Below are 72,089 nucleotides of genomic sequence, written 5' to 3' on the forward strand. Positions count from 1 at the left end.
TCTAGTTGTGGTGAGCGGGGGCTACTCTTCATTGTGGTGCGCAGGCTTCTCATTGCGGTGGCTTCTCTTGTTGTGGAGCACCAGCTCTAGGTGCGCGGGCTTCAATAGCTGTGGCACTTGGGCTCAGTAGTTGTGGCTCACAGGCTCTAGAGCGCAGGCTCAGTAGTTGTGGCACATGGGCTTAGTTGCTCCGCGGCACGTGGGATCTTCCCAGACCGGGGCTCGAACTCATGTCCCCTGCACTGGCAGGCAGATTCTTAAGCACTGTGCCACCAGGGAAGCCCACGGTGGGCATTTTTAAAGGCTGTTTTCGCAAGGTGCAGTATCTCTTTTTCCTATTGACATTTACATCTGAGATAGTCTTTTATAACCTAGTTTGTAAAAGTTCTTTCTCAGAGAGATGTAAAGTTGAAAGAAGAGATTGTATGAGTACAGAAAGTACTTCAGGCATATTTTCTCCTGGAAAAAATAATGAAGAATGGAAGGGAATATGTAAGTTAGGGTCCCATTAGAGGTGGTAAAGCCAGGGGAGAGTAAAAGTATTTTAACTACATTGGATCACCCCTAGGATGCCTAGCAGCGTGAATGACTTGTGCTATCACAGGAACAGGATTAAGTATGAAAGTGCAAGAGAAAAATGCACTCTTCCATGGTTACCCCAGTCCTATCAACTTTTAAAAGTGTTTTTGGAGTTTCCCATTAAGTAAGAAATAACTTTTAAAATGATTGAAAAGGGCTTCAAAATGGTTTTGGGGGGATTATAAATAACTAAAATTGATCTCAGCATATCTTTCCAGCCTGTTCTGTAGTCTACTGACCAAGAAAGGACACTAATCCACTATTTTGTCAACTTTCTTGCTTTCATCCATCTGTTGTCTTTTATGAATTCTCTGTGCATATTTATTCATTTACCAAGCACTGCCAATCTTACAACCCTACGTGTTTTCCAATTTGACTTCTCCTCTCTATTTGTGCCACCGTTGCTCCCGTTCAGGACCTTATTTTATCCCTTGTCCGAAATAGCTTCTGCTTCAGGTTCCAAAACCTGTCTCCAGTCCTGTCTCCCTCAAATATACTCCAGAATGTTGCCACTGGGTGGCAGCTAGAATGCAAACATGTTGCTTTCTTCTCAAAACTTTTAAAATGGCTGCTCGTTCTCAGCATAGGGCACAGACACCCTCAAATGAAAGATGGACCTTCTGAGTCGTCACCTCCTTCCTCCTCGCCACTGTACCTCTCACTGTACGCTAACATAGCTCAGTTGATTTCAGCTCCCTGGAAACACCAGGCTGTCTCTTGCTCCTGAGTCTTTGCTCACCCTGTGCTCTCTGCCTTGCTGACCCTCTTCCCTCCTCTTAATCTCAACTGAGACTCAGTCGCGGGTGATTAGTTGTTGGTCCTTCTTCCCTCTCAGGCTGAGCTAAGTATTCTTCTATGGTATTCTCAAAACATCCATGAAAATTTCACTTACTCGACTGGTCAGATTAGGTTCAAACTAATCTATCTGATGTTACATCAGATAGATTTTTGTTACATCTATCTGATGCTCTGGTGTAAGTGTCCTTGAGCAAGGGAAATATGATTATTTCCCAATAATCATATTTGGACATTTTTTTTTTTTTTACCATGCAACAAAACCTTTATTAACATTTTGAACAGGTTCGGCTATTACTGAAACTATCTTAAATTGGGGCAAATAGCTAGAGTGCAGAGTGATGCCATCATTGGGCATATGATGCCCAAGTGTTCTTGAGCAATGGAAATACGATTTATTTCTCTTTAAGTAGGCAGTAAAAATACTATTTTAAGGACAGGTGGCAGAACTCCTCTGAGGAAGAGAGTGGTTTTGGATTAATGAAACACCTTGATGGTTGACAGGATGTGAAGAATGGGAATGCCTAGTATTCAGTTTTACATCTTTTATTGTACTGTCCAACAATATAATTGCCTTGTGTTGTTTTAGATCTTCAGTAAAGCATACTAATCACACAATCTTGAGCTGGTAAACTTTGTGAAATAAATTTATTAGAGGGTGTTCAGAGCAATATTATGTGGAAAGGAAGATGTCCTCGAGAGTGGCAAAATGCGGAGAACATATCAAGAATTCACTGGAAGCAGTAACTGGTTGTCCTGGAGAAAGATAAGCTCTAAGAATTTCCAGAAATATAGAGAGCATTTGTTAGATTTCTTACTTGTAAGTAATTTGATGTCTGAGCCAATTTTAGCTTAAGAGGCAAGGAAAAGGATGGCCAACTGGGAAACTTGGACAAACTATATTTAATAATATGGGAAAGTAAAACGTTAAATGGAAAATAGCAGAAAACAGAACAGCATAAGTAGGATGTCCTAAAAATAGTCTACATCTATGCATCAAAAAGGAATATAACAAAATATCAACAGCATGTGTCTCTGGCTGCTATATTTTATTTACTTTTTTATGCTTTTCTATAGTTGTCTTATTTAATAAAATGACTAAATACTGTTTTTTATTATGAGGGAAATTTTTTGAGTAAAAATTATACTGTTATTGATGGTTTGACATCCAAAAGATCACATGTCAAGTACCAATTGTTGGTGTTTGTCTTCCCTATTTTTTTTTTTTTTTTTTTTGCACTTGGAAAAATGTTTTTGCTTAATCAAAATAGTATTGGGCAAAGTTTAGGGAGCATTTACCACTCTACTTCTCCCAAATTGGCCTTTTGCCCTTGTCGAAATCCGACTTTAGGCAAACTAGGAGAAGGATTTCTTTGGTGCTATTCTCAATCCTCTTTTCGAAATCTGTCTCCTTCATTCAAAATCCCTGCAAGTGCCTTGAGTCTCCATACTGGGTTCTCCGATTCCTCTCCTGTGGTGTCCAGTGGCATTTCTTATTCTCCTTTACAACGACTTTGCTCCTATTTGCCTCTAGGGAAAAAATTATTTAATTAGCGTCTCATTCCCTCAGCATTTTGTGCTGCTGGAGACAAAGTAATTTGGACAAATAAATCCTTGATAACCTGTTACTTCTCTTCTTTAAGTCATTTTTTAATGGAGTCCTCTTCTATCTCACCATCTCCACGTGGTCTAATATGTCATGTTGATTTTGCTTAAGAATTATGTCTCAAACCTGTGGCCTGTTCTCTAGGCACTGCATTCAGGGTCTTATTATCATTTCCTTTAGCTCTTCCAAAGCCTGCTAGCTGGTCTCCTTGTCTTGAAATGTTCTCCTTCTATTTTCATTATCCAAGTAGGCCCTAGAATTATCCTTAGGCAGTACTGATAAGATTATCACATCCCCTTTCTCTAAAAAAAAAAAACAACTCTGGTGATGCAATGGCATGTTCAGAAATATTGTTCTTGAATATAGTCCAAACCTCTTAGCATGTCACATAAGACTTTTTTGATTTGTTCCAGGTGTACTTCCCTGGTATCAGCTTTTGCCATTCTCTCTTACTCCCTATGACTCCCCAGACATTTTGTTTTCCCCGTTCACCGTATGTGCTATCCATCTGCTAGCCCTTCTGCCAGGTATGACTCACCACTGCACCTTCCTGCATAATTCCTGTTCATTCTTCAAAACCCAGGCCATCTAGTGTATTCCCTGTGTGCGGTTCTCTCTCACCCACCGCTCTCTCTGCCATGTGAACACAGCACTTCCCCCTTAATCTCTGACAGTACCCAGAGCATGGCATTGCAATTGTTTACTAATGTATCTGTCTCACCATTTCCTGAGGTCATGGAAGATCTACGTCTTGTCACCTTGTGAGTTACAGAGCCAACGTAGAGTAGTTTCCAAATAAATGGCTGAGGAATGAGATAACATAAATGAAATTGAGTTAAAGTGCAGAATTGTTTAAGAAGATCCTTCTCAGACTAATCTAATGCGGCAATACTGTTCTTTTTCCCAAGCATTTAAGACTATGACAGCAGGGAAGACTCGCTGGTACCTAAGCTCTCCTTTGGGGATGGTTGCCCACTCTATTAACGTGTTAAGTTTTTCCTCCATATGCCCTGATCCTGAGTTTCCCCTGAAGCTTTAGCCTAGAGGGTGAGCAAACTTTTTCTGTAAAATACCAAACAGTAAATACCTTAGGCTTTGCAGGCTACCCCAGCAACTCGACTCTGCTGTGGTAGCCAGGAAGCAGCCATAGGCAACATGGAAGTGAACGTGTGTATGTTCCAATAATACTTTACAAAAACAGGCAGTAGTCCAGATTTGGGCTATAGGCTGTAGTTTACTGATCTGTGGTCCAGATTGAGGGTTTAGGTTAACACATCTAGACCCCTGGGCCAGATTACGGTGGGTTCAGTTTTAATACATCTGAGAAGGGTTGAAGTAGTTCTGAGCTGTGATATTTCAGGCTTTTTATGATAAATGGTCAATATGTACAGTCAAATCCAAGATCCTTGCTACCACCTATTTACTGATAGAACTCCTTAGGAGGTCTTACCACGGTTAAGCTCATTAGGGTTCAGGTGATCAATCATCCAAGTAAAGTTTCCAGGGTGGTCACAAACCAGAGATGGTGCCCTGAAATCTTCTGTGTCATATTGTCACCTCTGGAGCAAGTCCTCCACTGTCTCCAGCAAGAAAGGCCCAGCCTCTCAGAAGCCACGCTTACAAAAGCTCATCCCAAGGGTCCTGGGACTAAGGATAGCCTAGATTCCCTAACAATACTTTTGAATCCTTGCTTGGAGAGGTAGACTGTCGTTAGACACCTCCACAGTCAGGACAGCACAGCTGGTGACAGCAGCAGTTTTGCTCATCTGTTCCAAGCTCTTGTGACAGTGCTTTTCTCCCAATTCCACTCATCTCAAGGTTTAAAAACCAGTTTACAGAAAGTCTGCACAATTTCTGGAATAATATGTAGAGAGGATTCCAAAAAAAAAGAGGAAACAAAAACTGACATATATTAAGTACCTCAGAGGCATGAACTATCTCATATTACATTAAAACATGTGTTTTGTTTGATGAAATGCAGACCATCCCTGCCTTCTGTGATGCCTTGCTTATAGCATGCTCTTCGTACTGTAATGATGTGATCCAAACAACTAGTTATTTTGAGAATAATAATGACTCCACTGAGTAAGTGGCAAGAAACAGCCTTCTGTTAAAGAAGAGTATTTTTCTTTAATAGGAAACAGTGCCCTTAAATAATCAAAAGGAATATTCTTGAATTTTCACAAGAAATTTTGAAAAATATTTTAAGATAGGGGTATGGGATTGAGATACAAACTACTATGTATTGATATAAAATAGATAAGCAACAAAGATATACAGTATAGCACATGGAAATATAGTTATTATTTTGTAATAACTTTAAATGGTATATAATCTATAAAAATGTTGGATCACTGTATTGTATACCTGAAACTAATATAATATTGTAAATCAACTATACTTCAGTTTTTAAAAATGTAGGGAAAAATAAAAAAATAAAGACAGGAACCCAGCTTTGTTCAATAATTTTATGTGCTCGCCTATGTATGATCAAGGTATAATATCTTGCTTAAATTAACAACTGATTAATCTTAACGTAAGAGTGGCAATAGAATACATTTAATACTCTGTTGATTCTTCACTCTGTAAACACTGGATGTTTTTTAGTTTTCTGCAGTGTACGTGTTCACTTGCACAATTATATAATAAAGATATAGACATATTTTTAAAATAATTTAAAAATATCTTTTCCTAAAAAACTTTGAGAGTAGAGTGGAACAATGCCTGTGTCAAGTTCACACATGAGGAAACTGAAGTAAGAAAAACTCAAGCAACTCATGGAAGCCCACGCATGTAATTTGTGTCTAAGAACCAGAAACCAGTGCTACTGACTTCTGATCCAGAGGACAATAATCTACTTTCTTTTAGTCAGGAATAGGAGTTTGAGTTGCTGAAATAGTTTGTCAGTATGGATATAATCTCGTAGTAATGTTTCATTTCCATCAACAGAAAAAAGGAATAGAAAATATTATTTTTTCATGGAAATTTACATCTCTCTTGTTGCTTGTTGTCATCCTTCCTTAGCAGACATATGGTTACTCTGGTGGGTTTTTGTCTTGAGTGCCTGAGTCCACTGGGGGATTGACTGAGTCCTTCTTGTCTTTGATTTGTACTATTTGAGGAACAAGAGATCAACTTAATGCTGTGAAATCAAAGCCGCTAAGAAAATCAGAAATTAACCCAAATCCTCCTGGGAATAATTGAAAATGATTGACTTTCCAATGTTTCTATTCAAATTATAAAGGTGTTTTTGGTTATTTCACTCATACAATCATTCAAGGAGAGCAGAGCATGTATTGTATGTGCATATATATTAAAGGATATGAGGAAAAGAAAAATGAATAGAGTTCACATTCTGAGATTTTTTACCCCTTGTTTTAAAAAATTGTTGTTGTATTTTCTTTCTATAAGATGTTTTTCCAGCTGGCCAATAAAGCCCATTATCAAAATTATAATGGTAGAAAATGAAAACATAATAATGATTTTGATCTAATCATAAATGAAAACTGAAGCATAGAGAATTCCCCAAAATTTGAGGTTCACCAATGCTGTCAGTAATAAATCTGGGAAAGACCTCGAGATTTCTGACTTCTAATTCACTCTTACCCAGAGGGCAAAATGTATTTCCTGACATGTTAACAAGAATTCTCACTGGGTCCTAAATATAAACCTTACAAAGCAAATAAAAGAGAGCAATTTGCAGGCAGATATAAAAAGTCAATTTTGGTTAGAAAAGTTCTTCTGAAATAAACCAATCAGAAGGGGAAATGATGCCTTAGTTTGGGAGGTTGATAGCAGAGGGGGGAATGGTGTTGTATTACCTGGAGTGCCAGGGAGGTCTCTGCATGAACAAAATGATGACCATTTGGGTTTGATTTTAAGAGTCTATTGTCTGGGGACTTCCCTGGTGGTCCAGTGGTTGAGACTCCCCTCTCTCAATGGAGGAAGCCCGGCTTTGATCCCTGGTCAGGGAACTAGATCCCACATGCCACAACTAAAGATCCCGCATGCTGCAACTAAATATCCCTTATGCCACAACTAAGACCCAGAGCAGCCAAATAATAAATAAATAAATAATTTTTTTTAAAAAGAGTCTATTGTCTGATGAGGACATTGGGTTCTGTGTTTGATTCCACTGAAAAAAAGCCTTTGTCCTGACATTCTGGAGCCACTAGTTTTTTAACATTTCTTCTTAGAGCTGCTCTGATAAGGGGTCAGCCTCAGCCTGGTTGCCTTATATTTCTCTTTGCAACCAAGATCACAGTCATTAAGAAATATAAGAGAATTAAGGGCATTGCATTTAGACTGCAAAGCCAGTTTCCAGATCTACTTTTTAAAAAAATTTATTTATTTTATTTATTTATTTTTGGCCGCATTGGGTCTTCGTTGCTGCGCTTGGGCTTTCTCTAGTTGCAGCAAGTGGGGGGCTACTCTTCATTGCAGTGCGTGTGCTTCCCATTGTGGTGGCTTCGCTTGTTGCGGAGCACGGGCTCTAGGCGCACGGGCGTCAGTAGTTGCAGTATGCGGCCTCAGTAGTTGTGGCGCACGGGCTTAGTTGCTCAGCGGCATGTGGGATCTTCCCGGACCAGGGATCGAACCTGTGTCCCCTGCATTGGCAGGTGGATTCTTAACCACTGCGCCACCAGGGAAGTCCCTTCAGATCTAATTTTAACATTTTCAATTACTCCGAACATTGTTTACTTCTAAGTAGCAAAGTAAAAATGCCGATGGGGGAAATAGGAGATGCTAAGAGCTCCTTCAGTGTGACTGGAAGTCGCTGATAATCCATACAAAGCACTGGTTTTGCTTGAGAATGACTTAGCCATTTTTAGGTGTTTCTGCTCTTTGGTGGGGTGGGTGAGGTGCCCTCCTCTTTCTATTCATGTGCTGGGGCAGCTCAGAGTTCAGGCGAGTCTGTTCTAGCCGATTCGCTGCCAGGGATGCAGTTGGACAAGTTCTGAGCTTTCCAGCCCTTTGGGCCTATTACTGAAGAAAAAGATCCTGCTTTCTTTTTTTTTTTTTTTTGCTTCAAAGTCTTATGGATACCCTTGGATAGACTTCAGATAAGCAGGAATCAAATCTGAGGAACTTTTGAAGTTTGCTCGTTAGTCCACTCAAAGAAAAAAGGCAATTTCCATATGAAATTGGGTGTCATTTTGCAGCCATGTTATACTGAAAATCTTGTGTCTAGCAAATTTCAAGCTGTCAATCTTTGTAACTCCCTGAGAAGAGCTTAGTAGTGGTGCCCCAGAAATGGGTGGAGTTGGGGACTTTACCCCGAGTAATGAAAGCCCATTGTAGGAGGACTTTCATAACAGAATTTAAAAGCCTTTTAAAGCCCAGCACCTCCACTGCTAATTGCTAGGCAAGGCATTACCATCAGAGGCTCAGACTGCTCTTTAAAAGGTTTTTAAATGACGGTGTGAGGAAATAAAGCCCTGCCATCTGAAAGCTTTTTTCAAGTGTGTTCTTCTTCCTTATGCTAGAAGCAGCAGTCTGAACTTAGCACATAATGACACTGTGAATAGTTGGTGAGTGTCTGATACTGGAGGGAGGAACGATGAGTAAGGGCGAAAGTGAATGGGGCTTTCTTTGCATTGTGTGTAGCTTGCATTAAAGTGAAAACTAAGACTTCCGTAGAGAGCACTAAGACTAGAAACCAGAGGTCAGCTTTCTCCTTACTTCTTTGCTCAGGGGAAGACAGAGGATGCTATGATCTCTTAAGGAAAATATGAAATATAACTCTAGAAAATAATTATAACTCTAACTCAATAATAAGGGAAAATATTTGCGCATCTATTCTAGAATAATCATTTGAATGATATACCATTATGAATTCTTATAAAGTAATTTTTATGGCACAGTTTTTTTGTTTTATTTTTTTAAATTAAGTATTCAAATAACAGCTAAAGGATTGGGGTCCTGGATTAGTTACCACACTAAATTATCCATCCAAAGATTCCAATAGATCCAAATATTTTTCTTTATCATTTACTTATGATAATTGTCATCATGAAGACAAACTCTTCCTTTTAATAAACATTATTTCCCAGTATACTCAAAGTTTTGTTCTTTAGTCTGGCACCACCTTTAATCTTGTGATTTGGTTTGAATCGCTCAACCTAGAAAATTGAAGCGTGGTCCACAGGGCAGAAAGTGACAATGTTTTGAAATACGTCTTATTCTAAGGCAGATGCAGACAGTGATACAGACGCTGATGGGCATGCTATTCCAAGTGGCATTAATTATTTAATCTATTCTTAATGATGCACTATTTCTTGTAAATTACAGTTTCTATTTTATGCAGACTATTAAATATTGCTTATGATTTTTCCTTTTGGAAACTATAACATACTAAGACATTTATTGTATTTATTCCTTATAACCCAACTGTCTCAAAAATATCTTTGAAGTGACATAATAGAAAATACAAATACAATAATGCAATTTAAATAAAAATAAGAATATTATTGAAATATAAAATTGGAGAGGGTCAATGTAATGCTGTAGGCTAATAGTTTCTGCAATTAAGTATTAAATTTAGCTATGTGATTCCCAGCCATTAGAGGCAAAAAGGGAATTTAGGGTTTTCTTCTGATGTATGGTAAAGATTTCTTTTCAAGCAACTAAAAAATAACGATTAAGTGATTTATGGGTAGGCCCTATGACCTTTCACTCCATTAGAATTCCAGACCAGGATCAGGAATGCAAAGAAAATGTCTGATTTCTCTGTAACAAAGAAATTTTTGAAAAATCAGTTTGGTTTTTTCTTAGCTACATCTGCTATTTTAGAGGCATGAAGGCCAGTTGAGTTAGGAATTCTGTTCAGGGAATATTGAGATTTGGGGCTACTGGCTTTAAGCTATTGAAAATGACAACATACCTCAACAAAATAAAACACACAAAATAAACAAGGAAATGCTGTAGATTGAAATTTTTTCTTCTTAGTATGTTGCATTTTTTAAAAAGTGTACATTAATTGAGCATTATAGACACAAGGGAACTCTGGTTTTGCTAATCTCCAGGGTGAGGTTTAATCTGAAATCTAAATACATTCGCTCTGGTAAATAGAATAACTTGAATCTTCTTAATATGAACTTTCTAGAAGTGCCCAGTGGACTCTAAGCAATTGTCACTGTGTACATTACATTAGCCCCATCAGTCTAATACCATCTACTAAAAATCAGAATATGTTGTTCTTGGTGAAAAAGGCACTCACTCCTATACAGTGAAGTACGGAGAAGCGCTCAGTGGAGACCAGAGGTAAAGTGTACTCACTTTGGGGCACTGTTTGAATAGAGTGAACACTGTTGTTTCAAGTCTTAGTCAAATAGTTTCTCCAATTAGGAGATTCAAGATTACTCTGCTGTAGATAAGTCAGATTTTTGAAGACTAAAAAGATCCTGCTATACCAGTCTGGTTGGTGACTTCATTTTAAAAAACAAAAACAGATCTGGTTCCATTTCATACCAAAGTCTGGCTATTCTGACTCTCCTGGATCATCATTTCTAGTTTTCAAAGAGAAGGTCAGAATCTCCTGTCATGCAGGAAGGAATGATAGAGATCTGGGGAAATCACAGTGTAATCAATTTGGTTCAAGCCTTTTGTATTTTCTCATTGACTAAGATACCATCTTCTCAGTTAAATGACCATGATTAATTCTTTAGCCACCTCTGGTTGAGTGGAAAGTGCCTTTACATTTTCTTTTGTCTATTGGAGATTATAAAATAGAACTGATTTCTTCTATCCATATATATCCTGTCTTATTTTATTTTGTCACTGTAGACTCATAAAGAAGTCAGATTTGTAGACAATGTCCACAGTATATCCACCACTGTTCATGTTGCAGAAAACTATGCCCAACAAAATCGGTCTGCAGAAAAAACACAGTAAACGCCTCGAAAGGCATTTCTAGACGTCGAACTATTGTGTGAGTGGAATAAAACATTCTTTGTCCTGTGCACCCTTCATTCTCATTTTTGTTTTTAATAAGACAGAACAAGCTCTTAGTAAAGAGCTCCTCGCCCTAGCATGCCCTTCAGATTATTGGGGGTCAGTTCAACAATGAGTTTATTTTTGTAATTAAAAAATTTTTATTGAAGTCTGGTTGATCTGCAAGCGTAGAGTTTAGAATCAGAAAGTTTTTTTTTTTTTTTTTTAGAATCAGAAAATTTTGATTCTGTTATTTACTAGCTTGTGTGGCCAGAGGAAATATACTTGAGCTCCTTCTCAATCTTTGCATATCTAAAATGGAATAACAATTTGCACCTTGAAGTTAAGATGATGTGTATAAAATATTTAGTATCTGTAGCAAGTATTCAGAATACAATAGGTTCCTTCGAGTTTTTTTCCTAGCTTTCCATAAAATTAATCAAGTAGACATAATAATATAAGAATAAAACCTTGGAATATGTGTTAATATCTGGACGAGTAAACAGCAAACTGAAAACAGTGATTTCCTCTGAGAAGTGGCCTTGAGGGGTATGTTTGGAGGGGAGAGGGTATTTGCTTTGTCTCATGTTCCAATTTTCTACAATGAGAATGCAGGTTGGTATAATTTGTGCATAAAATTGTACAATAAAAAAGTAATCACAGAAATATATCATATAATTTTAATGCCAAAATAATAGATGCATTAGAAAAGTCTAGATCTGGTGTATACTTTTATTTGCTAAAAGGTGAGCAGCTGGGAATGCACGGGCCAAATGTACAAGTGTTTCTTGGACTACTGATTTTCTTTATTATGCATTGCAAAGTTCCATTACTTCCTAAGCTGAGGATGGTGTCATAATGCACATGTAACTACCTTTCATTTGCCATAGAAAAGAAGTAAAAAGTAAATGCTTTTGGAGTAACATTACATTTCAGTGACATTATTGGTTAAAATATAGTTTCTGATGGTAAGCCTATCACAAGAACGTTTTAAGGAAATAAGCATGTGAAAGTATGAAACATTGACTTTTTTATAATGGTTTTTTATTTATTTTTAAACTATGGTAAAATATATAACAAAATTTACCATATTAATCATTTTAAAATGTAGAATCAAGTGGCAATCATTATATTCATAATGTTGTGTAACCATCACCACTATTTCTAAAGTCTTGTAACGATTAAGCAGTAACTTCCCATTTACCCTCCTCTCAGGTTCTGAAAATCTCTCATCTTTCTGTCATTACGAATTTGGCTATTTTAGTTACTTCATCTAAGTGGAATCGTGCAATGTTTGTCCTGTTGTATATGCCACAGACTAGACACCTTAAACGATAGACATTTTTTTTTTTCCCCACAGCTCTGGAAGCTGGAAGTCCAAGATCAGGGTGCCAGCAGGGTTGATTTCTGGTGAGACCTCTCTCCCCAGCTTTGTAGAGGTCACATTTTCGTTGGGCCATCTCATGGCCTTTTTTCTGTGCATATAGGTGGAGAGAGACAGAATGAGAGAGAGAGAGAGAGAAAGAGCACTCTGGAGTCTCTTCCTCTTCTTATGAGAACTTAGTTTTGTCAAATTAAAACCTCACTCTTATGATCTCACTTAACCTAATTACCTCTTTAAAGACTCTGTCTCCAAATATAGTCAAATTGCAGTTTGGACTTCAACATATGAATTTGGTGGGGGGAACATAATTTAGTCCAGAACAGGGAAATGAGAAAAAATAATATCTGACCAGATTGATATTTTTTAGCTATTTTGTTGGAAATCTATCAACATGACCATTGAAATTAAGGCACTATTCTTTTATTGACAGTAATATGCAAAATGGACACTCATAATGATCACTCTATTTTTGACTTTAGTTCTCTTATCCAATTCTTGTCTCTCACCTCTCCCTTCTGAGGCAAATCTGACTCCAGGCCCTCTGAGTTGTGCACCAGCAGTTTTGGATATCATCATTTGAGAGTATATTTTCTTTATTTTTTATGTTAAAAAAGATTGACAAATTTGTCACTTTTTTCTCCTTTTTATGTATTTCTTAAAGGCCCTCCCCTTTAAAGTATACATATTTGTACATCTTCTATTTGTCTATCTGTCATCTATCCAGCTACTCATGTGTACATGTGTCCATCCATCCATTCATCAGGCACTGCCATGTAGGGTTGTGTGTTGCAAAAATAAACCCCAAAACCAAAATTCTCCCTGGTGAGGGGCTGAGGGAAGCTGTAACCCAGAACAAATGCCATGCCAAGCTGTCAGCCCACGTCCACCAAGATCTTCTTCTTTGCACAATGGCACTGCGTGTTTAAATTTTCCTCTAAGGGAGGGCCTAGGAAATAGAGTTCTAGGGGGAAAATTCTTAAAAGAGAAGGAAACAGAAATAAAAAGGTTTTTTTTTGTTCTTTTGAGGGGGAGTTCATTTGTTTGTTTGTTTATTTACTTTTTCAACCTACAAGAAAAGTTTTGAGATTTTTAAAGGATAATATCAAACTGTACACCTTAGAATTTTATGTCCAAAAATAGCATTAATTTGTAATAGGATTTTCCTACTTTACTAGTGTGATTTTTTTTTTTTTAAGTTTCTAATCCTTTATTTGTAGGTACTCCTTGAGTTAAGCGGTCACTCTACCCACATTATTATAGGAAGCTTTTCCCCTCCTGTGTCATGTCTATTGACCTGACTGCTTACTACATGGACAGAATATATGCAGGATCAGAATTTGGACTCTATCTTCTTGGAACCTCAGTTCCAGAAGTCAATCTTAAGAACAGAAGGCAAGTTGAACAGGAGGAGCTCGGTACAGTGACAGCAGTGTGAAGACCATAGCGCCATCCCAGGAGGAGGGCATGGTCCCTCTTCTTTAATTATGGGCTATGGGTCCTTAAGATTTGGGAGCTATTTCCATCCAAAAAGTTTTGTATTATGTTCATATTTTTGAAACAATTCCTCATTTCATATTTTCTCTTATTGTTTTATTTGGCAAACGTGATATTCCACTAGTGTGAAGCTTCATTGTCACGTAAAAGAAAAATGCTTCTTTTGAGTATTATCCACAGATTCAAAAATCATGTTGGATAAGCTCCTAAAATAAACATCTCTTTTAGAGGTACTTGATAGGATTTTAAATGAAAACTATGTGTTTGATTTGCCATTTCTAATTAAGCAGAATATTTTCCTGTGTGACATCATTAAAGGACTGATACAGATTATGCTGCCTTCTAAATGACCTTCAGTCAATATAGTCTGAGCGATCCATGTGTAGAGATGATCCTTTCCAGCAGTTTCCTTATAAAAGGGAAAAGGACGTGCACATTGACTCATTACATATAATCTGTTGAATTCAGGCAAGTGAATTTCTTCCAGTTTCAGAGCTGATTCATCTTTATCTGCATGGCTTTAGTGCCATATGTGAACATTAGGCCTCTTTAAAAAATGATGGGGGATAATAAATGCTTTAGGAGTTTGTTTTGCCGAAGTGAACTAATGGCAGAGGAACATATGGTGAAATATATTTTTAATTACTTTTCAACAATGTTAGATGTTTTTCCTTGTTTTCATATTTAATATTCTTGATCAAGCTTACTGAAGTGTCTTCTCAGAAAGAACAAAGCATTTTGCATAACACATGACTAACTTTATGGGCAATATATATATATATCATTATATGTAAGCATCATTTTTACTGTAGGAGTCTTAGAACTATTTCTATGATTCTTTACATCTTCAAATGGAGAATACTTTTCTTTCCCTCCCTTAAATTAAGAGAGTGCCATCATTAAAATTTCCCATTCTGTTGTGATTTTTTTTTAATCAGCAAGGACTTGGAGATGATTTGGCTGTTTCAGGTTAAGGCTAGCTTAAACACAAAGAGGATATTGGATGCCCGAGCTTAAAGATTTAATTGTTTAACCACAGGCAGCTCAGAGAAGCTATGGCTTGTAGAACATATGTCGATGGGCTGGCACACTTGGAACTCACAATTTCAGTGAGTTGAAGTGGTAAATGATATCTCTGCTTAGGTTCATGTCACAAAATAAATCAACTTCTACTGTATGTAAATAGTTATGTACACATTAGAGATTAAGGTGAGACTAGCTTTTCCATTACCATAGATAATCTCCCACAGGCCATCTTTGTTTCTTCTGGAGACCGCTAGATTATGCCTGCACACCTGCCTCTGCCATTTCCATTATTAAAGAAAAAGAAACATAGCACAGTATGCCCAGTGCTTCTTTGTTTGTCCTTCTGTTTATTGCTGCTTTGGAGTGTCACTTAGTTTCCAGGAATTGAAAATTGCTTGTTATCAGAAATGATGAAGGAAAAAGATGTCATCTATAATTGTTAGCTCAGAGTATTTGCTGTCTCTTTTAATGAAAAATAGGTACACACAGAAAAAAGGATAAAGTTACACTTTTCTGGAATTCAAACTCTATGGGAGATGATATTTTCACATCTGGATGACCCAAATGAGAAAAATTTATGGAGGAGGAGTTCTGACATATGATTGAAAGAAACTCAAAGCATCTGAATCAACAGCAAACTGACTTATAAAAATTAAAGAAAATCTACTGCTGACATCTGTATTAAAAGCGTGGTACGGTGTAATTCAGAAGATGCCACCTGGGTCACAGACCCATCCTTAGTTTTCCTTCTCTTGACCAATCACATGAGGTAATCTTTTCTGGTCGAGAAGATTTGCATTCCCTCTCTTTGCCTGGCGCAGGCAGCTCTGCAAACAGCTGCCGGACAGGATCAGTCTCCTGATCTAGAAATCAAAACTGTGTAGACCTTAGTCATACCGCGACCTTGACTGTCAGCCAACTAGGTATGATAAGTTGGATAAAGTTTCCCATCATATTTTCTACTGAGAGACGCATCCAAACGTAGAAACAGTGCTTGAGATTCCTGTAGCAGAATATTAAAACCATTCAACTAGAAGGAGATTTTCCTCACAAAATTCTGTTTGCACCTCACGGCTTGGAAAACCAGATTACATTCAGCCCCACTGTGAACATCAGGTGTCCTGAGGTGTTTCCCACTGGCTACAGTTGGCCTTCTGAGTTGACTCTCGGAATGGTCTGCCAGCCCATTAAAGCAATGCTGAAGGCACAAAAAGCTGAAAAAGCATCTCACACTCGGAAGATGTTGAGACAATTTTTTTAGCGATAAATAAAATGTAAAAAAGTAAACCAGAGCTATATTAAGGTGTTTTAAGTTTTTTTTTTTCCCCCTCCCTCTTGTCTCTGCAGGGATCCCAGTCCCAAGCTGAGATACACAGATGTTTTGGTGTTCTGGCTTCACTGCCACCTTGGGCGCTCCACTGGTGAGACTTCATTGCCTTTCCTATTTCCTGGGTGTGAGTGTGTGTGTGTGTGTGTGTGTGTGGAAGTGTGTGCCCTGCGAAGCTTCACCAGCTTCCTCACCTGAGGTTCTGGGGTGTCTGCTGCTTTCACACTAAAGGCAACTGGCTTCTCTCTTGCTGGAGGGAGACAATAGCTTCCCCCATAACAGTGAGAACACTGAGTGTAGAGTCGCAGGGGAACTTGAAAGTAGGAAATCAACCCTCTCTTCAAATATCTTCTATTTCTTAATGGGTTTCTTTGACCTACAACTTGAAAGGGAAGTTGAATAGTTGCCATGGGCCTTTTATTCCTTCATTCCTCTTAGGGTTCCAAGCTTGGCTAGGAGCTTTTGATTATGGTACTTTTCAAACGGTTTTGAGTACGCTGTCTGAAGGCCTCCGCACATTTTCCAGCTGTTGTGTGTGGCTTCCTTTGGCACTCCTTTCTCTAATCATTTCTGGCACTGCCTGCCTCTTGTTCTGTGCTGCTACCAGAAATAGCCCACTTAGCAGCTGGTCTCTGGGGAACAAGACTGCTGATGGTCTTGCCATATGACATCTGTCCTGCAGGTAGGAGACATCGTTCTGGCAGCTTTGAGTCGTGCAGGAATGGGTTATGTGACACCACGAACTTGTACTTGGTCTAAAGCCCAACCAACTGAAACTGGCCCTCAGAACATGCTAAAGAACCATTTCTGAGCTCTTTTTGGCTCCAGGAAGTGGTGATGAACATCACAACTCACCTGTAAAGATTGCTGTGGACTCCAGTGTAGATGAAATCAGAGAAATGAATTTTTGCTCATCTCCAGGCAAGCAACAGAGAGAGTCTTCAAAATGAATGTTTGTATTTTGGGAAGCGAAGGTGAGAATATTTTTTGAAAATCTTTTGACTCTTCACTATGGTCCCATGTAAATCTATGGATCTGCTAAATTGAACTGCATTTCAAAGGGAATTTAGGCAATGGGATTTCCCCAAGATATCAAAGCCTTTTGGTTTATCAGCTTTAAAACACACTGGCCACTTTTCATTCTCATCTGTCTCAGACTATGCTTTCTGTAGGATATTAGATCTATAAGTTATTTTGCAAGATGCTGCACAGCTACCATGGAAAGTGACAAATGGAAACTTTCTACTTCAAAATGGACTGCCTTACAGGCAGTAGAACGTGGTGTTTCTTTTTGGAAGTCATATATAGAGGGAATTCTGACCAAATGTCATAGAGACCTGCGACCTGCTCTTTGCTTAACTGCCACCTCTATAAAAAAAAAATCAATAAACACTTCAGCCACCATCATCACCATCACACCCTCCATCACCACCCTCATCTCACAAATTACCCACAGTGCTGCACTGGAAGGATCTTCGACCACATCTCCAGGTACCATCTGCCGGAAGTCTGACTTTTGTTGTCTGGGCTTTGTCTCTAATTAAATTAATTGCTAAGAAGTCTTAGAAATGGCCTGTTTTAAAAAACTCATTGGAAAATGAGAAACAAAGTTCCATTCAGATTTCATTTCCAGTTCAGAAGTAGGAGAAAAAATGTCCCATTACTCCAGTGTGCTGCATTTTCTGGTCTAAAAACAGAGTCTCCAGCAATGCCCATGGCTGGATAGTACAGAGTGTGAATTTTAAATGTTGCTATCCACTCGGATACCCAGAGGACCCAGTCAAGGCCCAGCAGGAGTTGGCTTGGCACTGAATGTTGGACAGTAAAATGCACACAGTGGCAACTGAACCTTGGGCAGTTTTGAGGCCACTGGGATGTGTCCTGGTTGTTCTTAAGGTTTATAATTCGCAGTAAGAGGAATTCTAGTGTTTTCTGGCTCAGTTTAATTACCAAATTGATGTGGGAAATACAAATGAGGTTACTAGGATTAGGAGGGAAACGTCTTTCAGAATAGCACTGGCAATGAATTGAAGTCTGCAACTTTTGATTTTTAACAGTAGATGTTTGTTCAGGATAGTAGTATTGCCAGAGGGAGAATATACATGAAACTCCCATCATGAGAAAACCCCTCACCAGAACAAGTACAAAATAAAGAGCTACTGACATGGGATGTCAGGATGGAGTGGAGAAGGCACAGCAGGCAATATGGAAAGCTATTTGTTTTTTAAGTTATATTCCTATGTCTTCTTCCTAGTGTGTGCCCTCTATATGGTTTAACCATGAAAATAAACTTTAGACCACATGGACATGGCATAGCACTCAGAAAACAGAACTAAAATAGAAATCCGATATTAAATGTGAACTGTATCTATATGACACCACAGCAAATTATCATTTCCATGAAAATCTGTATAAAATCAGTTACATGCCACGTGTAGCACAAAATGAAAAAAATGTTTAAAAGATGGCTATTTTAATACCACCATGATACAGTCCTGAGGGAAATTTAACCTTCTCTGAGACAGCTTTCTAGTGTCCTTCATTCTGATCTTGATGGAAATTTATGTTGGTGAGAAAAATATCATTATCTGGTGCAGGAAAATGGTTGCCAGGCCTAAACTTAATGATATGGAGGGCTCTAAGAGTGGGTGAAAATGGTCAGGGAGTGGTTTTAATAAGTGTGAGTGCAGTTAAGAAAAATGTTGTAGGCTGAATAAAATTTCCAAACGCTTAATGATTTTAGCAAGCTCTTTACAAGGTTGACATAGACAGCTGCAATTATCTGTCCCTTACCACACTGTGGCCTGAAAGTGAATGCACTTTCTTAATTGGATGAACGTTTATATTCAGAGCTTTTTTAAAGGACTTGCTTCATTTTTAAATTTTAATTCAAAACCTGAGTGTTCTCTGCTATCAGTTATTATGTGAGCTGCAAAATCAAAGCATATCTATTTCAAGGGCATGTGAAACTGTCTATGCTTGCTTTCTCTTTCCTCTTGCATGTCACCATCCCAAGTAGATGTTTTAAAAGCCAAGGAAATACAGTGAAATGAACGTCTTAAATATAGAATACTGATAGAATCTCTCCCCAAACACCCAACCCCTCCTCCCCGCCTTTTCTCTAGTCTAGAAATCTTTCACCAGTCAACCCCAGATTAAGGTGAGCAGCTATTTATACTGTCACTCATGAATTTTTAGGTGAGGGAAATGCCCTCTTAGTGTGAAAAAGGATGACAAAGGTGCAAAGAAGAGATGTCTCCAAATTAGATATATTCAGAAATATATCTCGCTGTGAATAACATTTCTAGGGAAAATAAAGACCCATTAAGAACAATCTGTGGTGAAACCAAATAATAGATGTTTAAGAACAAGATTTTAGATTTCTTCAGTAAAATCTGTATTGAATCCAGCTATTGAAACAACTTGATTACCCATAAAAAGAATATTTCTCCTCTAATATTATCCTTTCATATACGTGTTCTCAGAAGACTAATTTCAGACCATTTTTCTGGGAACTGTGCTGTCTTGGAGAAATACTTCCTGCAAGGATTCTTCTGCAAAGTATTTTCTTTCTAAATGCCAAAGCACAGGTGGAATAGAGAGATGGTTTACATAAAATTTAAAGTGAGCCAAGAAGAGGTATTTTAGAGAAACCATCTAATTTGGAAACTTATGGGTATAAATATTAAAGTTATTCTAATAAGACTGGGAAATGAAAAAAAAACAGGAAAAAAATGTTATAGTATCATTTTGGTTCTCCTCTTACTTATGATTTGCAGCTGGTTTCCTGGAGGAATAATCACAATTACCATAAAATACTTATGAATGTACCTAAAATGCAATTGACTGTGTCACACTTTATTATTATTTTGGGTATCTACCCAAAATTTTGCTTTATTGATGTACCACAACTTATTTACCCAATTCCCTATTCCTGAACAAAGAGTTGCTTCCAATTTTTCATAATTATAAGCGCTACTGTGAAAAACACAGCAAAGAACACTGCCCTAGAATTCATAATTTTTTTTAGTGGGCTTATTTTATTTTTATTTTATTTATTTTTGGCCATGCCATGTGGCTTGAGGGATCTTAGTTCCCCGACCAGGGATCAAACCCGTGCCCCCTGCAGTGGAAGCACAGAATCCTAACCACTGGACCGCCAGGGAATTCCCTAGAATTCATAATTTTTGATTCAAATTATTTTATGGAAATGTGACATTGGATAACTCACTTAATCCCCTTAATTATTTCACTTCTAAATAAAAACAATGATCCTTCCTTTAGCAGAGTTGTGGTGAAGATCCAATATGTAGCTATATATGACTACCCTTTAAAAATTATGATTTACTGAAATAAATATATTTGTCTCTAGAATAAATCTCTAGGATGACCCATCTAGGATAAGGTTTATTGTATGAGAATAGGATATTGTGGGCATGAGCTTTTAGGTTTTAATGAGTTGTAGGGTTCTCTGCTCACTCAAAATTAGAATTACTCAAGAACAGTAACTGACTAATTTTAGAACTCATTGGCAGGTAAAGCCAAGTTGCTTACCTTCACTGATTATGGTTTTATCCTAGAGCCACCAGTAGTTTGGAGGATAAGACCTTACAGAATGATAAGACCTACAGGTACATATCACTTTGTTATTGCATTTTTCACTTGCATTATCTCAGTCATTTTTATGACCTAGTGCAGAAATTTTGGATATTATGCTAACTTCACATAAAACAAAGAAACTAAGGCTCAGAATAACTTTTGTATATAAATTCACAGAGTTAAGGAGTGGTACAGATGAAGCTTGAACTCAAGACTTAATTTTTTATTCCAGGCTACCACATGGAAGAGAGAGAATCCAAAGTGATGGTGTAATAAGTAAATTTTGACATTTTTCTAAGTTATTTTTATGAGACAGAGTGCACTGATATTACAACACAGCCAATCCCCAACACAAATGCACATACATATATACACAGTCCTGTTCCCTTTAGAAATTTAGTAAATCAACATTTTCAATATTTATATCTTTAGAACACACATGCAGAGACATTCTGAAAACACAAATGCTCATTATTTCTTTTAAGAACCTAGTGAAAAAAAAATTTCAGTTTTTCTGTCTATTCAATTTAAGATGTAAAAGTGGTCATTGCTGTTTTAATTGAGCTCCTAATGATGCTGAACATATTTTCATAAATCATTGATGAGTTATATTTTTTGGTAAATCACCTTACCACTAATATCCTTTATTAGTTATCTACTGTCATGTAGCAAATTACTCCCAAATTTAGCAGCTAAAAGCAAGACAATGATCTCAGAGAGTCTCTGGATCAAAATTATAGGCACAGGTTGTATGAATGCTTTAGCTCAAGGCCTTTCATAAGGTTAGCAGTCAAGTCTTCAGCTACAGTCTAATCTGAAGACTCACCTGGATCTGCACCCAAGTTCTGTCAGGCCTCAGCCCCTTACCACGTGTGCTCTTTGCAGAGTTGTCTCATGACGTGATGGTTGGCTTCCTCAAGGGTGAGCGAGTTTGAGACTAAAAGTGCCCAAGTTTCAGAAATAGAGACACAGATGTAGAGAACAAACGTATGGACACCAATGAGGGAAAGCGGGGTGGGGGTGGTGGTGGTGGGATGAATTGGGAGATTGGGATTGACGTATATACACTAATATGTATAAAATAGAAAACTAATAAGAACCTGCTGTATAAAAAAATAAAAAAATAAATTTCAAAAACAAAAATAGACCACACACATAAAAAATCAATCAATCAATCAATCAATCAATAAAAGTACCCAAGGTGGAAGCCACTGTCTTTTTCTAATTTATCTTGGAAATGAGATCTATCACTTTTGCTATATTTCATTCATGAGAAAGGAGTCATTATGTACAGTCCATACTCAGGGAGAGGATTGCCAAGGGCATGAATAACAGAAAATGGCATTATTGAGAGCCTTCTTAGAGGCAGCTCACCACAAATCCTTTGACCATTTTTCTATTTTTTATTGGCATGGAAGAAGTATTTATGTACTAAAGTCCTTATATATTATGTCTACCTACTTTTATAATATATATTGCATAGTATTCCCATTTTGCAATATACCTTTTAGATTATCCTTCTTCCTTCTTCTTTCCCTTTCTCCTGCCCTCCCACCCTTACTTCCTTTTTTCTTTCCTTTTATCTTCCCTTCCCTTCTTCCTCCCTCCCACCTTCCTTTCTCTCCCTCCCTCTCTCCTTCCCTCCTTCTTTCTTTCTTGGAAGAAAGAAGGAAGAAATTGTGTGGTCAACTATTTTTAATGATCCCTCATAGATTCAAGTTTTAAATCATGCATCAATCTTGTAGTATAGGTTGATTTTTATAAAAAAAAGAAAATAATCTTATTGAAATTGTCTCCACTAACAAAATATTTTGATAACTCTTATGGTTTATTACTGAAACATAATATATAACATAGACCCAGTGGTAGTTACAATTATTAAGATTTCCACAACTGTATTTGTTAAATTTATCAAAATTGTTAAATTCTGTTCCAGTTTATTTTCAGTAATTAACATATTCTTGGAATGAAATAGGGACACATTTGGAAGCTTCTATCACAGGAAGGGAAAAACTGTCAGGTGAAAAGAAAGAACAAGTTTGTATTTTCTCTGTAAAAATTAAATTGAGGTCAATGGCATTAAAACTTTTCAGTTAACTCTTAAAATAGCTTTATAAGTACATAAGTAATTTAAAAATGGAATAGGCTCCCTGTTATGAAAGAAAATTTTTTCTCAATATAGGTATTCAAGTAACAATGAGAATTATTTATCAGTGAAGGTATAGAAACAGAATCTTGATTGGGGCAGGAGATTGAACAAGGTGATTACCATACTCTCTTAATGAGCTAAGACATGTCTAATAACATCTAACATTTGAAGTCTTGGCTGGTTGTAGGCAAACTTCACAAGGCAAAGTCATTCATGTTTTTCTTCGCTTCATAATCGGAAAATCATTTTTACCGAGAATGAGACTAATATCACTTTAAACATGTCAGTTCAAATTTTCATTTTCTTCCTCTGCAAAATGAAGGAAATAACGTTTACTTAAAATATTTGTTGAAGATTAAATGAATTCAAATTTTCTCAAATTTCTTATAAATTTCCAGGACCAAAATAAACCTGTGTGGGTTTTCCCAGGTTTGGGGTTGGACCAGATGAAGTACATGCCTAGAGCAGCCAGAAACATACAGCCAAAAGGAAGAATCTTATATATGTGTTTTCTCCATAAGACATATTGTAACCTTCTTGTGCTTAGGAATACTAGACCACGCTTCAGCCCTGTGCTTGGGGGGCATCTGAAATAGTGAACTCACTAACAAAAAAGCACAGAAATGCAGAAAGCATGACACTAAATCGGCAGCCAGAACGACATTTGTTTACAGTAGGAGAACTGAAACAAGAAGGTGAGTGTCACTTTGTTCAACCTCACAACCTGGGAGGGTGCACATCAGGTGACAAGTTTTTCACCACTCTTGATTATTTTACGTCTTCAAATGATATAGAGTGTGCTGTCATGATTGACTTTGGGGTTATGAGTAAATTTTAGCATGTAGGCAAATTTGCAAGTATGAAATCCGTGAAGAATGACAATAGACTATACCTTCTAAGAGTTACACAGGAAAAGGTACCTGAGAAAGAACATGTTTCAGCATTGACGAGGCTGGCTTATTTTACAAGGATGTTGGCAAATGAACTTATATAACACAAATGACATTTTGATTGACCAAAAAAAAATGTGATCAGGGACTTCCCTGGCGGTCCAGTCATTAAAACTCTGTGCTTCCACTGCAGGGGGCGCGGGTTCCATCCCTGGTCAGGGAACTAAGATCCCACATATCGCAAGGCGCGGCCAAAAAAAAGAAATGTGACCAGAGGCTTGCAGGAACCTAACCTTGGTATTTCCCATGGAGCAATAATCAGCATTCACTCATCCAGTGTTTGTGGTGACTTCATCGAACACAACCACGGTGAATAATGAGAGTCGACTACATAGTCACTAAGACAACAACAGCAATGATGATATTGGTTTCTTTAAGTGCTTTCTTTGTAATAAGCACAGGGCCAAGCATTTCACAAATATTATTTACAGCAATCAACTGAGGAATCTTATTATTCATATATTATAGAGGGTGAGATTGTAATTCAGTAACTTTAAGGATGTAAAGTAAACAAAGAGCCAGGTTTTGAATACCGGGCTCTCTGACTCTGAAGCTAGTGATCTTTCTGCTATTCCACGCCACCCGACTTTAATAGTAAAGTTGGTTGACCACATATTATTATCAGGCTTACTTGTAAAGTCAATCAAACCATCAGATTCTGACTGTCATAATTCTTAAGGATAAATGTAGCAATTAGGGCGGAAATTTCTCATGTGTCAATAAGTCCATGCCTGTGACAATTGCTACCAAAGAGGTGAATCCAGTACACTCCCCTCTCCCCTTTTCTACACTCATCCTCTTCCTCATTCCATCCTTGTTGTCTGAGCTATACTGTGGCTACTATTAAATTACTTTCCAGAGCATTTCGTTTATTTGGACATGTCATAAGTTCTGTTGATTTAGATTTTTCTAATTTACATAGATGATTATATTCATGAAAAATGCAATAGCGTTTTGGATTTTTTAAAATTTTATTTATTTATTTATTGGCTGCATTGGGTCTTTGCTGCTGCGCGTGGGCTTTCTCTAGTTGTGGTGAGCAGGGGCTACTCTTCATTGCGGTGCACGGACTTCTCATTGCGGTGGCTTTTCTTGTTGCAGAGCACAGGCTCTAGGTGCGTGGGCTTCAGTAGTTATGGCACACGGGCTCAGTAGTTGTGGCTCGTGGGCTCTAGAGCACGGACTCAGTAGTTGTGGTGCACAGGCTTAGTTGCTCTGTGGCATGTGGGATCTTCCTGGGACCAGGGATCGAACCCGTGTCCCTTGCATTGACAGGCGGATTCTTAACCACTGCACCACCAGGGAAGTCCCGCGATAGTGTTTTAACTGTAATACTGATTTGACAGTTGCATAATTATGAAATGGAAGTTTTCAGAGCTAAAGTTGATTTGCTCTACTATTTCTAACCCCTTTGCTGTTTCTATTACTGTTAATAGCATAACATTTAAAAGTGTGAAATTTTCAGAAAAAACAAAGCACATTCTTTGTTTTTTGGTTTTTCACCTTGAGAAATTCAAAGGGTACAGAAATATGATTTTAGAGAAAATGTTGCATAAGGATAATGATCTGTATCACACTTGAAAGTAGATGACCTTTCCTTGGGTCTTATGCAGGGGAAGGAAGGAGTAGGTAAGAGATAACTTAGGAAAACAGTTCATGGAAATGAAGGGGAGATATGGCCCTCCCCAATCATAGAATGATCCTTTCAATAATATGCAATCCAGGGATGGTATCAGTGAGTTCTCTGCCATTGATTTCCTTCTTAGGAAATCACCAGAATATTATGTAATTTTTATTTGTGATGAAGAAACTATAATTATCATCCTGTAGTCTCCATTGTGAAAATATTTGTAAAGATAGCAAGACCTTATCATTGTTGTTCTACAACATATCACAGCAAATACATCTTGGGTATAAATGAGTGAAGATTTTTTTCACTTGATGGAAATGTCTAAGACTGTATGGGACGCAGTATGAGTGAATGAGCATAAAAGAGCGTGTCTTGAACAAAGAGCAACTGCCTCCCCCGCGTTCTTGCCTGAACTTGCCCTGCTTGACAAGAAATATAGAACATAAATCTGTTTTTACAGCATCCCTGTATATCTTCCAGATGGATTTCCAATCACTGTTACATAGATATTCATTGTAGATGTAAGATGTTATAACTTAATGTAAGCTGTTACTTACAGATTCATAAAATATTATGGTTATAAATGACTAGAATAATTAGAAAATTCTCCAGCCTCATCTGGAATAGTACTCTCTGTTTTTCATTCACCTAAGTATATGCTACAATTCGCTACAATTTTTCTTTTTCTTTTTTTTTTTTGGCTGGACCGTGCCGCTTGAGGGGTCTCAGTTCCCCGACCAGGGATTGAACCTGGGCCTTGGCAATGAAAGTGCTGAGTCTTAACCGCTGGACCACCAGGGAACTCCCAAACAATTCTTGATACTTAAAAGTACTTTCTGTTTGTATTTAATTAAACAAAACTTATATGAGCTCTTCCATGAAGAAAACTACTTTTTGAAATTTCCCACTACTACTGTTGCAATATTCAGAAGCTATCACCTTGGGGTTTTGATGTATTGAGGAAATATTAGAATAAAATTCTAAGAGAAATGACTTTTTAAAAAACTATGTCTTCATTATAAAAATGCAAGAATTATAAAAAGTATTAAAAAGTTCAGCTGAATGTAAAGAAATCACCAAAATTTAACTATCCAGATAAAAGCAAAAGTAATATTTATTACAAATATCTCTCTTTCTCCACTGTGTGTCTATATTGTGTGGTATACTCCATTCATATGCATATTGTGGGAAATAGCTGATGTAGTTGACTTTGTGTTGGCATCCTTTTATGTTAAAAAATATAGTTGATGTGAAAGATGAATTGGAATAAAGATATCACTTGTTTAGTGAATGAAATAATACTTTATAATTTTGATTAAGAGGTAAAGGAATAGAGAACAATTGAATTTGAGATATTTGAGAGAATAGAATAATTTGGAAATTAATCTTTCATTGTTTACTTTCCATATTCATACAATGAACTAGGCTTCTATTCAGCCTCTCTATATATGATATGATGCATCACGTAGCTTTGTATAAGTTGCCACAAATACAGGATAGCTAATATACAATGAATGAAAGAAATTTTGTCAGCAAGAGTGCCCTCATAGCTCCATTTCAGTTTATATTTGTTTTTCAGTTTTCTTAGATTTTCAGTGTATTTATGCACAAACTCATCTTGTCTATAGCATTGAAATAGTAAAAAAAAAAAAAAAAAAAAAGACAAAACAAACCAAAAAAATCAAACTTTTTTATAAGTATATCAAAATGTCATCTTAAAGCATTTTTTATATTGTACAAACACTCTGGCAATATTTTCAATGTTGATTAAATCACCAGGACTCCTTTGAGGTATTTTTTTAAAACATATTATGGCCAGAAAAGTCCTAGACTGTATTTCATATGGATCCTGAATTGTATTTATAATTGTTAAGTATTATCACAATTTAAAAGGAGGCAGCAGATAGAGATCTGAATAGATATAATTATAACAATTCTCTTAAATGTCAAGAGGCAAAATAGAGAATTATGCATTATGTCAAACACGTGTTTATTATTTTTCTACAAGGTGAAGTTAACATTTATGGAGCTACAAGATTTTATCATTCTAAACACAGAGCAGGAGGAGCATTCATGAAGAGTGCTGGAAATACTAGATAAGCTTTTAGTGACTAGCAGGGCCAAAGGTAGCTGTACTTAAGTTATCTTGTATGCTTCCTTATTATTTTTGCCTTGTTGTTGCTAAAGGGGAAATCTATTAAGTGAGAGAAAAATTCAGACCAAAGAATCAATTACTTCCCTTTGTATATTCATCATGATAAATCTACCTCTTTATGTTTAGCGTGAGGACATAGGTTGCAGTATAAATCACCTGAACCTTCAAAGATGCTTTACCTTAAATAAAGTTAGATATTGGTGACTGGCAGTCACAAATATGTGAAGTAAAGGACATATGCTAAAATCACTTCCATCTTACCAAATGCATCCTTCATTCTGCCACCACTGTTCTAGCCCTGAGTTATTCTGGAGATTGGCTCACCAGCTGGGCTTTATTACACCAATTAGAAAGGTGACCTTTTACAGTAACCAGTGGCTTTATTTTTTTTTTCAATGCAAAAGTTATAAGCTGCATATGTAGCACATTTGACATGAACACAGAAGTCAAATAAATACCATTTTAGGAAGTAAATCTACAAAGTTTTACAACATATTTCCATTTCATCATATATAAGTTGGTTTGATTTCATGGAAATAGACACAAAGTTAATAGTTATACCACATTCCAGAGTCAATACTGTTTATTTCTCTTATTGCTTTGATGTTTTGAAAAATATAAAATAATGCGATCAATCACTTGACAAGAACCAATATCGTGCATGCAAAGTCATTTCCTCATTCAAAAATATGTGAACTCCTCTAGCATTATGTTTTTTAAACAAACTATTTAAATTTTATTCATTAATGATATTGTTTAGGATTTTATGATTTAAAAATGTAGATATTTGAACATCTTTTGCTATTCTCTAGAGATCTATTATTTTTCAAGTCCATGGGCCTGAAAATAACTGTTAAAATGCAACAAAATATATTTGTAATATACAGCATGTTGGATCAGAAATAAGCTTTGGGGTTAATTCTTCCCCTTAAAAGATGTGTAACCTTGATTAAATTAGTTGATCTCCTTACCTCCATTTTCATTATCTTAAAATAGAGTTAATAATACCAATATCATAGAGCTGCTATTGAAATTAGCATGAGATAATTTATGAAAAATACATAACCCTAACTGGGACATAGTGAGTTCTCAAAAAATATTTGTTGAATGGATGCATGGATAAATCTCTTTGTCAGACTGCATCATTAAATCACTTTTCATTACAAGGAAAAAGGAAAATTACATTTTTTTTCCTCTCAGGTCACTTTTATTAATTTGGTTATATCCCCTTCTTGGCCGAAAAGCTTTTAGTCAATCATCAACTTTATTAAATGTAATTTACAATTCTAAGCTCTAGTTATATACCCTCAATCTCCAAACTGCAGATAAATACAAAACTTAAGGGAGAGAACAATATGTATAAGGGTGTACCTCTGAAGATGTACAGTCTTCATATTTCTCTAACTGCTTACCATAGAAGAATGGATAGTCAATGGATAGTCAAGAATCCCTTACTAATTTTACCTGTGTGTGTGTGTGTCTACGTGTGGGATCAAATTTATACTCCCACCAGCTGTATCATTTATCTGTATCTGTATAATTTATGGCCAAACATCTGATTTAGAAGTAAGTTCCAGAAGAAGGAAAATGTAAGGACTTCTATGAAGGATGAGTTTAGAGTTCAAAGTCTTGTGTTTTCATTTCAATTGAATTACACCTTAGTTCCATGATTTTGGACAAGTTGAATTTTTCTGAGACTCATTTCTCTCATCAATCGAGTATATAGAATGATAAATTAAATAATAACTTGAAAGTGCTCGGTGAACCAAAAAGCATTGGTCCTATATTGTGGTCTCTATAGTGTCATGGGGCTGTCATCTAGCATTGCCAGGAGGGCATGCAAGCATGTTCACTGTGATTGCATGGGGAACTTATAACAAGCTGTCACGGTCAGTTTCCTCTTCCCACTTTACCCTGCTTCTACAGTCTGGTCCCAGAAACTTTGCTCATATAACTTTGACAAAATGGGTATTTTGTGAGGCTTTTGCAGGGAAAGAAGTCAGCCTGTCCACTCCAGTTTATTCTGACACTGTTTCTTACAATAAATTGTTAATGTCCGTTCACCTTCAGATGATCCCACCATTATTCCACATTTTACTGTTTGTATATTACTATTTTTTTCCAGTCATGTTAACCTAGATCCTAATCTGAAGCCTACAGCCTCCTCAAAGAAAAGTTAATATGAGCTCATCCATTATATCTCCAAAAGGACTCCTCTAGAATTGCCTCTTTTAGTATTAATAAATCCTGGTTCTCTGCCACTTCTATATTCTCAGTCACTTTTTATGGTTACCAAACAATATCTGTCTGCCTGACTAGACCACAAGCTCTTTGAAGGCAAGGACTATACCTTTTTTTAAAATTATTTTTTGCCTTTGTCTATAGCAATCAACACAATGCTAAAACAAATGCTTATTGAATTAAAAGGAAAATACTAAAAAAGAGAAAAAAGTATTTATAAAATGTTATATAATTTTTCACAGTAAATACATGCTTATTAAAGAAAAGTTAGAAGATAAATAAAAGAAAGAAGTAAAGAAGAATAATGTAGTAATAATATCACCGTCAAAAACACAATCACTAACAATAATGAAATATCATTTTAAACCCACTATATTGATAAAAGTTAAAAAGACTATTAACTATTGGTAAAGATAAATGATACAACTGGTAGGAGTATAAATTTGATCTATTATCTGTTGAGAATATCTAGAAAATATGTATACTTTATGACCCAACAATTCTTTACTTAGGTATATAACCTAGAAATCTCTAGCACAATATATTCAGGAAGGCACATGAAAGTATGTTCATTGCAGTATTGTTTACAAGAGAAGAAGATGCATCGTTTAGTTTTGCATGTTTTTAATATTTCTTATAAATGGAAGCATATAAGACTTTTTTTACATTTTTTTCCATAACAAATAATGCTTTTAGAAACATTTTTTATGTCTCATTTATATCTGTATATCTGTATATTTATTTATATGTACATATGCACACACACACACAAAGTTTTCCTAGGATATATTTCTTGAATGGAATTGCTGGGTTTTAAAATAGGCACATTTTCAGCTTTACTAGATAATACCAAATTATGTTCCAACATGAATATATCTGTTTATATTCCCACAGAGCAATAATACTTAAAAGACTTTGGTATTGGCAAAGGATACACAGACTAATTGAACAGAAAGTCCAGAAAAATAATCTGTGTGAACACTGGAACTTGATTTATGAGAGTGAAGGCATTGCAGATCAATAAAAGGTGCAGGATAATTGGTTAGCCATAGTGAGAAAAAGACTAGACTGGATCCCAAGCCCTACTTCATTCCAAAACCAAATATCATTTCCAGGTGGATTCAAGACTCAGATGTAAAAAGCAAAAGTATAAAAATGTTGGAAGACCCTATAGGAATATAATTCTATTATCTCAGGCCAAGAACATTTAAGAGACAAAAAAGTGAAAAGTGTAAAGGAAATAAACATACGTAGTCTACTACATGATTTGTTCACCAAGGGACACAAAACTGGGAGTAAAAGAGATAAACCAGAGAGTGAAAAAAATATATCCTTTTTTTTTTTTTTTTAAAAAGCCTAAATATTACAAGTTGACCAAAATAACAAGAAGGCATAAATGGATAAATTAGAAGGTAACTAAGCTATTATTACCTAGCAGGAGTCACCAAACTTTTCTTGTAAATGGCCAGATAGTAAATAATCTAGCATTTTGTGGGCCACATATGATCTCTGTAACATATTTTATATGTGTGTATATATATATAATTTTTAAAAATGTAAAAACCATTCTTAGCTCACAAGCAGTGCAAAAACAGACCATAGGCCAGATTTGTCCCATGGGCTATAGTTTGCCCATCACATGGAACTGCTGTAATAACCACAGGAGTACGTGTAAGAATACTGAAACCTGAAAAAGCACTGTATTCACGTGAGCACATAATCATAATTTAGAATGACAAGTGTCTCCAAACTATCAATACTTCTCATCCGGCAACATACTTTATCAGTGAGGAGACTGAGGCTCAGAAGGGCGCAGAGCTGGTGGTCAAAGGAGCAGGGGGGCAGTCTCTAATCTTTCCCTGCTCAGTGCTGCCACCTTTGGACAGCATCGAGATCCTCCACTTGGTGTAACAGCTTCTGTTGGGCCTGACGTGACTTCACAGTCAATAAGGTGAAGTCACGTTGTTGTGAGACCTGACATGGCTTGTTTGCTAGCCTCTTGGAATAGAGAAGAGACTAGCTCATCAGAGCTATAATAACATTCCTTTTTACCTAACCAATTTTTCAAAAAAGCTCATAAAATAAGCAATTTTATCAGCAGCCTGTTCCAAAATGGACCACTTTAAAAGGCAATAGGAACCAGTCTGGCAGCTGATTTATCCTGGAAAGTTTCACTGGGAGCAAATAGCCTCATCAGCACCTTCTTTCTAAATTAAAGCCAGAGACATTGTGAGGGGAAACTGCTGGCTTTCCATATGTGCTTGGTCTCCTCATATAAAATCCTCCCAGGAACTCTTTCCTAAGCTCCTAACCTCAAATCAGACTTTCTAGAAACTTAGTTTGAGCAAAATTCAGTATTATAGAACTTTTATTTATTCTCAGTAGATATGGGACAGTTTAGTAGGTATTATTGACCTGAAGTATAATAATGTCCCTGAAGGCTAACCTTTAAATCTTTATGTGCTCAGTAATTTTAGGTATTCAGAGCATCCTTCTCTGTCTTTAGGAATATTATAACATCCCATAAAGCTATAATAAAAAGAATAGTGGAAAAGGGCAAAGGGAAATCACCCCTTCTTCAATGGTTGCTCTGTAGGGCATTCACATACTCAGTTTACTCAAATAAGGTCCTTTTGCAATCTGCAGAGAGTCTCCTAAAAGAAATACTGCAGAATGATATGAACTCAAAATATCAAATCCCTTTATTAATCCAAGGAATCAAATTACCCCATTATTAATAAAATATAAATTAACATCTCAGCTTGACTGACATGAAAGACTCCTGTACTATTACTCTTGTTTATGAGAAGATGTGGGATAATTCCATAATGACAGCTTACTGGTATGTTGTTTTCACCAGTGTTTTTCATAAGGGCAATAATTATATTCTTTGAGTTACTTACATAATAAATTATAGTTATTGGGTGATGCTAAGTTGCTAATTCCAAGTCCTTTTAGTGACTGAGATGCCTAAAAAATTTCCCTGATGAATTGTTTTAAGCCATTATTGCTTCAATACTTTCTAACTTGAATATGAAATCTAAGCTGGAAAAAAATATTTGCTTATTCTTCACAGAAACTCCTACATAAGCAACAGAATGTTTCGGGAAGCAAAATATATCACAAAACTGTATTGCTAATACTGAAGGTAAATAATAATAAGTATCATATTTCTTTAAGTCTTCAGATGGTCAGGCACTTTCCTTAGATCAGTTAGCAGGATTCTCATGATTGTGGTAGGTAATGAATAACTAGGATTAGACCTCTTCTTATTACCTTCCCAGTAGTAATTATAGTTCCCGGGAGTGGTGCCTTCATAGATAATATCAGGATTGAGCTGATGTCCCGGCTCACTTAATGCAACATTTAATGACAGAATGAGGGCATAACATAGATAGATACATGCAGAGATGCAACAGACGTTTAAAAAATAGATTAAGACTTAGAAAACTAGGAAAGAAGACATCTTCCATAATCTGATAAAGAGTATATATTTTTAGAAATATTAGGCACACATAAAATTCATGGAGAAACATTAGAAGGCTTCTCATTAAATTCAGGAAAAAGACAAGGATGCTCTCTGGTACTAATCCCATTCAGTGTTGTTCCAGACATCTTAGGCAGCAAAATAAGATAAGAAAAAGGAGTAGAGTTCTATGAATTAAAAGAAAAAGGGCAAAATTGTCTTCACATGTAGATGATTGTCTATGGATGATCCAAGGAAATTAGTATGATAATTAGTACATTTATGACAGTGCAACAAAAGTGACCATAGCAACAAATACTCTAAGATAGCCAGGAATAAATCTGTAATAAATGTGCAAACCTCTAATGTAAAAAAATTACAAAACTCTTTTATAGGACATTCAGGAAGCTCTAAATTAAAAATGAGGTAGATAATGTTCATGGATAAGAAAGCTCAATATTGTAAATATATCAAGCTTCCAAAGTAAATTTATAAATTAAAAAACTTCCCAACCAACATTGCAACTAGTTATTTTGTAAATTCTACAATCTGATTCTAAATTTCCTATGTAAAACTAAAGGGACAGCTACTAAACAAATTGAAGAATAAGGCTAGGAGATTCACCCTACCAAATGTTGGGACACATTAAAAGTGAATCTAATTAAGACAAGATGGCATTGATGCAGAGACACTTATAGATTAAACAAACAGATTAGAGAGATCAGAAAATAACAACATACCAAAGTTATGAAAACTTGAAATGTAAGAGGGACACTTAAATATTGGTGGGAATAAATGGAATACTTAATAAGTCATGCTGGGTCAGCATTCTTTGCAAAAACAAATTCTAAGGGCATTAAAAATCCACATGTGAAAATTGAAATATTAAAATCTTTAAAAGAAAATTTAGGCTCATTTATTAATAAGCTCCAGGTATGGATGGATATATTAAACAAACTTCAAAGAGCAGAAAGAAAAGGGTTGATAGACTTGACTAAATTAATATTAAATTTTGTACTCAACAAAAGACATCATAAACAGAACTAGTAGATAAGTATCAAATAGAGAGAAGGTATTTTCCACATCTATTATCCACAATACATGCTTGCTATGTATTATAAGCAATACAATATAAGCTTGTATTATAAGCAATCATATTTAAAGTATGTAAAGAGCTCTTAAAATCAGTAATAAAAGCAAAGCCAAAAACACATCTAAAGAAAATGGCAAAGAAGTCACAGAGGAATTTCAGACAAAGAAAACTGAATAGGCAATAATATATTTTAATGTGTAATCTATGCTCATCACTGCTAATAACAATGACAATACAAGTTAACACAGTAATTAGGTACCATTTTCAATCATCAGGCAAATAGTCCCAAGTTTAGCAAACTTTTCTGAGAAATGCTTATATGCTACCTTTGTAACGTAAATTCTTACATCTACTCGGCAGAGCAAATTGGCAGGGGCTATTAGCTTTCAAGGTATATGTATTCTTCATTTCAGAGACTCCGATTCAATGCGTATAATTTCTCAACACGTGTGTGCAAGGAGAAATGTAATAAATAAAACAATCTTCGTTGTAGCATTATTTATAACAAAACTTTGGAAATGACTTAGTTGTTTATCAACAGGAGAATATGTAAATGGTCATATATTCACATAGTAGCAAACTATGCCAGCAATCAAGATCATTGAACAGGAGGAGTATGTATTGACACTCATTGATCTCAAAAACATAATGCTGAATGAAAAAAAAGAGAGGTACAGAATTATTTGTCTACGATATTCACAAAAAAACTATATTTTCATGGGTGGTTATATGTTTTATGTACTGTTTAGGACCTAAAAACATCATTCCATAAGCCCTCAGCAAATATTTTTTGCATGATATTTTTAACAGTAAGAATGGAACAAAAGCAAAGGTATTGTTTCCATAAAATTTTAGGAGAATGGTTTTCAAGGGAGGGAGGAAGTAGTATGAGATCAGGAAGGGTAATCCAGGGGCTTGAATTATGCCAGTAATATTTCATAACTTAAAAATCTGAAGCACATTTGACAAAAATGTTAAGATTTGATGAACCCAAGGGTCTGGTTTTTGTTGTTGTTGTTTTTATACATCTTTATTGGAGTATGATTGCTTTACAGTGGTGTGTTAGTTTCTGCTTTATAACAAAGTGAATCAGTTATACATATACATATGTCCCTATATCTCTTCCCTCTTGTGTCTCCCTTCCTCCCACCCTCCATATCCCATCCCTCTAGGTGGTCACAAAGCACAGAGCTGATCACCCTGTGCTATGCGGCTGCTTGCCACTAGCTATCTATTTTATGTTTGGTAGTGTATATATGTCCATGCCACTCTCTCACTTTGTCCCAGCTTACCCTTCCCCCTCCCCATATCCTCAAGTCCATTCTCTAGTAGGTCTGCGTCTTTATTCCTCTCTTGCCCCTAGGTTCTTAATGACCTTTTTTTTTTTTTTTAGATTCCATATATATGTGTTAGCATACGGTATTTGTTTTTCTCTTTCTGACTTACTTCACTCTGTATGACAGACTCTAGGTCCATCCACCTCACTACAAATAACTCAATTTTGTTTCTTTTTATGGCTGAGTAATATTCCATTGTATATATGTGCCACATCATCTTTATCCATTCATCTGTTGATGGACACTTAGGTTGCTTCCAGGTTCAGGCTATTGTAAATAGAGCTGCAATGAACATTGTGGTACATGACTCTTTTTGAATTATGGTTTTCTCAGGGTATGTGCCCAGTAGTGGGATTGCTGGGTCATATGGTAGTTCTATTTTTAGTTTTTGAAGGAACCTCCATACTGTTCTCCATAGTGGCTGTATCAATTTACATTCCCACCAACAGTGCAAGAGTGTTCCCTTTTCTCCACACCCTCTCCAGCATTTATTGTTTGTAGATTTATTGATGATGGCCATTCTGACAGGTGTGAGATGATATCTCATTGTAGTTTTGATTTACATTTCACTATTGATTAATGATGTTGAGCATTCTTTCATGTGTTTGTTGGCAATCTGTATATCTTCTTTGGAGAAATGTCTATTTAGGTCTTCTGTCTATTTTTGGATTGGGTTGTTTTATTTTTGATATTGAGCTGCATGAGCTGCTTGTAAATTTTGGAGATTAATCCTTTGTCAGTTGCTTCATTTGCAAATATTTTCTCCCATTCTGAGGGTTGTCTTTTGGTCCTGTTTATGGTTTCCTTTGCTATGCAAAAAGCTTTAAGTTTCATTAGGTCCCATTTGTTTATTTTTGTTTTTATTTCCATTTCTCTAGGAGGTGGGTCAAAAAGGATCCTGGTGTGATTTATGTCGTAGAGTGTTCTGTCTATGTTTTCCTCTAAGAGTTTGATAGTGTCTGGCCTTACATTTAGGTCTTTAATCCATTTTGAGTTTATTTTTGTGTATGGTGTTAGGGAGTGTTCTAATAAGAAAATTGAGATCTTATCAAGTATCTTTTCCGACCACAACGCGATGAGACTAGATATCAATTACAGGAAAAAAATCTGTAAAAAATACAAACACATGGAGGCTAAACAATACTCTACTTAATAACCAAGAGATCAGTGAAGAAATCAAAGAGGAAATCAAAAAATACCTAGAAACAAATGATAATGAAAACACGACAACCCAAAACCTATGGGATGCAGCAAAAGCAGTTCTAAGAGGGAAGTTTATAGAAATACAATCCTACCTTAAGAAATAAGAAACATCTCAAATAAACAACCTAACCTTACACCTAAAGCAATTAGAGAAAGAAGAACAAAAAAACCCCAAAGTTAGCAGAAGGAAGGAAATCATATAGATCAGATCAGAAATAAATGAAAAAGAAATGAAGGAAATGATAGCAAAGATCAATAAAACTAAAAGCTGGTTCTCTGAGAAGATAAACAAAATTGATTAACCATTATCCAGACTCATCCAGAAAAAAAGGGAGAAGACTCAAATCAATAGAATTAGAAATGAAAAAGGAGAAGTAACAACTGACACTGCAGAAATACAAAGGATCATGAGAGATTACTACAAGCAACTCTATGCCAATAAAATGGACAACCTGGAAGAAATGGACAGATTCTTAGAAATGCACAACCTGCCAAGACTGAACCAGGAAGAAATAGAAAATATAAACAGACCAATCACAAGCACTGAAATTGAGACTGTGATTAAAAATCTTCCAACAAACAAAAGCCCAGGACCAGATGGCTTCACAGGTGAATTCTATCAAACATTTAGAGAAGAGCTAACACCTATCCTTCTTAAACTCTTCCAAAATATAGCAGAGGGAGGAACACTCCCAAACTCATTCTACGAGGCCACCATCACCCTGATACCAAGGGTCTGTTTAAAGATTTTTTATTCTATATAAATTTTCTGAATATTTGAAATCTTTGAGAATTAAAAATGTAAATGTTCAGGCTCAGAGATAAAAATATTGTATTTAGATTACCTAAATATTTTAGCCATGACCTCCACATTTTTTATTCCTCTTCCTTTTTGGTGGGAATTCAGTGGTCTCACTCATTTTATTTAATAGTCCTGTCATATTCAGGATCATGATGGAATTGAAACTTAGGGGTTATTTAAGGATATTATGAAATATCTAATCACAATTTTACCAAAGATTTGAAGATGGGGGGATACTTTTAAATAGTATTTTGACAGATTTTTCCATACCCAAAGATGTCTCTTAGATTTAAGTAAAAAAATTAAAATTTTCTTTATTGCCTTGATTCTATGGCATTTTGAATTAGCTCCTGGAGGAAGAGAGACTAAGGTGACAATCCACAGCACCGAAGTTAATAATTGACTGAAAAACTAAAATGAAAATGCAGCTATCAGTGGTGTTAGAGCCATAGAGATTCTGTTTGTGGAATGTCAATTGTACGTTAAAATGTATTTTGCAGAGGGTCCTTTCAGGGCTTGAAAGTTTGCATTTCACCATTAGTGCTAGATGTGAAATTTATGTATGGAAAAAAGGTAATGTCTTGGGAAAATAAGGTTAACATATACAATGGAATTTTGTTCCATGAGTACTTTAAATAGAAGCCTACACTGTTAGTCAAAAGAACACATATATATTACAGCATTTCATTAAGAAAAAGAATGCAATATGGTTTATGAAATATAAGGGACAAAACATATATAGAGAATGAGAGATAGATCTGTACCATAAATATTTGTTATGAACTTTAACTATATTCAACATTCGGCAAAAGAGCAAATAACTAGAACATTGTAAAATTAAAGAAAGACATTGGTTATTATCTTAGGAGTATGGCTTTCAAAATTCTCTTGGTTGTGTCTAAGGCCTGGCAATCCCCTTTAGGTAAGTAACTTTATCTCAAAGTATTAGGGCTTTGATCATTTAAATAATCTAACCTAACCCTTCACTTGTTTGTCACTTGCAAACAGATAAGGTGTTTTCCTTACCATGTAGCCCATCAACAGCTATACTAAGACACTGGGAAAACTGTAATACAAACTTGGCTGTGGCTTTTCAGAATGTATACAACCATTTACTCTGAATAAACAGAAATTTGGATTCTCAGTCTTTGGAGATGTTTCCGTGAGTTTCTTTCTGTACTTTGCTTAATCATATTGGTTAAGGCCATTTTGCACAACTGTAAGGAATAACTTCTTAGAAAACTATGCATGCCAGTCCAAGTCAAATATCCTTCCTACCATGATAAATTCCTCAGCCCTTCTAGAAGAGGGAACCTTTTCCTATCCTAGAAGCTACATTAGTTTTTTTCCCCACTATATTGTTTGGTTTGTTCATTCCTGTTCATTATTTCTTTAATTTATTTTAAACAAATATAAAACATTGAGTTTCCCCATCAATGCCAAACAGTGTGCCAGTTATTTGAGATTAGGTAAATAATTAATTCTTTTATTCAACACATGCATTTGGGGGGTTCACTCTTGTGCAGGACATAAGAGAGAAAATGGTCCATGGAAGAGACATGTTCTGAGCTGACATGAGACTTGTCCAAAGGGAGGGTCACCACTGATTAAATGCTGCTTTCCCTTTAGGCATGTATCATTGAATGGCTTCTCACTTTCAGGTAACAAGATCATCTATAAAATAATTCGAATTTTTCTGAAGTTGTGGAGAGATGATGCATTGAAATCATCGTAGAGTAGTAGATATCTTAGGAGCATATTATTTCTAGTTTATCAACATTTCTTAGACATCAAATTTTCACATACCTTTGTTCCACATGGGAGTCCCCCCAAAATCATGGAGCGCCAGGTCTAGGGGAAATAAGGGAGTCCTGGGGCGATCATGTTGACATGAGGATTAATATAATGTGTCTCTGAGTTATGTTAATTTGCTCCTCTTTGTCCCCAAAGCACTTTCTGTTATATGCATTTGATTTCTGCAAAACTTGTGCATTTTGGGGAAATCAACAGAAAATATATGAAAGAATTCTGGGTTGTCAGCTGGGAAAGCTAGGAAGTAATTCCTTTTAATCAGGGTGTACCTCGAGGGTTGTTTTGTAGTAAGCAAGAAAATTTGACTCTGGCTCTGTAGCCAGAAAAGTTTATTGCAGAAGGAGAGTAGATAACAGAGTAAAAAGAATAGTTGAAGAACATTTTCGACAGGTCTGAAATGTTACCAAAAGTTAGTGGCTTAAAACAATAATCATTTTGTTTGTGCATGATTCTATGGGTCAGTAATTTGGACTACACTCCAATTACTGAAATTCCTAGCTAGTTATATGCCAAAATTCATGGTAATAGTCTATCAGCCACAGATATTTGATAATCTCACAGATGACAATTTGATTAGGTTCTTTTTTCATTTAGTTAAGAGTGAGAATTGGAAACAACCCAACTTGGAAGTGGATTTATTAGCTGTTCATTAGGATCATTCACTTTTTTAAAACTTGTCTTGTCTGAGGTCACTTATGTGGCTGTAGTTAATTCCTGGGTGTGTTGAGTAAAAGATGGCCTCAATCACGTCTGGTGCTGGCGGGGCTCTCAGCTGGGCCTCCCTTTCCATGTAGTTTCTCCTCCTGAAGGAGAACAACCTGCATTTCTTCACATGACAACAGCATTCCGAAATGGTGAGAGTGGAAGATGCCAAGTTCTGTGATGACTAGGTTTGTAAGTTGTACCTCATCATTTCAGCCACATTCTGTGGGTCAAAACAAGTCACAAGGACAGCCCAGATTCAGAGGGTGAAGAAATAGCCAATTTTTATTGGGAAGGGTTGCAAATAATTAATGGTTATTCTTAGTCTATCATACCTGGGTATCAAGAACAATAGAGAGTTTCTTTAGGAAAACTGTTGAGAGGAGTTACCTTCAATTATTGCCAGTTATGGGAAGAGATTGCTTGTCTTGGCTTGGGATGCATACATGTGCTTGGCTGAGAAGGGCAGTTTTCCTTGATTGGCCACAAAATTATAGTCAGTGTGCAAGGACTAATTCCTCAGAGTAAAATAAGGGTGTCATTAACAAATAAAGGAGCAGTGAATCCTGGGCAGGCAAAAACAATGGAGGCTATTTTCCTGAGGTTCCTTGGGGAAATCCTTTACCTTTCTTGGGTCTGAGCTGGGAACCTTCATTTGTAAACAGAATAATAAGTAGAATGCTCACAAAGCTTTCTTAAGCTGCTATGATTTTATTACTCTGATTGTCTTTTGTATCCATTCTGCTTCTCCATTTGCATCACCAATTGCTTCAGACAAGCAGAGACCATATATTCCCCTTGAATTTCATGGTAAAGTAGAAAATCCATGTTAAAAAATCAACATCTGCTATCAGACTATAAGTTCTATGAATGCAGGAGGTGTATCTTGTTCATCTCAGAATTCTCATCTCTTGAATGTATAAGGGACTCACTAACTATTATTTTCATGTTGAAAGAATCAAGTAACTATGGAATCTTTAGAAGTATCTTACCATTTATGGACCTGAGTTTTTTTGTTTTAAATCCCAGGGCATGGGATTTAAATCAGCAGTGTAGCAATAGTATCCTTTCCTAAATTAATATTATCCTATTCTTTCACACTTGTTACAATTACATTTCCCAAACTTACCAAATAAAAGCATATCTTTCACCTATTCTGCACTTTCTATGGTGCATTTATTGCTTGTAGTACCAAATCCTCTGCGATAACAAACAAAGGAAAAAATTGTAATATTAGTGAAAAAGTTAAGAAAGTGAATGACTCTGATGAACAGCTAACCCATACATTTCCAAGTTAGACTGTTTCTAATTCTTCACTTTTAACTAATAGAAAAAGATCCTAAACAATTTGTCATCTGATAGATTATTAGATAATTATGGCTGATAGAGCATTGGTATGATTTTTGACATATAACTAGCAAGGAATTAAAATAATTTACTAAAATTGCCATAATAACAATCTTTCAATTCCTAAACACTTATCTGTGTGGATTAAGTTTCTTATTTCTTATTAAAATGAAGGAATTACATGATACTGTATCTGGAACGAGGATGGAGGCAACCCTCATCTAACCCAGTTCTAGCAATCTTCAGAAATTATAGAAAATGATCTGATTATTTCCAGTGGCTAATGCAAAGAAGAATTCCTGGGGTTAGTAGCCTCATGGCTACCTAGGTCAAGAGATGGGAAGCCCAACTCAGACTGTGGTTAATGGGCTATTATGGCTGGCATAGGAAAAGGGAGAGGATTTCCCCTCTGAGGGGGATTCTTAATAAAGCATGGTGCCCAATGGAGTTGAAGAGCATTCAGAGAAAAGCAAGGTCATCACCTATACAGAGACCAGGACCAGCTGCATAATGCAGGGAGCCCAGTGCAAAGTGAAACTATGGGGGCTCAAAGTGAAACATTTAATCAAATGTAAAGCCCTTCTGACTATGAGGCCTTGTGCAACTGCACAGATCACATTTCCAGGAAGCTATCCTGCCACAGACCTGCACATCAGCAGAAACCACCTGTATGAGATTGAATTTGCCAGAAGCAGAGTTAGGCCACGGACATGTCTCCTTCAGTAAGTGCTCATGGTCAAGTAAGGACATGTCTGCGACCCCTCTTTATACATTCCCCTAGTCTCCAACATTGGAATGATTACTGCCCAGGAGAGGAAAGGAGGAGGAATTTTCTCAGAGCCAAATCACTCCCATCCCTTCCTCTTCACAAAGAAGTGGGGGTCAGTGCATTAGCCTGATGTATTAAGGAGGAAATGAGCTTGACCATTGCTTGAGATATAGGCTTTTATTAAATAAACAGACGGAACTGGGTCTTAAATATCAAAATGCACCTATGCTAGCAATTATAGTCACTGAAAAGGTATGGCAGCTGGCAAAAACTGAATTAACTGACCCACTAATTAATGGGAAAGGGGAATTTAATAGAAGAAAGTTGAGTTGAACTACAGGAAGAAATAATACAGTTTCATATATATGAACCCAAAGATTCAACCTCCTCAATAAATATAATTACCTAAGTACACTTATTGCTACGCTGAAGGTAGAGTAAGAAAACTCAAAGCACAAAAGAAAAGCAGAGGGGAGAGAGATGACCTGGTTTGGGGGTTAGCAATAGGACCGTAGAGAAGACTGTTGACATTGGGAGGATTTCATCAGGCAGGGTCAGTGTGATCAGCTGTATAAATCAGATTTCACTTAAATTCAAGCATAAAATGGTAATTAGTCAAGAGGATTTTATTTTTTGAAACCAACGTCTAAAGTCAAAAGTGTGGATGGATGAAAAGAAAATTATCTTTAGAATGTAATCTAGAGCTTGAATATTTTGTGATTCTTCAGAAAAAGCAGACTGAAGGTAAGCACAGCATGTTTCTTTGGAGCTTCATGCTAGCCTGTGATGTCACAACCAGCTAGGAGACTGAAGATTGGAGACCAGTTCAAAAAGGCTTTCAGACTGACCTTCCTGAATACAGGAACACAACCCAATACACAAGTCGGGAATGGAAGACAGGTGCAGAAAAGGCAAAGTTTGGAAATGAAAATACTGGTGCCTTTAGGGAAGAGCAATTGATTATAACTGTGGAAGTGACACCATGGAATTATGCTGGTAATTTTCCCCTGCTGCACATATAAATTATGCAGAAAATATTGGATTGGTAGCTCTTTATAGTGAAAACCGCCTATTTGCTTCCATGCCTCGGCAGAAGCGAGAACAGTGCTGGGAGGAAGGAGAGAGCATGGGAGAAAGGAACAAGGGACATACAAAATTGTGTGTATTGCGCAGGACACTGGGAGACTGAAAAATTTAAACATGCAAACTGAAAGCCAGACTTAGAAGAGATACGCATTTCATTTAACCTGGGATTGGAGCTACCGTGTTGGCAGGTATAATAAGAAGCTTCTTAAATAATTACCAATTTCAGCTAATCGCTTGGTGCACAGCAAAGTTGATGACTCTTAGTTGATGTTTTCTTTGCAAGCACTAAGAAGGCTTACTTATATCCTCTATTTTCTTTCTTGAAGACATTTCCCAGCAGTCCATCAGACTGGTAATAATGTACAGAGCATTGGCAAATAAATATCTTCAAGACTTACATGGCCCCTTGACAGTAGCTGTGACATATACTTTTCATGTTTTAGAATGATAAATGCAATATCTTCTTGGAGCATAATTTGCAAAACAAAACAAAAAATAGATGAGGAATGAAAATAAAATGTCTTGCCTGAGGTTACTGCTGGGTTCTTTATGTTTTTACAGAAATGTTTCGTTCATGTTCTCCAATTGCTCTTCATTAGTGGGGTAGAGGTATATGTTAAATATTGATATATAGTGTAATATCATTACATTATAAATACTTCACAGGAGAGACTATTCTTTGCTGAAAGTGATCATTTATTTAAAAACATTGATTAAGCTCCTATTTATAAGCAATGTTCTATATCAGCACTATCCAACGGTAATATGACAAGAGCCATCAATGCAAGGCATTTGTTTGGTAGGGCTTAAGTCTGCTACAGGCCTCACTGGGCTAAAATCTAGGCGTTGGCAGGTCTGCATTCCTTCCTGGAGGCTCTAGGGGAGAATCCCTGCCCTTGACTTTCCAGCTTCTGGAGGCCATCAGCATTCCTCGGCTCATGGCTCCCTCTCATCTTCAAAGCCAGCTATGACAGGCTGAGTCTTCTTCACACTGAATCACTCCAACCTTCTCTCCTCTCTCACCGTTATACTTTTCAAGGACCCTTGTAGTTACATTGGGTCCACCCAGATAATCCAGAATAATCTCCCTATTTTAAGATCAGCTGATTAGCAAGTTTAGTTCCATCTGCAGTATTAATTCGCCCTTGCTGTGTAATGTAACATATTTACAAATTCCAGGGATTAGGACAGGAACATCTTTGCAGAGGCATTATTCTATGTACCACAAATAGTATATATTTCATAGCATTGCTGTGAGGATTAAAAGAAGCGTATGTAAAGCACTTTGAAGAGTATCTGCACATGATAATACTGGTAGTATTATGATGAGTAGAGGGGATGAATACTGAATGGAGGAGAATGAGATGAAACACTGCAGCTATCCAAGTTAGGAAACTTAGGATGCATTTAGGGTGAGTATCTAAGCAAGGAAATAATAATGCTTTGCATTCTGAGAACAGCAGATCTAGACTATTATGTTCAATTCCAGTTGTTATACTGCAAAGGGACATTTACAAACAGGAAGTAACCTAGACAAGAAAGACAAGAATGATGGCGCAACCTGAAACCATCTCATAAGGGATGCAGTATAGAGTGGTGGTTAAGGTTGGGTAGGGCTGACCTCATGGGTATGTGACCCGTGGTGCCATTATACAGAAGGGTTCAGAGGGCCCATGCTTGGTTTAATGCTCTGCTCTGGCCATCTTGAAATTTTGCATAATTTCATCTTTACAATGGTGTTCTGTGGAGGTCCTGTTGGATAATAGAGCATCTGTGTGAGTAGAGAAGTTACACAAGATATACATGTCCGTTGTTCCTTTCCACCCTTTTCCCACAAAGCATCGTGAAGCACCGTGAGCACAGAATCCTGGTGGGCCCACGATGTGTGAAAGTTCAGCCAGATTCCAAGTGAGTAAGAGGTAAACATTATCTCTGCAACTGAGTATATCTGGATGCTGACAGCCAAGAGAGGACTTCTTTCCATTTGAACTAGAATTTTTCAAACACAGAAGGAAGGTAATGACTCTAAGACGTGAATGACAAAGGAACCCCTCATATCCTTTCTTATTTGTATTACTTGCCTTGTATTTGCCAACCACTTACACCGAAAATAACGACGTAGTAGGAAAGGAAAAAAAGGGCAACCCATAGTTTCTTTTTCTTTCAGTCCTTCATTACTCATCCCTAAGTCAAAGGTAAAGAGTGTTGGTAGAAAATGTGTATCTATCAAGAAGTAAAATAAAAACAGTTGAGTTGGTTTCCTGCAACATTTCTGCTGTTCTGGCAAGAATGTATAAGCTATGAAGTACAAATTGTGTAATTTCAGTGATCCTGCATATGAGTTAAATGCTCTTATATTTGCATTTAGAACTGGCACTGTGCAATATAAAGATGAATGGTAACAGTCATGTAATCATTTACAATTTAATTTTGTCTTTCTTAGAATGACGTTATATAGCAAATAAAAAGAAAATCACAAGTTGCAAGAGAGGCCATGGAAGAAAGGAAAACACTTTATATTTTAGTACCTTTAACATCAGTGTTTCTTGCATTTTAAACAAGTGGCCGGCCCTGCATTTTAATTTTACACTGGATCCTGCAAATTATGTAGCTAGCCACGCATGAGAGAACTGGAGTTAGATCACATTTGAGAATTCCAGGTCCCCCTTCTGCTAGTTATGTAACCTTAGATTAATTATTTAAACTCTTTGTGCCTTAGCTTTGCTCATATGGGAAATGAAGACTTGATAGGGTTTTAGTAAGAAGAATTTAGTTAATCCATGTATTGCACTTAGAATAGCATCTGTCTCACACCACCAGGATGTAAGCTACACAATAATACATGCCTATTATTGTCCAGGCATCTAAAGCCATGTATGATGCATATTAGGATGTCAATAAATAATTTCTGAAAGGATGAATGTATCCAACAAACTAGATCATTGGTTCTCAAAAGCTGGCCAGGCTAGCAGTACCATTTCTATTAAATATGGATTTTGGGACCCCACCTTTCTAAGCTCTTGATTCACTGTTTTTTGAGTAGAGCCCAGAAATAAGAATTTAAAAAATCTCCCTGGGAAATTTTAATGGATTCCAGGTTCGGGGGCCATGGCACTTTCAATGCACTTCAAATCCATGCTTTTCCTTATCCTATTCTCTCTGCCTGTTTTTCTCATTTACTTTCTCCTTAAAATGAAATTGTAGATATTCTCCTTTGCCATGATCTAGGACAATGGAATGCGTAATTCACTTTCATATTTCATTATGGTTGCTTAGTGTGAATACTAAATATTGTAAACTATTAGAAGACCATAAATCTGTGTGCATATTTTATACTCAAAAGAACTTACATACAAAAGTACCTCAAATGGTTACTGAAAAAAATGGTTAAATGCTGGATTCACTGCCCTGGAGAAGATACAATGGAAAGAGATTGAAGGCAAGACTCAACCAAGATGAAGACGAGCAAACCTTCTCATTTGAAAGGGAAGCTCAGGCTGCATGTATACAATGGTAACACGTAAACCTGAGGAGAGCAAACCTGAAGTAGGGGTCCTGTAGGGTGTAGGCATGTAATATGCTTTAGTAGTCATAGAATGTGTTAAAGGCATTTGATTACTATAGCTGCCTCCTTTCAAAGGAGACTTACCCTAATTATTAGGCACAGCTGTCAAAGAGAAGTAAAGTAGAGGTAGGAAAATAGAGGGTGGGTTAATTTTGCCCAAATTTTGAAGCCAAAAATATCCATTTCAGAAAAAGTAAATTAGGAAGTAGATCTAAAACTTTGAAGAAAGTTTCATCAAGGGATATAATAGTTTCTATATCATTTTCAGAGCAGCACTCAGCTAGGCCATATGTGTTGCTCTCCCATGCCATAAGAACCTTTTGTTTTAAAACAGTATAGAATTTTAATATGACTCATCACGGGGACATTAAGGATTTTATGTGAGGGATGAAATTCCAACTGTGCCCCAACATATGTGACATCTCCACGACAGGTTACTGAACATTCTATCACCCCAAATCATATCTTAGGATAAGGCTCCAAATAATACTTCACTGGAGATATCATTAACACTTCAGTGAGAATTAGTTAAATTAGTAGACTCTAATAAATCCCTTTGAAAGTCTCCCATCTGCCATAATATATTAGCAGGGATCCGAAGGCACTGGTTGCCTGGGAAGCCTGCTTAAGCAGAGTAGAGGATCCAGAAAAGGTAGAGTACTGCAGATAAACTCACGGTCATGGCTGTCCTGGGATCTGTTGTAGATTTGCTAACATAAAGTTAACCTTCAGCACATTTCTGCTGCACCAGTCTGAATAGATTTAATTATGAAGACAAATGCGGGATATGACTGCATTTATGACCACTTGCAGCTATTCTATTTGAGATGTTTCAACAGTAAAAAGGGAGCGTGGAATAGAACATAAATCCCAGTTTGGCTTCCCTTGTGTATACGCAGTTGTACTGACAGAGCAAACGGTGGTCAAAGGGACGGCTCTTCTTTCAACCAAATGTCACTATTACTTAAACAGACCATGAAAGTATGGCACAATCAGAGAGACAGAGTTTCCCAGTGAGTGAGCCATGTAATAAGAAGCAAGTCCCTGCAGAACTGTCCAAATTAACTAAACAAAGATTTCATAGACACTACTTTGTACAATACCGGGTAGACTTCTTGTAGCCAAAAGGCAGGCGTGGTGCTAGAAAAAACATGAGTTTTCCAATCTGACATACAGCTTCTGGGAGCAGGTGAGATTGTATGTGAACGCAGAAAGAAAAAGGAATACTGATTGGTGATTTCAGAGTATATACTCCTCCCCCTCCCCCCCAAATGCCCAGCCTCTTGCTGTATAGCAAATAAATCAGTGTGATATTTCTGGAAAAGGAATGGGCAGGAATCAAACCCAGTGGGTGCTTGCCCTAGTTCTGCCATGCTGACCTTGGGTAGACCATATGACGTTTTACTCTCTCATTTTTCTTACCTGAAAATTCAAAGTAAAGGTCTTGGCCTGTTTAATTTACAGGGTTGATTAAGAATCAAATGAGATTCCATATGTGAAAAAGCTAGAAAAAGAAATAAAGCATTATACAAATGCAAGTTCAGCTGATATTAAAAAAATATGCTTATAGTTTCTAGGGTTAAGTATTCTGATCCCTGAATTTAAAGGACAGAAGATACTTGGACAGCAATATGCTAGCAACTTTCTCACAGACTAAAATGGCACACTTTAAATATTTTGGTTAACTGTCCTGCTAATTCAGTCAAAACTGCTGAATACAGAGACATGGCCTAAAGCATAGATCCCCATGGCTTAAAATTGGAAGGCATGTTGACTTGTGTCATATGGTAACCATGCTGTGGCGTATGGTTATATACATTCTAACTCCCAGTAGAAATCTTATGCTTGGGAAGAATAATTTGTTATGAATTTAATAAGCCTCATGTCTGACTTTTTGTAAAAAATTACATCTGAATTAACCATCAAGTATCTGGCATAAAGGGAACAAATGATTACCACTATGAATTGGAAGAGCTAGTTTAAATCTCAGACATTGGAGATAAATGACAAATCCATTAGAGGTCAGGAGGCTTAAGGCATTAGTTCTGTAACGACTAAATTCTGAGAGTTTTACTTTTACATGAATATATGAGGTGGCAATTGTTAGTCTTGTAAACCTGGTTGCTTAGAGACAGCTGACTGATTAGGAGATAGTAGCTATCTATGCCTGTAATTATTGCGATTACTATTACTGTGGTAGCCCTCAGTGGGATCCTGAGAATGGTAATATGGTGTAGCATTTCACAAACTTAGGCTTATAAAAGCTCAATATATATCCCAGTAAAAAAGATTTATAATGCCCTTTCCTTGCCATTTCAATGGGCTCATTTAAAGAATAATACAATTATTTGCTCTCAGCTTATATAGTTGCTTCCTTTCAATCTCATTATGAAATAGAATCAGAGGTTATTACCAAGGATGAGAGAAGGAAAACAAAACCCTTCTGAGAAAAGAATATCAGAGATTAATCCCACTCGGGTCTCAATCTCATAATTGAGTAGATGGCAACTTAAAAAAATCCCATGCAGAGGCATTTTTTTCCACTTGTGATCCTGTTAGTGTGTAATAAATAGCATGAAAATAGGTTACATTTTTATTTATTTATACCGAAGCCTGGGACAGACTCACCAAAACTTGTGCTGTGAGGATACAGTGTGTGTTGGTTTGAAGCATGAGTTTAATCATATCTATTTTGTCCCTCAAACAAAGGAAATCACAGCAAATAAAGACAGTACACCTGCATCATGTTGTTACATATACACTTGCCACAAATAATCTTTGTAACTAAGAGCCATGGATACTGGTGCAGTAATTACAGCAGAAAAGAAAAGAGTACACTGTGAAAAAAATGTAATACAAGCCAGGTGTCCGATTTCTCCAGTTACCACAGCATTTGTTTCTAGCACATACCCCCATGTCCCACCCCTAGCTGATGTAGATGCTTCTCTAAGGTTTCTTTCTGAGAACCCAGAAGCAGTGCACAATATTTGACATACTGTTTATGTGATATATAAGTTGTGTATAAACAGCATTCTCCGATTCTCTACTCTTCATTTTCTACCTTAAAAAGAATTTTTTTATTAAAATATGGTTGATTTACAATGTCATGTTAGTTTCAAGTGTAAGGCAAAGTGATTCAGTTATATGTATACATTTATCCATTCTTTTTCATATTCTTTTCCCATATAGGTTATTACAGAATATTGAGTAGAGTTCCCTGTGCTATACAGTAGGTCCTTGTTGTTTGTTCTATTTATATAGTAGCATGGATCTGTTAATCCCAAACTTCTCATTTGTTCCCCTTCCTTTCCCTTTTGGTAACCATAAGATTGTTTTCTATGTCTGTGAATCTGTTTCTGTTTTTTATGTAAGTTCATTTGTATCATTTTTTTAAGATTCCACAAATAAGTGATATCATATGATATTTGTTTTTCTGTTTGACTTCACTCAGTATGAAAATCTCTAGGTCCATCCACTCTAATTAGAAAAGATACATGCACCCCAATGTTCATAGCAACACTATTTACAAAAGCCAAGACATTGAAGCAACCTAAGTGTCCACTGACAGATGAAGGGATAAAGAAGATGTGGTATTTATATACAATGGGATATTACTCAGCCATTGGCAGCAACATGGATGGACCTACCTTTTTTTCTTAAAGTAAATTTCCCCAATACATGTTTTTAATTCCTAGAACCTTTATTTCACTCAAGACACTCTCCAACGTGTAGTAGATTCTTGGGCAGTTGCAAGAGCTATGCATGGGATTTATTGAAGGAATTATACATCATTTCAAAGGTGCAGATTGTTCTACTAAACAATATCTCATTTCTTACACTCATGCCTGTCCCTAAATGCATTTTTATATATGCAATGGGATTGGCAAAAAATAAAGAGATCACTAAAAGGATTTTGAAGGACTCCTCTGAAAGTCTACATAGTTAAATGTTGTGCTCCATACACCAATATAAAAACCATCATTGAAAGTGATTTGGACAGCTCTAGGGATGGAGGTGGTTTTATGCTAAACCATCTATTTTCTGCCTGATTCTCTACCTATAGATATGAAGTACTTCCTCCAGGTAACAAGGTCAGCATTTAGCAAGAAAGAGTTACCAGTACCTCTCATATTTTATAGCAGATATATTGGATTTTTCCCCCTTGCCCCCTTTTTTTTTTTAAACATCTTTATTGGAGTATAATTGCTTTACAATGGCGTGTTAGTTTCTGCTTTATAACAAAGTGAATCAGTTAAACATATACATATGTTCCCATATCTCTTCCCTCTTGCATCTCCCTCCCTCCCACCCTCCCTATCCCACCCCTCTAGGTGGTCACAAAGCACAGAGCTGATCTCCCTGTGCTATGCGGTTGCTTCCCACTAGCGATCTATTTTACGTTTGGTAGTGTATATATGTCCATGCCACTCTCTCACTTTGTCCCAGCTTACTCTTCCCCCTCCCCATATCCTCAAGTCCATTCTCTAGTAGGTCTGTGTCTTTATTCCCATCTTGCCACTAGGTTCTTCATGACCTTTATTTTCCCTTAGATTCCATATATATGTGTTAGCATGCTGTATTTGTTTTTCTCTTTCTGACTTACTTCAGTCTGTATGACAGACTCTAACTCCATCCACCTCACTACAAATACCTCCATTTCATTTCTTTTTATGGCTGAGTAATATTCCATTGTATATATGTGCCACATCTTCTTTATCCATTCATCTGATGATGGACACTTAGGTTGCTTCCATGTCCTGGCTATTGTAAATAGAGCTGCAATGAACATTTTGGTACATGACTCTTCTTGAATTATGATTTTCTCAGGGTATATGCCCAGTAGTGGGATTGCTGGGTCGTATGGTAGTTCTATTTGTAGTTTTTTAAGGAACCTCCATACTGTTCTCCATAGTGGCTGTATCAATTTACATTCCCACCAGCAGTGCAAGAGTGTTCCCTTTTCTCCACACCCTCTCCAGCATTTATTGTTTCTAGATTTTTTGATGATGGCCATTCTGACCGGTGTGAGATGATATCTCATTGTAGTTTTGATTTGCATTTCTCTAATGATTAATGATGTTGAGCATTCTTTCATGTGTCTGTTGGCAATCTGTATATCTTCTTTGGAGAAATGTCTATTTAGGTCTTCTGCCCATTTTTGGATTGGGTTGTTTGTTTTTTTGTTATTGAGCTGCATGAGCTGCTTGTAAATCTTGGAGATTAATCCTTTGTCAGTTGCTTTCCCCTTGCCCTTTGATTCCAGATTTTTTTCTTGTTCTCTTCCTGAAAACTTCTTGACCTTACCTTATTGTAGTGGCTTCTTTGACTTTGCCTTATGGATATAATATTTGACTTTGTATCTTGGTTATGATTTGCAGTTGTCCTCTGAAAGCTTGGGGCTGCAAAAGCATGACCTCTAAGAACTTCTCCTACCCTGGACCATAAAAATAGTGCACTTGCTAGGTTCAGCCTAGTCCCTGGACAAAAAGAATCGGGCCCTTAATTTTTGCTGCTCCTCCTTGTGATGGAACAAAAGCAACAGCAAAACGGCTGGCTTGGTTAGATGGATGCCAATTGGCTAGGAAAATAACAACAGCAATTAAGTCTATGGTTTGATTTGGTGTCTTATCATGGGACTCTTAGCAGCTAAGAGTCACAAGGATCAACTACGTCTAGATGAGTACATACATAAAATAATTGTAATTAATATGTAATATGGGGTGAGTGTAGAAAGAGAAGTTGACCAGAGTCATGGTACCTTCTTACACCTTTGTTTTCTCATAAAATGGGATTGTCAACCCTAGAAGTGACCTAAGAGAGGCACTTTCCTCATCTCCCCCATCATATAAAACTAAGGGGAAAAAATTCCCAAAGCACACAGCTTTCCAACATTTCAAAAGGCAATTTAAAATGTTTAAGACATATAGTAAGGGACTTCCCTGGTGGCGCAGTGGTTAAGAATCCTCCTGCCAATGCAGGGGACATGGGTTCAATCCCTGGTCCAGGAAGATCCCACATGCCGCGGAGCAGCTAAGCCCGTGCGCCACAACTACTGAGCCTGCGCTCTAAAGCCCGCTAACCACAACTACTGAGCCTGCATGCCACAACTACTGAAGCCTGAGCACCTAGAGCCCATGCTCTACAAGAGAGGCCACCGCAATAAGCCCGCGCACTGCAAAGAAGAGTAACCCCTGCTCGCCGCAGCTAGAGAAAGCGCACATGCAGCAACAAAGACCCAATGCAGCCAAAAAATAAAAATAAATTTAAAAAAAAGACATATAGTAAGACAGTGTATGTTCATTATAGAAAAAGATGATTTCTCCAAAATAAGTAAAGAAAGACATAAAAATAATCTGTAATCCCAATATTCAAAGGATAACAGTGAACCATTTGGTGTTTATTCTTTAACTTGCTTGTTATCTGGCTACTCAAATACCTTGATAGAATTTGAAGAAAAACGTAAGATAGGAGTAACAACTTGGGAATAAACACTCCTTTACAGCACCAATTTTATCCTTTCTATTTAAAAATGTCATTAATTTTTTTTCTCTTAATAGGCCCCTCAAGCTAAGGTTTGAGTTCTCAGGTTGTAATTAATAAACTGTGTTGAGTATTTCAATATTAAATTATTAACATCAGTTAATTGGAATTCTAATTGCCAAAAACGTGAACAATGTATTAATTGTAAATTCCAGAAGTAACTTTAATTTGATTTTGCCATTGATATCAACATGACAATAGCTTTTTCTATTACAATTGTTAGTCTGTATAATTTTCTCCTCTCCTGGGGCTGTCAGACTGTGATTTTAATGACAATATTAATATTCACCTGACTAACAATCAGAATTTATAATGCTATTGAAATACTTAGGATCATCTAAGGATGTGTTGGATCTGTCAACTTGATAATCACATTTTCTTTACATGTTACACATTTTTCTCATTTTATCAATGTCTTTATTAATATACATTTTCAGTTATTAAACTAATGAAACTCTTTATTATCCAAAAAATTTATAAAATAATCAAAAAACTACTCTGAACATGTCACTTTTATACCTTTTAACATGTCTTATAAGCATCAAGTAAGTTGAATACATCCCTACTAATTAAAATTGTTCTGCATACATGAACTGAAAATTATCACAAAATGATAGTTGTAAAATTATTTTAATTACCCAATATATAACTTATTTGTGTTATAACTTATTAAGAGAGATCACATCTATAATAAAAATAACAAAACTAAGGAAAGTTTTATTTGGGTAAAAATATTCCTTTTATTTTTTTGGATATTTATCACTTGTTATGGGCATGAAAATGGCATCTAGGTAATTCAGTATATCATATTGTTGTCCAATAATACATGGGACATTCCTCTCCCTGAAGAGTTCCTAAGATACAGGGAATAGCCACCTGTGTCTGTGTTGGAAGTCACTTTGCACTGAGTCAACCAGACTCAGTGTGTTCAATTCTGAGGTGTTTCTGGCAAATTCCCTGACACAAAATATAACCTGGGAGCTATCATTTCTCCATTATCATGCCATTCCTTTGGATACTGAAGGCTTTAGGTCATTTGCTAACTAAAATGTAAAAATTCTCATCTCAATCTTTTTGCACTAAAGAACTCAGTTTGAGATTGGCAAAATATTGGCCATGCATTACAGTTCCTATCTTAAAACAAGAGAAAGCGAAGCTCTCCATGTGTAGATCCAAGCATAGTCTTCTTTTCATTTTTCTAAGTGCTGGACCCACTCTCCCTTATTTATTTAAAGCAGTATATTTCCTCCACCATCGGCACTGGTTTAATGCTCAGCTAGTGTGATATCATGATTTATAAGAAATATATACACTTTGCTGTACAGTAGAAACTAGCACAACATTGTAAAACTATACCACAATAAAAAAAATTAAACAAAACAAAACAAAAAGAAATATATATATTTGGTCATTCTGATGACCAAATATATGTATTTCTCATATATATTTGGTCTTCATCCAAAGTTCCTGGCTTACAGCTACCAAATTTGGAATTTCCTGAGCAAAAGAGCAATGAGATAATATTTGGTCTCTTGTCCACAGTTTCTGAAAACACTTCAGGGAAGGTGACTTTTGGATCCCACTCAGGGGTGGAGACAGGTTGCCAGGAGAACCAACTGTGTGGTTAGAGGATTGGAAGTCCTAACCCCCATCCCCACCACCTCCGGGGAAAGGAGAGGGGCTGGTGGTCAAATCGGTGGCCAACGGCCAAAGATTTAATCAGTCATGTCCATGTAATGAAGCCTCCAAAAACCCCCAAAGGACAGGCTTTGGAGGACTTCTGGGTTGGTGAACACATGGAGATTGGGGGGGAGTGGTGCACTGGGAGAGGGCATGGAAACTCTGTGCCCTTTCCTCGTGCCTTGCCCTATGTATCCCTTCATCTGGCTATTGATTCATATCCTTTAATATCCTTTTATAATAAATCAGTTATTTTGTGAATAAACAGATTCTCTTGAGTTCTGTGAACTGTTCCAGCAAATTAATTGAACCCAAGGAGGCTGTTGTGGGAGCCTCGGATATATAGCCAGTTGGTCAGAAGTACAACAACCTGGACTTGCAGTTGGCATCCTGAGTTGGAGGGGCTCAATGGACCTTGCAGTTTGGAGCCAGTTGATAAGAAGCACAGGTAATAACCTGGGCTTTCGACTGGTGTCTGTAGTGGAGGGTGGTCTTGTAGGACTGAGCCTTTTACCTGCAGAGTCTGATATCTCCATATAGAGACTGTCAGAATTAAGTTCAATTTTTAGACACCCTGCTGGAGTCGGAGAATTGCTGTTGGTGTGGGGAAGCCTCCACACATGTGTTGGAGTTGGTCTGAGAACTTTATTTAGCTAGTTAAACCAAAGATGGTGTGTGAGCCTCTCAAAGGTGTGATCTCTCAAAAGTACATAAATGCAAAATGAACCCTGGTTGCCCACTGGGCAGTCTTCTGTAAATAGAAAAAATGGATTTAACCAAAATGATTTCCCAGTCCCACAGCTCCTAATACAGGGTGTTTATGCATATGTATATATTTATGTGTTCATTGATTTGTCATTACATACTTTTAAGTGTCCACTTTGTTTTAACCACTAGGCTAGGCCCCAGGGATGTAAAAGTGAGAATCCACAGTATCTGCTCTTAAGGAAGTTTCAGCTTATCCACAGAAATAGACTATCAATCAAGCCCTTCCTCGATGAACAAAGAAGGGCTTCAGAAAGAAGACAAGTGTTTGATTAGAGGATCAAGACAACTGCAGTCATCCAGATTGTTAAGGGGTTAGAGGTTGTGCTAGGAAGGGAGAGAAGCATGCATGAAGGTTTTGGACAGGGAAAACACATTGAACCGTGGAAACCTAAATATCACTGAAGAATCACTCCATTTTAGAGTGTAGGCATGGCACTTTAAGTGATTTCTCCAAAGTCATGTGGTTATTGATACTAGAATAGGGGTTAAATGCCAGGATTTCTGACATCCAGTTAATTGTTGAACTGTATAAATTCCTAACACAAAGGGGTCTATGCGGAAGTGCAACAGTAAAGAAACTATATGCCTAGTAACAATTTACAGTGTATAAGGGGAAAAACATCTTGCAGTGTTCAACTAGCTTTAATTTTAGTTTATGAAGGATAGACTTCTCTTGCACCCTAGGCAAAAAACCTTTTCACAGTACAGGTATTTTCTTCATGTGTGAATTAAAATGTAAAGCTAATTGATACTACTGGGTCACAGGATTAAATATACAATTCATGCTACCAGTTACAATACATCTGCAGAGAGCAGTGAGATTAACTACATGTTTATAGGAAGAAAATGTGTCTTTGAGACTCAGAATATAGATTACATATTAAACTATGGGAAAGCTCAAAGGAGTGACAAAATCCTTGAAACGTATGCGCCATTGCAGTTCAAATGATCAGGGATATCGCTTCTTTAATGGTGCTGTGAAAACTATCTTCAATACAGTCTCTCTGAAAGGTTTGCATGAGTGATGAAAGAGGTCTTGTAGGGAACTACACTTGGATTTCAAGATTGCCAGCTTTTAGATGGGCATCAGAGTTCCAGAATTGACCTAAGCCGTAATGCTTACCTAAGCAGTTAGTCTCTTGGTAGCAATTATTGTTGGGACTAAAAGAGTTTCTGGAGAATTATTGATACTTGAGCTCTACTGCTAATTAAAAATGTCATTCTATTTCAACATGTGCTTTCAAGTTGAGAAAATCTCCATGTTTTTCTTCTTGATGGTTCCCCCAGATGATTAATTTACAATGAGGAAACTTATCCTACTCTGACAACATGTTCCGGAGAAGGAACTTGAAAACAATCATCTGAAAATGTCTTGCAACAAGATTATAGATGTAGAAATTAGATCAAACATATTAGGGGTGGAAATATATGCAAAAGTGTTAACTTTTTCCTATGAAAAGTTGGATAATCTCATATTGAGAAAAAGTAAATCTAGCTATATATGGTTTATAACAGACAAAATTATCACATGATATTTAAGAGAAATAGCAAACATAGAAATATTAATATTAGAGAAAGTAAAAATTAAGGCAAAATATTAAATAAGACAGTTTCAAGCTATAGTTTCAAGCTAACTACAATTCACCAAAAAGATTTACCCATCATTAATCATTATTTACAAAACAACATCAAACTATATAAAGCAAAGCCTGAGAATAATAATATGAGGAAAATATGATAATAGTCACATTGTGAAAATTCAAGACACATCTCTTATAACCCGAAAGATCCACTAAACTAAGATAGGATAAATGATAGAGAGATTTAAAAGTATATAAGTTTGTTATCAATATGATGAAGTCACTGAGCATGGAATTACAAAGCATTTCTACTACACAGATACAATAAGCGTAAATAATCTCAAGAGCACAGATAATAGTAAAATGTAGTAAAATAATGTAAAATGGTAGTTTTGAAAAATTGTCTTTTTTTAAAAACCCAATTATTTAATTGTAACTTCATATGATTTATTTATTTATTTTTAAATAGCTGTGTTTAATGATTGACTTGCGAAATTCCTGACAACTGAATGATTGGTGAGCTACGGGGAGCTGGCTCTAGAAACCACGACTCTCTCTCACTTGAATTTTACTCTGGGGCATTGTCCCCAGCGTGGAAATCTCTGGGGCCCACAGTAAAAAGGCAATTCAAAGTATTTTTCCATTCCCCAACAGTATCAAAGAATTTGTCCCTCTTAAGTGAGAGTCTGATGAGATCAAAGCAAAGAGAGTTTCAATCAGAAATACTGAGTTGCAGCACCTTCTTTCATGTAAGTGACAAAACTATGGCAGGGTTCCATGCCTTTTCCATCCATCTGTTTGACAATTAGAGCTGAAAGGTGAAAAGTTTTTCAAAGGGATGTATATCAATGCATTTATTAAAGTAGAAAGATAGAATCAGACTTTTTCTGATAGAAAGATAAGAACTTAATATTGTTAGAATGACAGTTTCCCCGACATCAATCTATTCAATGAAATCCGATTTGTAATGTGAATAAAAATTTTTTTATGAAACTTGAGAAGATATTTCCCTTATTTATCTGGGTTAGGAAAAAAGCTTTCAGCCTAGAGAGTTTTACAAAGGGAAAGCAATGATAGAGTTATGAAAATCAGGTGGGATGCTACACATGCAATGCCTTGCCCAGAGACTGCCTGATAAATATTAGCTATTTTTATGTATAAATCAGATGTTAAATAGATACAAATGATATTTATACTATGTATGCTTGGGATAACATATTTTAGTACAGCGAATACCTACATACATTCTACAGCTCTATGGAAAAGGACTATTACCATTCATTTTGAAGCTGCCCATTGTGCTCTTCCTGACCCCATCCTTTGGCCCATCCTGCTCAGAGGTAACTACTATCTTGATTTTGTCTTTGTTATCCCTTTGCTTTTTTAAAAAATAGTTTTTTCCCACATATATTTATATTCCTACTAATGTATTGGATAATTTTGGAAATTTTTAAACTTTATTTAAGTGGAATCATGCTTATGTATTTTTCTGCAACATGCTTTTCCTTTCTGCCTAAGATTTTTCTAAGATTCAGTCATGTGTGTAGCTATAATTCATTCATTTTCACCATTGTTTTTCATTTCATTAATGGATATCCCAGAATTCATTCTATTATTCATGTTAATAGGAATGTTTCTAGGTTTTTTCTCCTACCAATAACACACCTATGAACATTTATACCTATCCACTTGTGCTCACATGCAAAATTTTCTCTATTAACATAAAGAACTGAATTGCAGGGTCAAATAGTATGTACATTTTTACATATATAATGTTAAAGTATTTTCCAAAATGTTTTCATACATTTAATCTTTTACCACTTGTGTATAAATGCTCTGTTTTTAAAACTTTTTATACCTTCACTGATACATCAATTTTAAAAATTTATTTCAGACTGCTTCATATGCAATGGTTTCTCATTTTGTTCTTGGTTTATATTTTCCTGATTACTAATGCATATGAGCATCTTTTCATATGGTTTTTGGGCATTTCAATTTCTTCAGTGAAATGACAAAATTTTCAAGGTTTTTGATTGACTGAAAATGTCTTTCTTTTTTTTTTTTTTTTTTTTGCCCTATACTAAAAGATTGTTTTTCTAGCTAAAGACTTCTTGGTTGACAAAAAATTTTCTCTAACTATCTGGCTTCCATTGTTGTTGTTGAGGAGTCAGCTGTCAGTCTAATTGTCATTCCTTGAAAGGTTATCTCTTCTTTCTCTCAGGATGCTGTTGGAGATCTTTTATTTGGTGTCCTGCAATATCTAGCTGTGAATTTCTTTTCGCTTAACCTTTTTGGAACTTGTTTGCCTTCTTAAATCTGATTGTCTTTCTTATTTCTGGAAAATCTTCAGCCACTACGTCTTCAAATATAAACTTTTCTCTGTTTTTGAAATTTTGATTTGATATATTAGACCCTATCATTCCATCCTTGATCTATCTCTCTATGTCTCAATATTTTCCAGCTCCTTTTTACTCTCTGTGTGTGTTAATTCTGGATAATTTCTAATGAATTATACTAAGAGTTCATTACTGTGCTCTTTAAATAGGTTTAATCTGGTGTTAATCTTGTCCAAATATGTTTATACTTCTTTATAAGTTTTGAAATTGTATATTTCCTAAAATCAACCTATCTTACTCTTCTGGGAGAAAACCAACTTGGCGATGAAGGCTTAACAATTTTATCTATTCTTGGATTTGATTACTAATATTTTATTTTAAATTTCACATCTATGTTCCTTGTGAGATTGTATCGTAATTTTTCTTTTCATACTCCCCTTGAAGGTTTATCTATGAATAGTGTGCTAGACAGGGTTTCTGAACCTTAGGACTGTTGACCATTTGGACCACGTAATTCTTTGTTACTGAGGGCTGTCCTACATTGTAGATGTTAGGCAGCATCCCAACCTCTACCACAAAAGGTCAGTACCTCCTTTCCCCATCCTCCAGTTTTAATAGTCCAAAAATTTCTCCAGACAAGCCAAATCACCCCTGGGGAACAAATTTGTCCCAGGTGAGAACCACTGAGCTGTCAGGGTGATCAGAAAGAATAAAGGTCATCCTACAAAATGTGGCCTGTGTCTTTAAAACTGCCAAGGACAAGAAAGATGGGGAAAAACTGTGAAACTGCCAGATTGGAGGAAAAAAAATCAACATGATATGCATTTTCTTCGATGGGATCCCAGGACAGAAGGGAAGATAAGACATTTCTGTGAAAGTTATAGAACTTTGAATGGAGTCTATAGAATGGATGGTGATGTATCAGAGTGGATTTTCTGACTTGAAGGCTTGTATGAGGATTAAAAGCAGTATCTTTGCTTTCAGGATGTATACATAAGTGAAGTGATAATGCATCATGTCTATGGCTTACTCTCATTTTTTTTTTTCCAGAAAAGACTACTACTACTATTATTAATAATAATAGAGATGGGAGGAGGGAAAGAGAGGCAGAGAGAGAAAGAGAACAGATTAAGTGAAATGTTTACAGTAAAGGATCCCAGATAAAGTTGATAAAGGAGTTTTTGGTGGTGTTTTTCAACTTTTCTGTAAGTTTATTATTTCTTAATAATTTATTTAAAATTGTTGCCTTTTAAAATAATGTTGCTTTTTTAAATAATGTTTTGAAGGAGGACGGATATGTAAAGCTTAGTAGCATTTATTGAGATTCAAGAGAAAAAAGGCTGAAGGTATATGAAAACAGTATACTAGCAATAAACATTTTAGAAAAAAATATTTTTATTATTTTTTAATTGAAGACGTTTTGAATGTGTACTGGCTTAAGTTAATGCTGATATGGTTAATTGTTTTCCATTTGATATTCAATCTCCCACCCTGCATGATATGATTAGCCACCTCTAAGACGCCTAAAGTACCTGTTCATATCAAATAGAAAGGGGCTGTAAGGATGAGAAAGGGATGTGATGTCACAGAAGCTGAGAAGATTCACATACTGAGAATATGTTCCAGCACACAATGCATTTTTTTTTTTTTTAATTTTTATTTATTTATTTATGGCTGTGTTGGGTCCTCGTTTCTGTGCAAGGGCTTTTTCTAGTTGTGGCAAGCGGGGGCCACTCTTCATCGCGGTGCGCAGGCCTCCCACTATCGCGACCTCTCTTGTTGCGGAGCACAGACTCCAGATGCGCAGGCTCAGTAGTTGTGGCTCACGGGCCCAGTTGCTCCGCGGCATGTGGGATCTTCCCAGACCAGGGCTCGAACCCGTGTCCCCTGCATTGGCAGGCAGACTCCCAACCACTGCACCACCAGGGAAGCCCCACAATGCATTTTTAAGCGGCAGAACAAGTGAACTGAACTATTTAAAAGAGAGACATACCTCAATATGACTAATTGATACTTGGATATTAGAGAAAAAAAAATGGCTGAAAGTGAATGGAAATTAACTCAATTCATAATCAAATGAAAATATTGTAGGCCTTGGGAATGTGTTTCAATGAAAGTTCTTCCCCCCTGCTGTTTTCTAAATTTTAACAAATGAGATTTTTCAAGACAGTCAATTTTTTATTCTTTTAAAATTATAATTGGCTTTAAATGGAAAATGTGTTTCAACATAAAACAATATACTTGTCTTAGTAATTCTTTTTGGAGGCAATTTTGAAAAATCTACTCTTAAGTAAAGTTAGATCTATAACACTATGACTTAGACATGAGATACTGAATATACAGTATATATATATATACAGATAGAAAGAAGAATGAGGATAATGATAAATTCATTTTTAGGTACCAAATGCCAGTTGATAAAAAATTACCAGACTCTTGGCTCTGAAACAAAAGTTTAGTGATATTAATTCTAAAATCAAACTCTCTGATCCACTTATAAAAAAGCACTAATGAAAAATCTTTACCAGATTGCAGGTAGTAAACATAATGGGTTAATGGGCTCTGGCCTCTGATAAGCCAGCAATCCAATTATGATTTTGCCACTGTTAGCTGATAACTTTGGGAAAGTTACATTACCTCCCTAAACTTTAGTTTATTCAACTATAGATAGAATAAAAACATTATCTCCTTCATGGGGTTACTGAAAGGACAAAATAAAATAATATGTATAAAAAAATCTTATCGCAAGATAATTCACAAATTGCATACAAATCTCACAAATATTGGCTATTAATTTGTGAAGGTCTTCAACTGAACAAAAATTCTCTGTTTAATCTTAACAGGCAAATGGAGCTTTTATTCCCCAATTAGAGAAGTGGTATATTGAGTTCATTCACTCTGAGGTAGAAATTACCATTGTATATAATTTCGGAGAGTAAGTTTTGGTGGAGGACAGGTGACTGAGGGCCTCCTAGTATCCAAGTGAGATCTGGTCTCTTACCTCTGCTGATGGATATCATTCCAAGTCAGCCTATTATCCATCAACTACAGATCAATCTTCTTAGTATGTTGCTCAAATCTCCTTGAACTTACTTTTCTAGACTTTATCACTCCACTCAGTCATCATTTCCAATTTTCAGCTGCACTGAAGCCGTTACCACATTCTGAACACATACAGCCTTCTTTCCATTATTTACAATAATCCCCCTACATGAATCCTTCTCTTCCCACCTATTATATTTTGAATTCCTACCATTGTTCAAGGTATGATGTGTGCCCCTTCTCTAGGCAGCATTTCCTGATCTAACCAGCCGAGATTAATGTCTCTCCTCCAAGCATGCTTCCAGAGCACATTTAGTCCAACATGATTCCTGCTAGGAATGATGAAGAGGATCCTCAGGAGAAAGCATGTTGAAACTTAAATGTGACTGTATTTCCACTGTGTGGGAAGACAAAGAGATACAATGAGTCTGCATAAGGGGCTGTGTGTCATAGTTCATAGTTACAATGCATTCTTCTCCTCTTGGAACCTGGGTGTGAATTCAGTCATCTAACTGGTATCACCATAGGGTGAAGTCAGGAGTTTGCATGTGGGCATAATAAATTAAGTGCATGAAGATTCAGTTGTGAAGTTTCCCACTTGAACCATTCTTGTATAAGGCTGATCATGCTTACTAAACAAGACTCTCTTTTGCATTTTCCTTCAAGATTACCTATACTTTACTTGTCCAGTTCTTTAGTAAGTGTTTATAAATAACAGCATCAAGATCATATAATAGGTAATAATAACTGAGTGCCAGTCACCATGCTAGGTACTTTATATGCATTATGATATGTAAATGATCCTCATGAGAGCTACATAAATTAGATCCTATTATTAACCCTAGTTTACTGATGAGGAAACCAGTCTGAAAGAGATTTCTTTTTTTATTTTTTGAAAGAGATTTCTTATTGCTAATATCACTCTCTAGTAATTATTAAGAACTGTGTGTTTGGCTTATTCTAAAACCTGAGTATTAGCTACCAGATGATTTTTCTATATTATTTATCAAACAGAATCAAGTTATGTTAAGGTTATGAAAATAAAATTGAGAGAACATTTATTTTACCATATTATCACAGGTATTTTCCAGGAAAAGTGCTTAATTAACATTGTTAGTTGAATGGCATGGATTCCTTAAGCCATTTTCATGGTTAAAATCCCTTTAATGGTTCATTAAAGCCATTTTTATGGTTAAAAAAAAATTCCAAGGTTAAAATGGACAATACTTGATTCGTGTCCAAAGTCAAAGAGAGGCTGTAACTCTTCATTGTCTACATTTTATAAAAATTGATTAAACTCAAATTTTGATTTCTTGGATTCATCCACAAATGAGAGCAATAAGATTTGATAAATCCATGTTTGTTAGTCAGAAAGACACTACCATTTATGTTTCAAGTAAATTCAGTAAACTGTATTGATTGATGGCATATGCTTTTAAATATAAAGCCACACAGCATGGTGACTGTAGTTAATAATACTATATTTTATATTTGAAAGTTGCTAAGAGAGTAGATCTTAGAAGTTCTTATCACAAGAAAAATAATCTGTAACTATGTGTGGTGATGGGTGTTAACTATACTTATTGTAGTGACCATTTTGAAATCTATACAAATATTGAATCATTATGTTGTACACCTGAAACTGATATGTTATATGTCAATTATATCTCAGTTAAAAACAGCTTAGTTGTAACAATTTAGTGTGTGTATATATATATATATATATATATATATATATATATATATATATATATGTATGTATATATATGGCCACAGAATATAACATGGTAAGTGATATGACAAATATTGCATATTTGTATATGCATGAGTATAATTATATCTTAAATGGATCAATGCCCAGAATTTTAGTCTTATCTCACAATAGCTTGTCTTTTTTGAGATTTTCTAGGCCTTTCATATCACCACACTTCCTTTCCCTGAATTGTCGGTATATGTGTATTTTTAATAGTTCCTTAAAATAATCCAACTAGCATGCACACAATTGATTAGTGTCATTAGAATCTGTTTTACAAAACTGTGATTACACCACTTAAAAATAGGCATTTGATTCTCAGCTCATGGAGCACCATTAAGCCATTATATACTAATATTGTATAAATGTGTGACTGTAGAATTTCTACAGCATTCACTAACTATTTTATTGTCTATTAAAAGGTCTAATGAACTACTTAATCTATTAAGTATACATATTATAAGTAGAAAAGGAATATATTATTTGTAATCACTGCCTAGTTAAGCTACTTTAAACCTATTTACATCGAACTAGTTCTGATGAATTGCGCTATCCACTTGAATAACAGGATTCACAAAAATTTTGTTATACCTAGATTAAAAGGAGGTTCATGCTTCCGTAGAATGACCAACATGGCAACAATTTTAACAATTCCTGGTAACAACATCTGTCCTGTCTTTGCCCTGTAGTTGAAATGACAAGAAGTAACGTGCTTTAAGTCCTGAATATTTACACATCTATCTCTGACTGGTTATTTTCATGTTCACCAGTGACAGAATTTGTTTATAATAGAGACTGCAAATAATTAGAATAAAACAAAATGAAATAAAACAAACTGTTTTACCATTAAGAATATTTGTGAAGGTTAGGAAGATGCTCTAAAAGAGGATATTTTTCCTTCTTTTTTTTTTACTGGTTATATTATCTTTATCACTAGCTACTACTAATTCCCAACTTTGGATGGAATTTTTATCTGGAATTATTTCTCATGGGTAGCAATAATATCAGAATTAGGAGCCAGTGATGGAAACTTACATGTCAGGTTACCCGTTACCACCCATTCCCTTCCTTCTCTGAATTCTCAAATCCCATCATATGAAAATTAGGATCAATAGGGTTTGGTGTGCTTATGATAAAAGGTTGCTCATGTAGGTATTAGAGACCCGGAATAGAAATAAAAATAAAAATTTATGATTAAGAATAATCTCATCATTTAAATTATAAAATAAAATTGTGTTATGCTAACTCTGATCCCTGAGATGAAAATATTAATTTATTTGAGCAATATAGCAATATTTCTCTGAAATAGGAGGGCTGGTATGCCATTTATATGCATAGTTTATCCATTGTCACCATGAAAAATGGCTGTGAGTTTTCCAAAATTAATGACAGAAACCAAACCACAGATCAAGAGGCTCAGAGAATACCTGGCAGGATAAATACTGAAAATCTAGATTTAGGCATGTCATGTTTAAACAAAGAGAAATTATTCAAATAGGCCAGAGGATAAAACACCTTACCTAAAGAGGAACACCGATAAGACCTACATCAGAGTACTTGTCACTTTAAATATATCTTCTGGTCCTTTCTCTCATGTGTCTGCTCCTGATATTCCCATTACACGTATGTTGTACCTTTTGTAATTTCCCACACTTCTTGCATATTCTGTTTTATTTATTTGTTTGTTTATTTTTGTCATTTGTCTTTCTTTTTGCATTTCAATTTTGGGAGTTTCTATTGACATAACTTCCAGCTCATTGATTCTTTTCTTGGCTGTGTCCAGGGTACTGATGATGATTCCAACAAAGGTATGCTTCATGTCTATTACAGTGTTTTTGATTTCTAGCATTTCCTTTTGATCCTTTATTAGAATTTTCATCTCTCTGCTTATATTACCTATTGGTTCTTACCTGTTGTCTGCTTTATCCATTACAGTTCTTAGCATATTAATCATAGTTGTTCTAAATTCTTGATCTGGTAATTCGAAAATATCCGTCACATCTGAGCCTGGTTCTCATGCTTGCTTTGTCTCTTTAGAATGCACTTTTCTTACGTTTTTAGGAAGCCTTGTAATTTTTTGTTGCTGTTGTTGCTGTTGTTGGAAACGGACATATTGTATTGAGTAATAGGAACTGAAGTAGCTAGATTTTTAGTGTGAGGTTTCCTGTTTGTCTGACTAGGAGTCAGACTGCATTTACTGTTTACTGTAGCTGTATGTGTCAGAGACTTCAGTTCCACTAATGTCCTTGTTTTCATCTCCCCTATTGTCTTTGGGTTTATTTTTAGGTTTCTTATTCTTAAATAGAATCTGAGCCTTTCAGTTCTTTCAGCTATGATCCCTTGTTATTATTCAGGAGCCCTGCTGATGTGATGTTAAGGTGTAGGGAAAAATTAGATCTCAGTCTTTTAATGGGCTTGTACCCCTGAGTTGTGACCTTCACAAGTGCTTCTCAGCTTCACCCTCCCCTCCCTTGAGTGATCCAGGAAAACTAGTAGGGGTTGTAGTTGGGCAATTTCCCTTCTAGGACTACTCTGTCATAAGATACGTGGACTACCCATGAAGTGGTATTTCAAAGCAAACTTAGATTAGTTGTAAATGTATATTGCAAACTTCAAGACAACCACTAACAAAACTAAAAATTTGATATGCTTAGAGAAAAATGGAATCATAAAAAAATGCTCCATTAAAATCAGAGAAGAAAGCAAAAGAAGGTAAAATTTTAAAAAAGAAAAAAGAACAAGTGCAATGAATACAAAGCAAAGGCAGTAATGGTAGATATTAATCCAGCTATATAAATAAGCACTTTCAATGTGAAAGTTAAATTATTTCAGTTAAAACGGAGACTGTCAGAGTGGATAAAAAACAAGACCTAACTGTACGTCGTCTACAGGAAACCCACTTTTAATGGAAAAAGTGATACCATGCTAACACCAATAAAAAAAAAGCTGGAGTAGCTCTGTTGATTTCAGACAAAGCAACATCAGAGCAAAGAAAATTATCAGGGATAAAGAGGGACATTACCTAATGGTAACAGGTCTAATTCTTCAAGAAGACAAAACAACCCCTATCATATGTGCTCTCTGACATGAAGTCGGAGGTTTCAACACCCCTCTCTCAGTAATTGACAGATCCAGCCGGCAGAAAATCATTAAGACACTGTAATACTATGCAGCATCCTAAGTATCTTTTGGGCCCTAAATGCTCAGAGACAGAATTAGCTAAATGGAAATGAAAGGGCAATACCTGGGCAGTAGCATCTCCCCACCTTGTCAGGATCAATCTCCTGTTACAGTAGAAAAAAAGAGGTAGGAGGGGCTACATATGGAAGTGGGGAGACATAGTAATCCATAATAAATAAATCCATAATACTTCACATCTTATTAGCTCTTGTGTTGGAGACTGAGAAAATGGTGTGGATAATGTAAACACATGGATTTTTGCAAACTACTTTTGTTTAATTTATTCTACTCCTTTAATATAGCCTCGTGGAAGGAATTAAATTTGAATACCTTCTCTTTATCCTTTCTGTACCTTGGCTCCTAACTTTTTTTAACAAAGTTGTAATTGAAACTTAAATAAGCTAAGTGTACCTCAACAGAAATAGAAACGTACAGTCTCTGAGTTAAGAAAACTTGAGTAATGTATATAAACCCTACCTTCATATTCAACAGGTAAGACTTAGCCAAATACAATCTGCTGCACCCTGTGTTTCAGTTCATCTGTGAATTATTATTTTTTTTAAAAAATGTGTTAGCTCTTAATGGCAACAACAAAGAATCAATGAATCAGTAAGTCCTGAACCTACCCAATGAATCTAATCTCATCCTTCACCTGATCTTTGCCATGTAACCATTATTAGCCAGTTGTCTCACAGAATTAATCATGTAGTAATTTTAATTGAAGCTGAATAAAGTCTATTCTTTTATTTAGCTATTTAAGTTTAATTCCCTAAAGTTTGTGAAAGCAGGCCTTACAAAGTTAAATAAAGTACTACAAAAAAAACCAAAAAGGAGGTATGTATTATTCATATTTCCATCAATCTACTTTTCGATTGTATGAACTCTTCAACTCAAAATTTCAAACAATAATGAAAGTGAATATGGTACAACCACACATTATTTATGATCATGTGAGCCGCTGTGTAAATACAAACAAGCACACATATACATGCAACACACACATATGTATAAAAACTCCAGTCATTGACACTCTCTTTTTTTATTTAGATAATTGTAACGGATGAAACTTTTGAATCACAGCATATAGTGTCAAAAAGGTAGATAAATAGTTTCTAGGTTATTCGAGAAAATGTCCCGAATCAGCCAGTTGTCAACGGGATGAAACTGTGAGGATGGGGATCTTGTCTTTTACATATGTTTCTCACCCATCTCTCGAATATTTGCATGGCAGTGTCTCGTCTGGTATTCTCTACACCATGGGCACTCAGACTTTTAATGTTCTCACTATCTGACCATCATAAATATTTGCTACTGAACAAACAGTTGATTATTTGTGAAACTGTTTGGACTTATGGCATTTATGCTACAGTAACAAGTCATAGGCTAAATTGTAAGCAGAATGACTGAAAAACTTCAGCTGTTTTCACAATCATTTCTAATCACTAAAGTCTAAGTAATCATGAGGGACCTTGGACTGCTTAATAAGGGAGGCAAAATAACTATTTTGGCCATGCAGTAATCTGTGCATGCAGTAATCTGTGCACGCAGTAATCAAGTTCTATAAGTTACAGTTAGCTATTCTTTGAACTGTTTAACTTAAAAAATATCTCCCAATTGACTTAGAATTTTATAAACAAATAGTATGACTTGCTTTTACATGGAAATTTAAAAATAGACACTTAAAAAATATATGCAGCCTATAAAAACACTCAGGACACACATCTGAAAGTGTATTCTCCAGAAGATAAATTAGTGTTTTGTGTGGGGTGCCTCATTCCTAAGCCAGAGGGTGCAAGGCAATGACCCAGACCTGTGGCTGGTCCCTGGATGCTGCAGAAAGCCATGGGGGCAGTAGGATCTTGGAGAAAGTCCAAATAAACACGAGTTGTATGGGAGGTGAACATTCAGACACACAGCTGGTGAGTGGCTTCTTAGATGCAAAACGGTGTTGTGCAATATCGCACAAATGAGGCAGTCTGACTTCTGGTATGATTTGTAGTCTATCTCTGGCAGTCAGGTAACTGAGTATGAATGAAAAGAATAGACATTTTCATCAAAAGGATGCTGAATAAAAGACTGGAATTGGATGAGAAAACAAGATAGGATACTGTCTGGAGATAAATAGAAGTCCACTGTATGAAATTCAACAAATAGTAAAATAACAAACTCATTATGTGTATTTCCCAAGAATACCACTTAATATATTCTTTTAAAGGCTTCACTGAAATATCAAGATATAATCTTAGTTTTCTATGATCCAAGGCATTACCTTGAAAGTCAAAATGCACTTTCTTAATTCTATTTTAGGTTCTTACATTTTATTTAGTACTTTGATTGCTAAATGTTTGCTATTTACATAATGCTATCATGGTTAACTGCCAACTTGTGATTGATAAAATTACAGATAATTTTTCATGACAGATGATAGGGTTATCCAGATGTGAGATCCAGGAAGCACCAAACAATAAGTTAAAAATATCAAATTGAAATCATTTGGTGCATTTATATTTTTAACAGGCAGTCTCTCCTGTGTTTAGAAGATTGGACACCGGAGTCAGAATGACCTTTTAAAATACAAACAACTTACTGAGTGACACTGAGCAAGTTGCTTCCACTCATTAAGCGTGGTTTCTTCATTTATACAACAGGGTTTTAATAGTCTCTACCTCACATGATGGCATGAGGTAGAAGTAAGATAATTCTGATAGTGCCAAGAAAGCATTTTAAGGGCAGAACATCTGTCCAATTATTTGTCATTGTTTTTTCTCAGTGCTTTATATGGTTCTTGGATTATAGAAGGCATTCAATTATTTGAACAACAAATGAGTGGATATATTTAGTTACTGCTTGTGATATTCTAACTATCTCAACACTCAAAATTCAATTGCTGTTTTTTCTCATGAAGATATCCATACCTCCAGTCCCCTTTTTTTCTTCAATCTTTTGGCTCTGTATTGGTCATTAACTTTCCCTACTGTGGTTGGATTTCCTGTCTGGTCTTCTGAGACACCCTATCCCAAAATCTGTGTTCCCTTATATACCTACATTTCTGGTGCCTCCTCCCGGTAAAACCTGTAGAGGAGAGGGCATAACTTATTTTTAATCATATCCACAACTGCCACAATGAAACCTAGGGCACAGTGGCCATCTAATAAACATTTAAATTTATGTTCATTGCTATTGATCCAATTCTTCTTGAAATTCCCCCAGACTTCCAGAATTCAACTTTCTCCATGTTCTTCTATGTTTGTGATCATCCTTTTCAACCCTTTTCACTGTCAATCTCTTCTCAATGTGTCCCATAAATGTCAGTGTTCCCTGGGATTCTATTATTGATTCTCTTGTTTTTCAATTTTCTTTCTCTCATGGAATAAATATTCCCAGATATTTATTTATTATTCACATTATTTATAATATATCCATTTATAGCTTCTTTTTATACTGAAAACCAATATTTGCTTAACTTCCCAACCTTCTAGCCCCTCAGTGAGACAATTCTGAGGTGAGTTCCACAGAGTCTGTGAGAAGGTTCCTAAGAGAAACTGAGCCCCAGGTGTTCAGAATTGTCATCAATTGCTTTACCGGCTTCCTTACCTTCCTTGTCTGGCTTCCCCATTCCTTCACAGTGTCCCCTGGGATCATGTCCCAAATAAATTGCTTTTACCCAAAACATCGTCTCCAGGTCTATTTTTGGAAACCAAAATTGAAATAAACACACAATAAGTATTTATTGAATATATGGGTCAATAGAGAAATGAGGAAGTCGGAATATTTTAAAATTGTATTGTCAACACTTGACAGTATGACCATAAACTACCTTAGTGGTTTTCTCACTTGTGATTGTACCCCATACAATCATACTAAATGTGTTGTTCCTTGAACATGTAATCTCCTTTCACGACATGGATTTTGTATATTTACATCCCTTCTCTTAGGAACGATCTGCATCACATTTACTTCCTAGGAAATGAATTGAATCTTAAAAACCTAGCTTAAATGTCCCATACAATGCTTATCTAGTGCTTTAACCCATAGTAGATGTTTAATAAATCCTTTTTTGAATGATAGAAGAAACTTTTAATTGAAGCCTTCTTCAACTTCCCTATGAAGAGCATGTCAAATGGAGACAACTTGAGTAAATCATAATCCTGACGCTAGCTT

Source organism: Balaenoptera musculus, chromosome 14 (genome assembly GCF_009873245.2).
Source record: "Balaenoptera musculus isolate JJ_BM4_2016_0621 chromosome 14, mBalMus1.pri.v3, whole genome shotgun sequence".
In the NCBI taxonomy this organism is placed as follows: domain Eukaryota; kingdom Metazoa; phylum Chordata; class Mammalia; order Artiodactyla; family Balaenopteridae; genus Balaenoptera; species Balaenoptera musculus.